General features: G+C 38.4%; 1 protein-coding gene and 1 long non-coding RNA gene across 3 annotated transcripts; both read left to right on the top strand.

Moving 5' to 3' along the window:
* The first annotated feature begins 22690 nt into the window (after window positions 1-22690).
* LOC142164668 (uncharacterized) lies at window positions 22691-32123 on the top strand. The gene is made up of 2 exons (XM_075222954.1): window positions 22691-23442; window positions 26119-32123. The coding sequence occupies exon 2, from the start codon at window positions 26906-26908 to the stop codon at window positions 27821-27823; it is 918 nt and encodes a 305-aa protein (XP_075079055.1). The 5' UTR covers window positions 22691-23442; window positions 26119-26905; the 3' UTR covers window positions 27824-32123.
* A 279-nt stretch (window positions 32124-32402) lies between these two features.
* LOC107777562 (uncharacterized) lies at window positions 32403-43092 on the top strand. Of its 2 annotated transcripts, XR_012695541.1 has the most exons (4): window positions 32403-33447; window positions 41899-42590; window positions 42701-42768; window positions 42849-43092. It is a non-coding gene; the product is annotated as an uncharacterized LOC107777562 (long non-coding RNA). The 2 variants fall into 2 exon arrangements; XR_001646212.2 differs by lacking the exon at window positions 41899-42590 and having other exon boundaries at window positions 32442-33447.
* Window positions 43093-64102: the final 21010 nt, after the last annotated feature.

The following is a 64102-nucleotide window of genomic DNA, read 5'->3' as shown; positions in this document are numbered from 1 at the left end:
GTTCAGAAAAATTCACTCCCAAAAGTGTTGTAGTTCTGCTTCCAAAAGTCAAAGCAAATTAATCTGACCGATTTCCTATGAAAACCTGTCAACTTGACTCTTGAAATATATCCAAGTTTTGAGATGAAAATCAACTGCGATGTTGTCATGGAGGGACACCATTTTTTGGTTGGACGTGATTTGGTTTGGGTATTACATTAATAATAAAATATTCAAATACTTATTGAAACTTTAAACTGATACAAAAAATTATATCTAGGGTTGTATTTAATTAGTTTAATAAATTTGAATGCTCAGAATTAATATTATATAAAAAGTATAAGTAGCTGGATAGAGACAAAAAAAATTGCACGGGTGCCCTATTTGATCGCTACCATTTAACCTATACCCACTTTTTAAAAACGTTTTAACCTTTACCCACTGTTTAAACAACTTCAGGCCTCTTTCTCCTCCTCCTTCTTCTCCTTCGTTTTCTGAATGTTGAAGAGTGAGATATTGTTATGCGTTCTAGCCTGATGATTCATATATATCTGTTTGTCCCATTATGTTCAGTTTGGTCTTATTCATAATAATTTAACCTCTTAGATATTTTAGCTTTATGGGCACATTGCTTTTTGGTTCTAATTTATCTGTAGTAACTTGTTTTCATGTCGAAAATATTTTTCATTCTTTAATCTTTGAAATGAACAACATCAATCGCTGCTAATCATGATCTATTAAATTCATTGTTATTTTAGAACTTCAGCTCTAAGAATGCCGAAGTTCAGCAAATATAAACAAAAATTTCAGCTCCTAGAATGCTGAAGTTCAGCAAATATGAAACAAACTTCAGCCCTGAAGTTCATCACAAACAGAACAAAGCTTCAGCTCAAACATGCTGAAGTTCATCAAATACAGAACAAAACTTCAACTAAAACATGCTGAAGTTCAACAAATACAAAACAAAGCTTCAGCTACTAGAATGCTGAAGTTTAGCAATTACAAACAAAAACTTCAGCCAACGCATGCTGTTGTTTTATTGAACTGAAGTTTGCCATTGCACTGTGAACTGAAGTTTGCATGATCGCCTTTGCAAGTAAAGCCAAACTTCATGCAAAAATATCTGAAGTTTTGCTACACTTCAGGCAAATTGTTTTTGCTACTTCAGACCTGTATGCCTGAAGTCACTCGAAAAGTGGGTACACTTGCAATTTTTTTTTACAAAGTGGGTATAAGTTAAAACGTGACCCAAAAAACGGGTATAAATGCAAATGCCCCCATGTTAAAAGGTTATAAATAATATTAATGGTAAACACGAGGGTTTGGAACTGACAAAATACTCAGGTCAAGACCCGAGTAAAACCTTTACTCAGGTCAATTGGTTTTGTACTTGTTTTTAATTTTGTGATCCCATCTCTTTTTTTATAAATGGGAGATTTGCTTTGCACACGAGAGATTTATCTTTTATACGTAAGAGATCTAAAAAAGACATTTTCTTAAATTCAACTTGTAAAAAGCCATGATACTGAGGTCAAGACCCGAGTAAATCCTTTACTCTTCATGCCCTTTGGATTGTGAGGGACTAATAAAGATAGCAGCCCCAGGAATGACAAAGAGCAAAGTAGGGCTTTTTTATTTTTTTATTTTTTTAAGATTAATAAATGAAAGTACAGTAACATAGGGGAAAAGTCTACTTCATGTCAGGTTCTAATTCGAAATAAATGCTAACTTGTTCATTGGATTAATAAGATACTCCTTTCGTTCCATTTACTTATTCAGTTTGTATTTTGCATTCTCTTAAAAATTACTAATAAGTAAGTATTTATTTTATTCATTATCTTTAAATACTTCGAAACATTAACTTGACCACTAGTACATCAATTACTTTGAGAATTGGTTAGTCTATGATAAGTGTAAATTGGAAAAAAATAATTAATCATCATTGATTTGCTAAAATGGACGAATAAAAAGAAAATTTAATTTTTCATAAGCTGGATCGGTAAAAGAGAAGAGAGGAAGTATTAATCACCACATTTTGATCCTTTTTTTTTTTTTTTGGAGATTTAGATACACTTCGGTTTCCCTTGATTTTTCTTTCTCCGATGAGTAAACAAGAGACGAAACAGGTAGGACCTTCGTATCATACCAACTATATTTGATGTTTTTACAAGGAAATAGACAAAGAGTGAACCACTTGTTGTTGCTGGTAGTATCTTTAGTCACTTTTCAACTGTTTTGGTATATAGTGGAGTATACTGTTTAGTAAATTACAAATTCTTGATTAGATAGAAGAAATTATAGTTGGCCTATCTTAGTCGGTGGGAGCAGAATCAAATCAGCAACATTAACAATCCTTTTAAAAAGAATTAAAGTAAACTGTTACGCCCCAAACCTGGGAGGTGTAGCTGCCACCCGATGTCATACTCGACTCGAGCGTACTACTTTGTAACTGTAAATTCTAGAGGGATAACCCTCAACTTAAGTCGATGAAGCCTACCAACAAGCCGACAATAGCAATCAAGGCCGATGAGGCCGTATTCTGAATCATCTGAAAATAATGCCTATCTCATATGAGGGGTAAACATACCCAAAAGCTCATACATATTGTGTACGGGTTAAATCATGGGTGATGCCTCCCCCGATTTCCTAATGAGAAAATGGAGGGAGAGCACGGATGCACGAGACCCTTCATATCGAGATCCAGGAAGAATGAATGATGTGCCCGTCATCAGGTATGGTAAAGCGACGCGCCCGGGGTCAAGAATGAGTTCTAAAACCACGGGAGATACGGTGAACGGTTTTACGCATGACGGATAGAGGACCGAGATACTCACACTCAACCGGACATCACGACGCGGATCTTGCTCGATGTCGATTATGGATCAGTAATTACCAAGGAAGGAAGATTTTTAACTTTTTTAGACTTATACTAGGAATGAAACTCTCCTGCTATATAAAGGGGAAGTTTTTTTTTGTAAGACACATTGTAACAGGCGAATCAAAGCAATACAAGTTCATCTTTTGCCTTTTAGCTTTTGTTAAAGTTTTTGCTCATTTGTTGTGTTCTTCTTTCACGACTGGGCTTGACCGAGGGTCCAACCGGGGACAAGGTCATTGGTCAGTATAAGTTAAGTCTTGGCCATAATATTGTAATTGGTTTGAACGTTTATTTTATTTCTAATTTATTTATTTGATATCTTTAATTGTTCGTGTTAAATTAAACCACATATCCTTAAAACCACGTACAAATATAATTATTACCCAAGTTTGGGGTAAACACACATAACTGTGCAAGCCGATGAGACTGCCATGAACATCTACAACCAGCAATACCAAACGGAACATATACACAGGGATGACATAGGCACAATACTGACATACAAAATATACAAGACTCGTCTACAAACCTCTAGAGATAGCAAAAATGTATCATGTTTAGGATGGGGGTCCCGAACTACCCATCAAGTCTGTATATTTATACAAAAATGGACTCCAAAGTCTAGACCTAGTAACTCCGGGGGAGTGGAGCTTACCAATCAAGCTGATGTTTAGATTTATCTACTAGGAAGGTCTATTCAGTTGTCTATCAGAACTTGCAGGCATGTTCGTGAGGTCTTTCTTTGGCCCACTAGCCGATGCTTGGGACCGGGAGAGACCGAATATGCCATGAGAGAAGTTCACGAGGGCACTTGTAGGAACCATTTGGGGACAGAATCCTTTGTTCGGAAGCTAATCAGAGCCGTCTACTACTGGACCGAAATGGAGAAGGATGCGAAAGACTTCGTGCGGAAATGCGACGAGTGCCAAAGACATGCCCCGATGATCCATCAACCAGGAGAAATTCTCCACTCAGTCCTGTCTCTATGACCATTTATGAAGTGGGGAATGAACATCATCGATCCCCTGCCATGGGCACCCGGTAAAGCTCAATTCATACTATTCATGACTGATTATTTTTCCAAATGGGTCGAGGCCCAGACATTCGAGAAGGTCCAAGAGAAAGAAGTCATTGACTTTATATGAGATCACATAATATGTCGATTTGGGATACCAACCGAGATTGTTTGCGACAACGGGAAACAATTCGTCGGCAACAAGGTAAGTAAGTTTTTTGAAGATCACAAGGTCAAAAAGATATTATCAACGCCTTATCACCCTAGTGGGAATGAGCAGGCGGAATCAACGAACAAAACTATACTCTAGAACCTGAAAAAGTGGTTGACCGGCTTGAAAGTAAAATGAAAGGAAATCTTTCCCGAAGTCCTGTGGGCATATCGTACGACTTCGAAATCAAGCACTAGGGCCACCTTGTTTTCTTTGGTCTCTGCAGCCGAAGCCTTAATACCTGTCGAGGTAGGGGAATTGAGCCTCAGGTTCCAGTATGCTACCGAAGAGTCAAACGGTAAGGCCATGATCACGAGCCTGGAGCTACTGGACGAGAGGCGGGAGGCCGCCATGGTCCGTTTGGACGCCCAAAAGTAGCGAGTAGAAAGGTACTACAACCAAAGACCCGACCTCCGACATTTTTAAGTCGGGGACTTGGTATTGAGAAAGGTAACACTACACACAAGGAACCCAAAGAAGGGAATTTGGGCCCGAATTGAGAAGGGCCATACCGAGTTATTGGGATAACTAGCAATGGCTCATATAAACTCGAAGCGAAAAACGGTGTACAACTACCAAACAACTGGAACATGGCACACCTAAAACGGTACTATTGCTAAGGTATGAACTTAACTCCCTTTTAATTTTGTTACATTACAGACTAATGTATGTAGGTACTAGGCCAGGGGAGGATGTGCCTATTAGGACTAAAAGCACGAGTTACACTCTTTTTTCCTTGAACCGATTTTGTCCCAAAGTGGATTTTTCGGCAAGGTTTTAACGAGGCAACGGTAAAACGAGCTACCTTAGTTTTGTAGGCCGTCTCTAAATCGGAATTAGTGATCGTTGGCATTAAATCAACAATATCCTACCCTCACTAGTTCTACCTCGAATACTGGGGGCCATTACCCGTAGATTAAGATCGTTTGAAAGAGGGAAGAAAATTTTATGTGTTAAAAGCTAAGGCTTGGTGGTTAGAATCCATTGTAAGGGTCAAACGGTCATTCGAACCGTGCCCACGTCGTCCACTCTAGCCCCAACACAAGATTTTTGCGCCTCCGATCATGTACCTTACATATTAAGCAATAAAAGAAATTTATATTCCCCTTACACTTTATTACTACATATTTTGCTTCTTCGATCGTGGATCCTAAAGCCCACGGGCTACCCCTACTCGGGGACTATCGTCCGATAAAAATTCGGACAACCCGACTACCAAATCTTGGTGACACAAGGCCTTATTGGGCAGTGCCTGAATACAAAAGGCTACGGCCACCCCGAAAATGGCTTGGAGACGTTCGGAGTCCGTCCAAAAAAGTAAGGACCTTACGAAAAATCGAAACCAATTAAAAGGTTACCCTTGGCAGAGACTTCGTCTAAGATACCTAAGCATCTTAAAGGCCTTAGGTTTTATCGAAGACTCGAAGCCACAAGTAATTTGGAGTCGCCACCGAAATCATTTGGGCCTCTAAAGAACAGACGTTCTAGACTACGTTTGATTTTATGCTAAGGCATTAAAAACGATACGCAAATAAAAATTGCAAATATATGTTGGAAAGAAAGATATGATATTGCGAAAAAGGGAAAATTTTATATATTCCAAAAATGTTTACAAAGGCACAATAAAACGGACTCAAAATAAATAAAAAAGAAAATACACAAGGAAAAACTAGAAAAGAACTAAGGCATTTACACCTGGTCTTCATCGGGGTTCGATTCATCACCAGAGCCGTCATAACCCTTAGAACCCTCAAAGCCTTTCGAACCCTCTGGATCATAGAGTTCCATTGCCTTGGCCTCGAGTCTCTTTGCTTCTTCAATCTCGGCCGACAGGTCAAAACCTCGAGCATGGATATCCTTGTGGGTCTCTCTTTGGGATAGCCACTTTATGTACTCGGTCTTTATTTTTAAGCGGGCCTTGGCTACGTCCACATCAGCCTTATACTAGGCCAACATTTTCTCAACATCATAGGAATCAATAGAGGTTGCATCCAATTTGGACCTCAGCGCAGCGTATTCTTGGCGGAGGGCATCTCGTTTCGTGACGGTCGGGTTCAGCTATGCCCGGAGTTCATCATTAAGCCAAGACCATTTGTCAGCCTTGTCTTTTGCCACCCAGAGTTGGTTCTTGGCTGATGCCAGCTCCGCTTTTATAACCTCTTTTTTCGAAGCGAGCAACCCCATCCTGCCCTTCCATGCCTCGATCATGGCTTTGATCTCATCCATCTCTGCCCGAAGCTGGTCGATCAGGTCAACCTTTTCTTAGACCTATGAAGTTGCGCTGTTAGTCACCACGAGTATCTTCTCATTTTTATCCTCAAAGATCCTCACCTTCTTGACCAGGTCATCGTGCTCCCGCTTTAAGGACAGAGCCTCCTCTAAGCCTTTTCCTGCTTGGCCTATAGAATTGAGAGGTCTTTGAGGGCCTCGTCTTGTTGCTCACTGAAAGCCCTGTACATGTCCTTCTTCTGGAATTGCTCTTTGAGCTTAAACTCGATCTAGCTGATCTCTAAGTGGGACCGAAGGAAGCTTTCATGATGAAGCACTAAACTTGGAAAACAATGAAGTTATTAGAACAAGTCTAAAGCCTAACAAGATTCACAAATAGGTATGGGGGGTAATCTCCTTACCCGATTCAATGCTTGTTGCACCTAATTGAAGAGGCTCGAGGTGACCACTTCATTCATATTTTCCTGGTCATCCTTGGTCACCAGGCATTGAAGGTATCTGGCTACGCCCACCAGAGCGGACAGGACTCAGGCGTCCGTCGGGATTGTGAGAACGATCGTTCTCTTGCGCTTGGGGTCCATGCTCGGAGCAGGGAATTGCTTCACTAGTTTTGGGCTCGAACTTGGCCTGCCCGCTCCTGATGGAAAATCCTTTTTTTGGACCTCCAGTTGGCCAAGCCCAGAAAAGTACTCCAGTGCAACCATATCCATGCCATCGAAGAACGTGTTAAGGGCATCATCCGGGAACTACGCCATCTCGCTTGATTTTTATTTGCCCGATTATGCCTCATCGAGCATGGAATCAATATAGGATGGCATCTCCACGATGTCAATGACACCAGCTGCTTCCTTCAGAATAGGAGCAACTCTCGGGAGGCTGCAACCTCCATCTCTCCCTCTGGTTCCCAAGGTAGAAGGGATCGACCTCGTGGTCACTTTTCCAGATCGCCGCCTGCTCCCTCTCATTGAAGGTCGACCTATGAGTAATGAACTCAAGGCCGTCGTCCTCAGAAAAATCCCTGAACCGGTAGAGGGAATCAGAGTCCGATACCCTGGACTTGGTACTCTTTTTTCTCTTTCTTACCTTGATGGTCACCTTCTTCTTCTTCTTCTTCTTCTTCTTCACCTCGATATCCGGGGAACCTGAGGACTTCTTTTTCTCCTCCTTTGTGGAAACCCTGCGCTGTCCCGAAGTGGAGGGTTCGGCAAGTAAGGACGGACCCTCGTCCTCATCCAATGACTTGAGTTCGGTGGTCTTGGGCAAACCTGTAAGAAAAAATAAGGGTTAGTAATGTGAAAGATAATGATATGAAGGTAATCTTTCAGGAAAGAACCTCACCATGGAACGAGCCTCCCATTTTCCCTTCTAGAGCTTGTGCCATGCGTGCTCGGAGTACGACATCTATTTGCAAATCCCCTCAATCCACTTCTTGAAGCGGGGAACTGCATTAGGAACTTGGGCGACAGTTGCACGGCAACAAACACAGCCAATGAGAGAAAGAATGGAGGGAAATGACAAATACTCGAGAAGGAAAAAACTTACGGGATGCGTTCCAATTCTCAAGGAACAACAAAAATTCAAAAGGTATGAGGTCTTTGGTTTTCACCCGAAAAAACCTCCATTGACAGCCTCGATCTCGGTCCTCGTCGATTCGCAAGAGCGGAGCCTTTCTTGCTCGGTGAACGAGCTTGATCAACCCCCCTCTAATGATTTGGGGACTGTATAGATGAAGCAGATGGTTGAGGGTGAACCGAGGTGCTTCAGTATTGTTCACGAAGTGTTGTAGGAGGATTATGATCCTCTAAAAGGATGGGTGAATCTGCCCAAGTCACACATCATATCCTTTGCAGAAATCGAGAACTATAGGGTCTACCGGGGCGAGAGTGAAGGGGTAAGCGTATACACTCAAGTACCCCTCCATGTATGTAGTAATATCTTCATTGGGCCCTAGGATGACCACCTTCATGCCCTCCCAATTACAGTCTACCCGGACTGTGGGTAGTGTCTCCTTGATAATAGAGCATATGTATCTCCAAGCCCCCTCAAATTTGTCCTGTTGACTAGAGGCCTTCTCGATGTTGAAATTATTCCCGATAGAGCAGCCCCAGGTACGAATCTCTTTAAGAGGGGCTCCTGAGCCACCTCGGGAATGACCACCTCAAAATCCATGGCCGGGTTGGAAGATGAAGGAGCAGTTTGCTGAGGCATTGACTTTGAAGTTTTTGCTATCATAATCTAGAAAACATGAAGATTTGAAAAAAATATATGAAGATTTGAAGATGGGATGAAGGTGTGAAGGTTCGGGTTGAAGATCCAAAGAGAATGTATGAGAATTGAATATGAAGATATGAAGATTTAAGGAGCAATGCATGAAGATTTGGAGGAGTTAAAAGCAATTAGAGAATTCAAGGGCAAGTTCTGGAATCGGAAAGTGGAAGAAGTGAAAGAGGATCGGAGCTTTTATAGAGGAAGAAAAATTAGTGCGCAACATTTCGCATCCAAGAACAGTCAACTAGCGACTGACACATGTCTGAAATCAGAACGATGCGACTAGTGGGACGTTTCGTTGACTCGTCATCTCTGTTGTAACGACAAAGAAAGGAATAGTGGTTCATCTATCGCTTCCCATCATTTTGGTAAACCTACTCTCCGGAAAATGAGGGGACTATCTGTGTACGTGTAAAATTGGGGGTGATTCCTATCCCAATTTCCCGATAAGAAAATGGAGGGAGAGCACAGATGCACGAGACCCTTCATATGGAGATCCAGAAAGAGTGAACGAAGTGCCAATCATCGAGTATTGTAAAGAGACGCATTTCGAGTCCAAGAATAAGTTCTAAAACTATAGGAGAAACGGTGAACGATTACGCATAATGGATAGAGGGCTGAGATACTCTCACTGAACCGAACATCACGATGCGGATCTCGCTTAATGTCGATTATGGATCAGTAATTACTGGGGAAGGAAGAGTTTTACCTTTTATAGATTTATACTAGGGATGAAACTCTCCTATTATATAAAGGGGAAGTTTTTCTTTTGTAAGACACACTATAACAGGAGAATCAAAGCAATACAAGTTCATCTTTTGCCTTTTAGCTATTGTTAAAGTTTTTTGCTCATTTGTTCTGTTCTTCTTTCACGACTAGGCTTGAACGGAGGGTCCAACAGGGGATGAGGTCATTGGTCAGTATAAGCTCAGGCTTGGCCATAATATTGCAATTGGTTTGAATGTTATTTCATCTATAATTCATTTATTTGATATCCTTAATTATTTGTGTTGAATGAAATCACATATCCTTAAAACCACGTACAAATATAATTGTTACCTAATTTTGGGGTAAACACATATAATTGTGCAGGCCGATAAGACCGCCATGAACATCTACAACCATCAATACCAAATAGAACATATACACAGGGATGACAAGGGTACAATACTGAAATACAAAATATGCAGGACTCGTCTACAAGCCTCTAGAGATAACAAAATTGTATCATGGTTAGGACGGGGTCCCGACCTACCCATCAAGTCTATATATTTATACAAAATGGACTCCAAGGTCTAGACCTGGTAATTCCATGGGAGTGGATCTTACTAATCAAGCTGATGTCTAGATTTATCTACTAGGAAGGTCTATCCGGCTGTCTATCAGAACTTGCAGGCATGAAATACAGTATCCTAGACAAAAGAGACGTTAGTACAAAATAATGTACCATGTATGTAAGGAAATAGAATAACTGAAAGCTAAAATTGATCTGATAATATAATAACTGAAAGTAACTGGGAGTCAAAGATGATCTGAAGATATGCTTACTTGCTGATACTGACACTAATCTCGCAATATAGTAAGTAAAATAGCTATCCGGTCCCATAAGGCTCGATACATGTAACTGCTTTGCCGCAATAGGCTCACTCATAGGTGCTTGACCATACTGGACTCGATATCTAAATCACTACTTGGCCATTCTAGGCTAGCTCATAGGTGCTCGACCATAATATGCTCGGTATATAACTTACCATCTTATATGAGGTTTTCCAATAGGGACCCGACAATAGTTAACTAATATAAAGTCCCGAGAAGGGAGAATACTATAACTTATGAGATTAGGATATTGTACATAAATTTAGGATTACAAGCTTCTCATTAGGTCTCGTTATCAAATGAGTTTAGTTACGGTATCATGCCAAAATAAAAGAAAGGTTTAACACCTTATCACAATTTTTCCAATAACCACATTGAACTCGCATCATCGCATACCTTAATTTACAACAACGATAATAATGCCATCAATAAGCTACGAAAGATACAACTATCATACAATGAACAACAAACTTATTTTATATTGAAATGGGTAGCATCTCCCTAATAACCTTGGTTCCTCCCAATTCAAGATAACATTAACAACAACAAGAACACAACAAATAGTAAATAACCTAATGTAAGACTCTCCTTTTCAGTAAAAATCTATTACAAGAACTTTAGGAGTATTCAATTGGTTATGTTGTGGAACATATTAGGTTTTACTCCCTATTCCTATTGCCGCTTCATCTTCTTCCTATTGGGTTTACTATATAGGGTAAGCTATGTTATATTAAATGATCGCATGAGAAAGTGACATATGGAGTCGAAGATAGAGGAAGGCTGAAATCGAAGGCAATAATTTTGTCTGTTACCAGAAAGAATGATACTCATAAAGATGAAATAAATTCCTGTCATCCGATATCATTTAGTGAAGAATATTCTATAGCATTTAGTACACTGCCCGTTACAAAAGAAAATGGCATTCATGCCTGCCGTTACACATTCTTCAATGGCCCTCATAATTGGCATTAAAGAGGGGCTTGATCCCAGGACCTTGTTCTCTTGGTGCAACTATAAATAGTGAGCTCTATTATCATTGTAAAGGACACAAATTTTCTGGGAAAACATACGCTACACTTTGTTGAAAACTTTATATAATTGTATCTTCTTGCTTCTTGATTTCATTGCTGTTGTGCTTAGGAACCCTGCTCCCGAAACTATTATTTCTGCCATTTTATCTCCATTTCAATACTAAGTATTACATTTTTATCTAATTCATCTATTATTTCTGGATCAAGTTAATTTACTTGTCTATAAACTACGTATAAATTCAATTGTACCGTTTTATGGGTAAACAGTTTGGCGCCCACCGTGGGGCTTAGATAGTTGTGTAATTTAGTTGGTCCTTGCCTTTTTTACTAATGTTTGATTATTTGTTCTTAGTAAAAAACATAGAAAATGGCAGATAATGGTGTTAACAACACGTACAATCTTGAGGTCCAAGGAAATCACCCTCAGCATGAGGATTCAATCAGTGATACCCGCAGCGAGGGGAACAAGGCCACACCGGTCCATGGAAGGCTATACCCACGACATATTCGATAAGTGTCCTGATGATGATGAAGAGGAGCACGTCATTGAAGCGGTAAGGGTCCCGCATGAGCAACAAGAGGCCATTCTTGGCCATCTCACATGGCAAGATAAGGTAATTACAGAACTAAAGCAGGCATTATCGGGTGTTTCCAACAACACAAATGGGCGAGGTCCAGTTCCTCCCAGTGCTCCCACAAATCAAAAATCATAAAAGGTCAACACAACACCTCGAGGGGTGAGGTTGGCTTTGATGGGTCCGGGGGGGGGGGGGAGGGGGCGGGTCCGGTCATAATAACGAGAGCGATCCCTTTAAAAATGAACTCATACTATTTGTGAGGGAAGTTCACTCCCGCATGCACCAAATCCCAGGTGCACCACCTATGCTGAAAGGGCCGGACTCAAAGAAGTATACTCAATTGCCTTACAAACCAAGCGTGGCACCTGAATTGATCTCGAAGCGGTTTAAAATTCCGGACGTGCCGAAGTATGATGGGACTTCCGATCCTTAAGAGCATATCACCACCTATACACCAATGGTGAAGGGGAACGATTTAGCTTCATATGAGATTGAATTAGTGTTGCTGAAGAAATTTGGAGAGACTCTCACAAAGGGAGCCTTGACGCGATATTCTCCTTTTCTCGAGCATTCCATAAATTCTTTTGAGATGCTCATAGACTCTTCCATTAAGGCCCATGCCGGGGCTAGAAAGGTACATGCTCAAAAGGGTGATATTTTCAAAATTTTACAAGGAGAGTCCAAGTTGATGCGGGATTTGTAACCTAATTCTAGAAGGAAAGGATGTTGCTACCGACCGTTCTGGATGAGTGGGCGGCTGAAACATTCATTAAAGGCTTAAATCCGAGGAGTTATGATACTTCCCAAAAATTAAAAGAAAGTTTGCTCGAGTTCCAAGCAACAACTTGGGCGGATGTTCACAACCTGTACGGGTCAAAGATAAGGATTGAGGATGATCAACTCGGTTTTCAGACGTCGGTTAAGGGTCAGGAGAACAATAAAGAGAAATCAAATAATGATTTTGATGCAGATCGACAACCTTTAAGGAGACAATATTTTGCCCTATGAATGGGCCTAAGGATGCGGAAAAGGTTTTCGGTCGGCAGATAGGTTCGTGACCGATATAAGAACTGATCGCAGCCGAATTAACAGGTAGTTACAGGACAAAAAAATTCAGGTTCTCGAGATTTTTCCTACCCCATACTTTCCGAATATAACTTCAATGTCAGTGTAGTAGAGTTGGTATCGGATATGAGGAACATTAATGAGGCACGATTCTCGAAGCCTATGATATTCGATCCCAGCCAGAGGGATCCTAATTTATGTTGTGAATACCATGGGACGAACGGTCGCCAAACTAGGGACTGCCGACATATGTGTGAAGAGGTGGATGCACTACTGAAGGAATTTATAAGTGACGGTGCCAATAACAATTACGGTCACAATCGTTATAACACGGAGTCCTCAAAAGCAGGAGAATATCCCCCACGCTTAATGATCAACATGATTTTCAGGGGGAACGAAATTAACCGAGTTATCTTCTCAGTAGCAAAAAAGACATAGGTATTAGTAAACCATAGCAAGAAACTCCGGGAAGTTGCTGAAGACGATATCACTTTCACTGAAGAAGATGCAGATGGATTGTTGCTTTCACACAATGACACATTGGTAATTTCTTTAAATGTATTAGATTTAAAATCAAACGTGTTTTGGTGAATCATGGAGTTCGACCAATATTATACAATGGAGGGTATTGGAGCAAGCCAAACTTACCGAGTTCAACCTAGCAAGCGTGACAACCCGAGGCTGCCCACGGATGCCCAATGGGTGATGAAGATGACCCTTTTCGAGATGGTGTATGGTGATATGGGCTACAACATTATCATGAGAAGACCATGGTTGCACGAGATAAAAGCTATGCCATTGACATATCACTAGTTGCTTAAATTCTCAACTCCCGAGGGAATAAAAAAAATAAGGGGCGACCAACTGGTGGCAAGGGAGATGAATGCAATTTCGGTCTCTAGTAGCAAAGGGAAAGAGCATGCGACATTGCAATTACAGGAACTGACGCCTGCTCCTAAATCAAGTAAAGTCAACTGGGGGGAAGAGGTGTCAGAATCTTATGAAGTGCCAAGGTATTTTCAGCTACACGAAAGACGGACGCAACAAAGTCCATAACGGAAGATCTTGAGCAAGTCACATTGTTCGAAAAGTTCTTGGAGAGGAAATTCCACTTAGGGACAGGGCTGCATCTTGAGCTCAGGTCTAGATTTATTAAATTTCTTAAATTTAATGCCGATTGTTTTGCATGGCCGTATGCAGATATGACAGGTATCCTAATGGAAGTGGATGTACACAAGCTAAGCTTGGATCCTAACATTCCTCTAGTAAGACAGAAAAAACATCCTATTACCGAGGCCAGAAACAAATTCATCAAAGATTAGGTAACTCGCCTACTTGATATCAGTTCAATATGAGAGGTAACGTATCCAAACTGGCTAGCTAACGCAATAGTAGTTCCAAAGAAGAAGAATAAATTTTACATATGCGTAGACTATAAGGACTTGAATAAGGTCCGCCCAAAGGACTGATTCCCATTGCCAAACATTGATAAAATGATTGATGCAATGACCGTGCATGAGTTAATGAGTTTCCTCAATGCTTACTCCGAGTACAACCAAATTAAGATGAACTCGAGGGATCACTAAAAAACTTCATTCATAAAGAATTTCGGCATATATACCTATAATGTGATGCCCTTAGGGATAATGAATGCCGGAGCCACTTACCAGTGGCTCATAAACAAAATGTTTGAAAAACAAATAGGTAAAACCATGAAAGTCTATATAGACGATATGCTTGTTAAGTCTTTGAATGTAGGTGATAATCTCAAACACTTGCAATAGAGTTTTGACATCCTAAGGAAGCATAACATGAAGCTTAACCTTGAGAAGTGTGTGTTCGAGGTTAGCTCCGGTAAGTTCCTAGGATTCTTGGTATCACAAAAGGGAATTGAGGTTAATCCCGACAAAATAAAAGCCTTCGAAGACATCCCAGACCAACTATCGAGCGTAAAAGAAGTTCAAAGGCTCACGGGGAGATTGGTTGCTTTGAGCAGGTTTATTTCCCAGTCTTCAGAAAAATGCCATCATTTATTTTCATTACTTAAGAAGAAGAACAACTTCTAATGGACCCCGAAATGTCAGAAGGCCTTAAGGGATTTGAAAAGATACTTGTCAAGTCCTCTGTTATAATCAAGGCCTAAGGAAGGCAAAAAATTGTTAATCTACTTAGCGTCTCAGAAATAGCGGCAAGCGCCATTTCAGCTCGTGAGGACAAAGGTATGTAATCTCCAATTTATTACATTAGTAGAATTTTAGTGGGAGAAGAAACTCGCTACCCACATTTGGAGAAGTTAGCCTTAGCCCTTGTAGTCGCCCCTCGAAAGCTAAGGCCTTATTTCCAATGTCACCCGATACCGGTAGTGACCACTTTTCCCCTGCGAAATATCCTTCATAACCGCAAACTTTTGGGTAGGCTGGCCAAGTGGGCCGTTAAAATGAGTGAATTTGACATAGAATATAAACCTAGAATTGCGATTAAGTCACAAGTTTTGGCCGAATTTGTGGCTGATTTCAGTCTAGGATTGTTACCCCTGGCTACCAAAAAAGCAGTAATGGTGTCAGAATCGACATCAAGAGTTTGGACCTTATATACAAATGATGCTTCCAACGTAAAAGGGTCCGGGCTTGGCATTGTATTGACTACGCCTTTGGGAGGAAACCTAAGATAGGCCATAAGAACGGTTCTTCTGACTAACAAAGAAGAGGAGTATGAAGCTTTGATTACAAGACTCGAATTGGCCCGGGGACTAGATTCCGAGGTCATAGAAATCAAATGTGACTCTTAGCTATTGGTGAATCAGGTCTACGAGATCTTCGAAGCCAAAGAGGAACGCATGCAATAATATGTAGCAAAGGTTTAGTCTCTGCTGGCCCAATTCCAGGAGTGGTCAATAAATGCTGAAGCACACATATTAATTAACCTTGACTCATCAACATAAATGAAGGGATCAGACTTTGGTACGATAATAAAACTTATGCACTCGGTGCTGGACGTAGATAACTATTACGAGGTAAATGCGACTAATTTGGTCTGGGACTGGAGGATTGAGATCATTAATTGGATGGAGCATGGAAAGTTGCTTGAAGATCCTAAGGCAGCCCGGGTGCTGCACACCAAAATAACACAATATAGCTTCAAAGGAGGCCAATTGTACAGGAAATCTTTCCAAGGCCCGCTAGACCGATGCTTGGGAGCCTCCGAGGTGAACTATGTTATGCGAGAAGTCCATGAAGGAATATGTGGAAATCATTCAGTTGTAGATTACTTGGTACTAAAGTTGGTAAGGGTAGGATATTACTGGCCCCGAATGGAGCAAGAAGCCAAGGCTTTTGTTCAAAAATACGATAAATGTCAATGCTACACATCATTGGTATATCAACCAGAAAAACCATTACACTCAGTTTTGTCTCCATGGACGTTCATGAAATGGGGAATGGATATCGTCGAACCACTACCACCAGCCCCTGGAAAGGTAAGGTTTCTTTTGATTTTAACTGAATATTTTTCTAAGTGGGTTGAAGGAGGTCCTTATCAAAAGATCAGTGAACATGAAGTGGTGGATTTCTTGTGGGAGAACATAATTTGCAGATTTAGGATACCAAAAGAGATAGCCTGCGACAATGGTCCACAATTTATAGGTGCAAAGATCACGAAGTTCCTTGAAGACTTGAAAATCAAAAGGATCACATCTTCCCCATATCATCTGAGCGCAAAAATTCAAGATGAATCAACGAACAAAGTGATTATACAAAATCTCAAAAATATATTGGAATTAGCTAAAGGCAGATGGCCCGAAAACTGCCTGGAGTACTGTGGGCATATTGAACAACGGTCAAATCAAGCATATGAGAGACTCTTTTCTCCCTTGTGTACGGAGTAGAAGCCTTGATCCCGGTGGAAGTGGGGGACCCTACCTTGATATACTTCCGGGCAAGTGAAGATGCAAATAACAAAGCATATCGGTCAATTTGGAGCTGCTCGACGAGCGTAGGGACTTGCTGCACATAAGGTGGCAGCTCAAAAGCAGAGAATAGAAAGATATTATAATTGACGAGCCAACCTTCGTTATTTCAAAGTGAGAGACTTGGTTCTAAGGAAAGTAACTCAAAACACCCATGAACTCAATGCATGAAGGCTAGGTCCAACATGGGAAGGCCCCTACTGGGTTTCAGCTATCACCAGGAAAGGTTCATACGAGTTGGAGAATCAAGATGGAGAAAAGTTTTCAAGCAACTGGAACATGGCGCATCTCAAGAGATACTATTGCTAATGAACATCACCTATACTAAAAGTATGTGCTGCACTCTTTTTCCCTTCGTCCAGTTTTTGTCCCACTAAGGTTTTTCTGGCAAGGGTTTTAACAAGGCAGTAACAAAAAGCATACTACGAAGAAATTTTTCAATAGTAGCCACAAGACCTTTTAATAACAAGGCACACAAGTGAAGAACCACGTGGACAGTTAGATAATCTTTTGCACGGTAGAAAAGATCCTACTAGGAAGTTGAGTTTTCTATCCAGCAAAGGTTACCCGACCGTTCACAAGTGCAAACCATTAGAGGATTGTTAGATAGTCTTTTCGCTCGATAGCAAATATTCCTAAGGGGAAATGAAGTTTGTTACTGAAGATTGTCTAGCAATTCATTAGTGGGGTCCTCGAAGGTTCAAAACTTTCAGTGTTCCAATTCGCATTCTTCGCATTTGAACACTCGGCAACAATGACTGCCACATTGACATGACAAAAACTACTACCGCTTCGACCGGAGTACGGAACCCGGAAGCATAGTTATATCATCGAGACCGGGACAGCGAGGCCATCCCCATTGAAACAAGTTGTACAAATTAGCCACAAGAAATGACAATGTCTTTTAAGCACAACGAATGCTTATGTACTTTTGAAAATGAAAGGAATAAAGTAAAGTCCTTTTATTTCTATCTTGTTTCTTGTCTGAACGATGAATTGGTTTTGTCATTTGAAAGTTAAACAAGTACTTCAAATGCTAGTGCTGTAATGAACAAGAGTTATTCTCTTCAAGAGCACTGTAAACATAAGAGGTCCTTCTCTTATAAAAATCGTTATGAAAGAGGGTTGATTTCAGAAGAACTTGTGCTTGAAATTCAAATGCTTTCTGGGGAAAATACACCCAAAGCCTTGCATAATTAGATGCAAACATTAAAACTTGCGCAAATCACTTAAGCAGATTAAACTTGCATATATGTTCAAACAAAGGAACGCAGAAAGACTCATTCAATACTTGAACAAAAAGTTGCTTTTATTTACAATAAATGTGCCAAAACAGAACACATACAAAAGTTGGGAAAAGAAATGAAAATCTAAGCTGCTGCATCTCTGGAACCCATAGGAAGCAAAACATCCCCACCCCCAGCGGAAGTGGATAGATCCATCACTTGTTTGATATCTTGGCCTTCATCATTCTGGCCCTCAACATCATCACCTTCCGATTCTCTTCAATTTTTGAGAACTCAGAACCCGAACTAGAAGAATCGATAGCAGCCAACTCCAGCTCACAGGCTTTAGCGATTTTGGCATCAAAGTTAAGGACACCCGCTTTAGCCTCTTCCAAGGTTTTTCTCCTCATATTGTACATAGCATATGTTTTTTAAACAATGAGGGAAGCCGCTCAACGCTGAAATTCTCCTTTAAGCTGGCTGACCTCATCAGAGAGGTTGTCTCGCGCGAATCTCATGGATTGGATGATGGCTTCAAAATAACGGACATTGGAGCCATAAATCGTATTACGCTCTAAGGCTTTCATATATTTCTCCTCCAACCGGGCATGATTTTCCTCGACAACAGCAAGTTCTTCATCCTTGGAGTTTAAGGCTGCCTAGAAATTATGCAACCTTTCAGCAAATGCAGCCTCACTACCGGATGTAGCAAGGACAACATTATGAAATTCAACCCATTTGGCCTTAGTTTGTTCATATTGTGCCCTTAATGGAGTAACCTCTTGGTAAGAGTCATTGCTTGCTGTTCGCATTGCTGTAACTGAGCCTCCAATTCAACAAATTTAGCAGCTCGAGTTTCCAGTCCTGAGAGGTGAGTAGAAATTTAGCCCCTCTCGATCGAAAGTTGATCCCACCCGAAGGTAAGTTCCTCCTTTTCACGAATCAACCTTTGAAGGCCCTCGAAGGCAAGGAAATTGTACAGAAAATAAAGATTATACCGCCTTTGCATTGTGTATGGCATTGTTCAACAAACATTCTCCCTAGAGAGTTTGTATCTTTTCCCAATCATTCTCTCAAGCTAGGGGCTTTAGATAGTTAGCAAGTTCTACCAGCCGGGACAACAGGTTGTATCTAGTGGAAACCGTGAATGTGGCGCTCCTCCTCCTTTAGGGATCTTCTGTGGGAGCAACATAACTTTTCCCCAGGTTCCCATGAACTGGGGACTAGGTAAGAGAGACATCCTCTTCTCGGGCAACTACGGCCGACAGAAATGATGTAGCAACTGCTGGTGGCAAATGTTGAGTTGGAGAAAAGGGAGATTAAGCAGAAAGCGTTGTAGGGCGAGAAACGGTTGCGATAGGTGCAGTAATGGTTGATGGTTGCTCGTCAACTGAAAGAGGCTCAGTATGTAGACCTATGGTACCGAGCACAATAACTGGGACTCGGAAGCATAAGTTGGCATCTTCTACCACATCAAACTCCCCTAGAGTGCCGAGGCATCATACTCGGTTAATGTAGCTAACTTATCAAATTGGGCATTTTTTTGAGTTGATGAAGATCGTCATCCTCTATGTAGAGAAGCCCCATCATCATCAATCACCACGATTTCTGGGACCGGTTCGGGCGCAGCGCTTGTCACCACAACATCCAAAGACAACTCGAGTTTGCGCTCTTTGCCTTTTTATTTGTTCCCCCGGTCGCGAATGAACTTCTCCTTTTTTGTTGCTTGTTTTCCGGCCGGGGACTCCCAGAAGAAGCACTTGCACTAGAAGCAGGCATGGAAACACCTGTTTGCGTATAGTCTTTCTGCAACAACTTTGTTGTATCAGTAGGATAAGCCAAAATGTCCTCTTCAGGGACAACAACTGAGCCATGAGGTAGACATGAATTCAACAAAGGAAAAAAGGGGTAAAAAACTTCTTTACATGAAAGGGGAAAACGAGATGAGTTTGACTTACCATGATTTTTAGACTTCCATCTGTATTTTAGGGCTAATTCCTTCCACGTATGGGTTTCTGATGTACTGACATCCAAAATCTTTTGGACCCACTGGTCCAAACCTTTAACCCGCGGTGGAACCCAGCGAGTTCCTGAAACAAATAAAAGAGAAGGTATTAGTAATGCTATGTGATGATCTTTAACTAGAAGAAGGGATAAAAGATGGATGTACGAGCACGGTTCAACAACCTCGAAAAGGATGACGCCGTGGACGGAATGATGTCCTTGGTAGAAACTCTAACAAATCGTTCGATCCACCCACGGTCGTTATCATTATCAATGCTATCCAGTAGGGCACGATGGCCACGTTTGCTGAAGTTTATCATTCCCCCGCAAAAAATCTTGGGGGAATAGAGATTCATTAACTGAGCTAGGGTTGTCTCATCTCCCGTATCCTAGCATAAACGCCGAAGACAAGTGACTATCTTCCATACAGAAGGACTAACCTATGCTAGGCTCACTTGGTAGCAGATGCAAAATTCCACAATAACAGAATCAAGCTCCCCGCTCAAAGAGAATGGCCTCAAAGTTAAAGGATACACATAAAAATATATGAAACCCTTCTTGGGGATGGTTATTCGCTCCGCCAGATTGGGAGCAATAATGTCTAAATCCTGACGATGGTAGTCTTCCTCCACAACAGGAATAGGACAGATTGAAGAAGGGTATCTGCCAACGTGTTACCTATGTACGAGGGTTAGTAGAAGGAAACTTCTCTTTGAAATCTTTAGTGGTAATCAGGTTCTTTGGGACGATGGTACTCACCGTAGAGGGAGTAGCATCATCAACTTTGCCTTTGGTCTATTAAGAACTAGGTTTTCTTGAAGAATAAGCCATTTTTTTATTAGAGGGAGGGTTTTTCTCTCAAAGAAGGAAGCTAAAGAAAGGTTAAAGTCGAAGGATATGTTGAGTAAAAAAAAGTCTTAGAAAATTTAAAGTATTATGATATGTAAATGAAGGAAGTTGATGCGTATAAGTGAAGGTATAGGCGGCTAAATCCATGGACATAATTACCTCGATAATCAGAAAAAGTTATGCTAAATCGTGGGATGATGCATGTTCGGGGCATTAAATACGAAGAGACGTACGTCTAATCAATCGTTAGAAACCTTTTAGAGGGAGTCAGTAAATTTCCCGCCATAAAACTTTTTTCTACCAACTTTCTGGTGACACAAAGTTATGCCACCGGAAAGCAGGGGGACTATCTGTATGGTGTAAAATATGTTATATTAAATGATCGCATGAGAAAATGACACGCGGAGACGAAGATAGAGGATGGATGAAACCGAAGACAATGATTTCGTTTGTTACCAGAAAGAATGATACTCATAAAGATCAAATAAATGTCTGTCACCCGGTAGCATTTAATGAAGAATATTCTACAGCATTTAGTACACTGCCCGTTACAAAAGAAAATACCTTTCAATACTGCTGTTACACATTCTTCAATGGCCCTCATAATTGACATTAAAGAGGTGCTTGATCCTAGGACCTTTGTTCTCTAGGTGCAACTATAAATAGTGAGCTCTATTATCATTGTAAAGGACATGAACATTTTGGAAAAATGTATGCTGCACTCTATTGAAAGCTTAATATAATTTTATATTCTTGTTTCTTGATTTCATTGCTGTTGTGCTCAGGAACCCTGCTCCCGGAACTACTATTTCTGTCATGTTATCTCTATTTCAAGGCTAAGTATTATATTTTTATCTAATTCATCTATTATTTCTGGATCAAGTTAATTTACTTGTCTATAAACCACGTATATATTCAACTGTACCGTTTTATGGGTAAATATTTACGTTTCTCCTTTGGTTTCTGAATTGGATCAACTAGAACATTAGCCGTACAATTTTCACTATGTTTCCCAATTCGAAGACAATCTTGGCAATTAATAAGCTTCCATTCATAGTTAATCATTTGCATCCTACACTTCCATTAGACTCCTCTCTCTCTCTCTCTCTCTCTATATATATATATATATATATATATATATATATATATAGACATGTGATTTTTGACCCTCCCCAAGATTTTTCATATTTTAGCTCGTAAATATTTAATTTAGGCCTAATATAGCTATTTCAACTCATTTTTACTCTTTTGTTTTACTTTATCACAAAAACGAAAATATTACAAAAATATTTTCGCTCATTCTAGCTAGTTGATATTTTGTCTAGTTAATTTTATTTGAAAAAATACAAAAATAGTTTGGCATTTTATTTTTCAAAAAAAAAGAAGAGATAAGAATAAAATGTTCAAATAATATATATTTATTTAGTTTAATTTTAAAATTGTACGTTTTAGTATATATTGAGTAGAAAATTTCATTAATATAGTAACTATATGTCTTCTCTAAATATTTTATTATATTAAATATACTAGTATCTTTATAAAACTATTTTTAATTCATCTTCAAAACCAAAAGAAGAAAAGAAAAAGCAAAAAAAGGTGAAAGGCAAAAATAAGAAAGAAAAGCGGCCCCCATTTTCCCCTCTTTCCCCCAAATTCACGTGCTCACCTAACAGATTGATTCCTTTTGAACCTTTTATTAATTTTAGCATCTTCCTTTGGAGGAGACCACACATTTTTAATATTGGTTTTCTTGTTCTCCAAGCCCCCATTCATTGGTCAAAAATTTTATATAACAAAGACACTCACACACAAAGAGGACTGGGGAGAAAAACGGAATAGAGAGAGAGGAGGAGACGAATAGAAAAAATAGAGAGCTTCAGATATTAAAAAAAAGAATGAAAAAAGAGAGAAGGAAACCGGGGGAGAAGAAACAGATCGAGAAAGGAAAAACGGAAAACAAAGGCGACCATCTTCTTCACGTTTCCTCTAAAATCCTCCTCCATTTTTCTGCCATAGAATACATGAAAAACACACAAACGGACGAGGGGGGCCTGGACAGAAAACAGAGTTAAAATAGAAAGGGGAACAACTAAAAAGGGTCACGAAACAAAGGCATCGGAGTGAGGGGATTTATAAAAATAATAGAGTGACGAGGAAACGTCCAATAGTGCCTCAACCTCGACCAATCAGTTGCAAATTGCCATACAAAACACCATCCAAACTCCTTGAAAACCCAACTGAAATGTAACTTCAAGAACTGCCACCAAACACTATAAACCAGATCTTTAAACCATTGTCATCGTCCTCTAAAGTAGTTGTAAAAACGCAACAACTGTCCTTCAAAAAGACCTCCATTCGCGCCACCTCAAAGCGACTTCTAACACTACTCCAAAACAGTCGTGACGGTAGCCTTGAATTGTAGCAAAGCTAGCCACTTCTCTAAAAGTTTCGGCCGAGTTTTGAGGTTGCCGACGAGGCTCCGTTTGAGGTCCACCTTTGGGATCGTCGTTGACTTTCAAAATCTACAAAGTCACGTTCTTGCATTGAAGGTCTGTTTTTCTGATTTTGCTTTGTTACAGTATTTGTTTTGAAATACATGATCCTTGGTGTGTTGCATTATGAATTCCAGTTTGAATGGAGTTCTTTACTCTTTATGAAATAACATTGAATAATCTTCTTGTTAACATGACGTCAAATGCTATCCTTATCCTTTATTTTCAGTATCTTATTTATTTGCTTCACTTGTATGTGGAAAACATTTGTTATTTGCGCTTTTATTTTAGCTTACATTATTTCCATGATGACTTTTATTTTTATAAGGCATTTTAGTGCTCATTTGTTAATCATTCTTTTGATTGACGGGGATTTGGGGGTAGGGTAGTATTTGGACCAAAGGTTGATACTAGGTGCATATGACAATTTGGCTAGCCAAGATATTAAAATTTGGACATGTGCTATTGAATACTAATTGACCAAATATTAATAATGCTATAAACTATCCCACTTTCATAATAGCTAAAATTATGCATTTGTCCACAATAAACTCCATAACTGTGGACTCCTATGCAATCGTCTTGAACTCAGAAAAATTAGCTTATGAAAATATCGTAGTTGCTTTTGGCACGATTAATAATAATTATTGTGGCTATGAGTACGGTTCCTGTGGCATGGTCGCGATACGTAAAACTCAATTCGGGTGTGCATTTCATGTGACTCTACCATAATTTTGAATAATAATAATAGAAATAAACATGTTATAAATCTGGGTATGCATTTCATGTGACCCGACTCCAATTTCCAACAAGGTTAAATAAAACGTGTCGTGAACCGCGGGTGCATTTCATGTAGCGTGGCTTACGATGTGTTTTAAATAACCTTGAATTTTCCTAAAACATTAAAAAGCGGTTAGAAAGTTAAAACAATGCACGTAGGTTTACAACGTGTAATTAATCAGATAATTAGGCCAATCTTAATATTTAAGCGACCGTGCTAAAACCACGGAACCCATGAATGCCTAACACCTTCTCCCGGGTTAACAGAATTCCTTACCCGGATTTCTGTGTTCGCAGACCATAAATAAGAGTCAACTTCCTCGATTCAGAATTTTAAATCGGTGACTTGGGACACCATAAATTATTCCAAGTGGCGACTCTAAATAATATAAATAATCCCATTTTGATTGTCACTTAAATTGAAAAAAACTCCCTATATTTCCCCTATCGGGTGGTAAAATGAAGGTGTGACAGCTCTAGCGACTCTGCTGGGGAAAAGAACCCAGAATCTTTGGTTCAGGGTTCAAAATTCGAGCTTAGATGAATTGTTATAGTTGGCTTCATTTATTATCTGATTTTTACATGTTGAGCCTAATGTGCTAAATGCCGCTTTTACCGCTTTAATATTGTTTGGACTGTATATAAATTGCTACGAAACCCTTCTTCTCTCTGAGTCTTCTAAATCATGGAGGAGTGTGCACTTCGTGTGACTTATCTTATGTTAGAGTCATATCCCAAATTTTAGAACGAGGTTCAGACAAGTAGCAAAGCCGGTGAAGCTTCTGTATTCCCGATACGCTGGCCCCCCGGCTCGAGTCGTCCGCTCGGGTACATAAGTCTAGAACAAATACCCAGGTTTTTGAACCTAGAATAACTCAGCCTCATGTCGGATCCCTAGTAGGAACGTTTGTTTGCATCATGTGCATTTGACTTTGGAGACTCAACACAAGGGTTGGGTCTGTCTAGGACAGGTGCACCCAAATTAAAAGACCATCCTGATACATCTTACGTGCTACTTGCATATCTATCTATTTCAGCTTGCATGCTGACTGGCTTCTAGAATAGGGAAAGAAAATGAAAAAAAAAATGAAAATCGAAAAAAAAGAAAAGAGAGTGAGAGGTAGGTATTTGAATTACCCTGAAATTCTGTTGAAATTTTGAAAAAAGAAAAGAAAAGTCCTTTCAAAATAAGTCATATTTTCTTTTGTTCTGTCAAAACTAGGCGAACTACGCGGGTCTGATTCTTACCGGATGTGAGATATGTAGGCAAACCTCATCGGTTCCGGCCCATAATTTTCAAAAAATTCAAAAATATTTTCCATTACTTGCTTCTTTAGAAACCCTTTCTTTTACACCCTAATTTTTTTTTTTTTAAAATATACAAAAATATTTTCTTTTAATTTCTTCCAAAAATACAAAAATATTTTCATTCTTCTTTCGAAAATTGAAAAGAAAATTCAAGATTCAAAAATACTTTCTCTTTCTTTAGAAGTACTTCTTTCCTAACTTCAGAATAAAAATCCATAAATGCAAAAATATTTTTCTTTCTTCTTTAGAAGTTTTTTTATTGAAATTCCAAAAAAAAACAATAAAAGTCGAAATTCAAAAAAGGAAAAAAAAAATCTTTCTTCTTTAGAAGTCTTTCTTTGCAAAAATGCTGAAGGAAAATCAAAATCCAAAAATATTCCCTTTCTTCTTTATAAGTCTTTCTTTCGAAAAAATAAAATAAAAAATTCAAAAAAAAGTTAGTTTATTTACTTTATTCATGATCTTCCCGAACTACACACGATCTGATTCATGTTCCCACATGATACGTAAACAACCCACATCAGGTTCGATCAACCATTGAAAAGAAAAATGAAAAAAAAATGAAAAACAAAAGTGAAAAAATGTTGATAATAATAAGGACTGACTGAGTCCATTCTAACGTGTGTTTTGTTTTGAATTGTGAAGAAAGTTGAGGTGGTCGGTTTGTGGTAAGCTGGAAATGCAAGATCCAAGGAAAAATGATAACTGACATCGAAACTGTTACAAGTACTCAAGAGACTCAGGGTCAGAGGGTTCAACAAGAGTCTTTTGTGTTTGAGAAAAATAGAGTACTGAAACAGCAAATGATCGAAATGTGTCAAGCATGAGCCAGTGGTCAAGGACAGCCTCGTCATGAGTCACAATTTGCTGCACAACAAGAGTAGTACCACTCTCCTGAGTACCACTCGTACTCATTTGATCTTCCTGCAAACATTGAGAAGCCTGCCCGAAAGATGGTACAGGAAGAAATGACCCAAAGAGTGAAAAACTTAGAACAACAGTTGAAAAACATGCAAGGGTTGGCGGGTTAAAATAGTGTTGCCTTCAAAGTATATGTATGTTCCCCGATGTACACTTGCCGCCTGGTTTCAGGACTCCCAAATTTGAAAAGTATGATGGACATGGAGATCCCATAGCCCACCTGAAAAGGTATTGCAATCAACTGAGAGGTGCGAGAAGAAATGAAGAATTGTTGATGGCTTATTTTGGGGAAAGCCTAACGGGAGTAGCCTCTGAATGGTTTATGGATCAAGACACGTCTCGCTGGTATGTCTGGGATGACATGGCACATGCCTTTGTTAAACAGTTCCAATACAACATTGACATTGCCCCAGACCGCAATTCCCTTTCAAACTTGAAGAAGAAACCAACTGAAAGTTTAAGGGAATATGCCATTAAATGGAGAGAGTAAGCGACCAGAGTTAAGCCACCCATGGATGAGCACGAGTTAATCACTATCTTCCTTCAGGTTCACGAGCCAGATTATTTTCAAAATATGATGTCTGCAGTGGGTAAATCTTTCTCGGAAGCAATCAAAATGGGGAAAATGATTGAGAATGGTCTTAAGACAGACAAAATTATAAGTCAAGCAATTCTCAAAGCCACAACTCAGGCTGTCCCGATTGAATCCGATAATTTCAGTGGCACGAATGAGAAGGATGAAGAAATCATGATGACAACAGGTTCGAGAAGAGGCCCCAGGAAAACACATCGAAGGTATGCGCAACCTCATCAGGTTTCCCATGACTCCCCTGAGCATTGCTATCTACCCCAGAATGCACAATACTCTGTCGCTCCACATCAGTATGTTGTCCAGCCACCAAAACACCCCAGAAGGCGAGCACGAGCATCACAAAATCTCCACCAACTTCCACAAAATTTTCAGGTACCCTATAACCCACATCCAGGCCAGAGGTATAGAGGGGAACAAAAGTTGAAAGATAATTTTACACCAATAGGAGAGTCCTATGCAAGTTTGTTTGAGAAATTAAAGCATTATGACATGATTGAACCCATTCCTCCAAATTATGTGGACCCACGTGCAAGAAGCTTTGACCCTTCTAAAAGGTGTGAATACCATTCCAATGCCCAGGGGCACAATGTTGAAAGTTGTCGGGATTTGAAAAGAGAAATAAAAAGGATGATCCAGGAAAACATGATTGTGATCCAAGACAGTGACACCCAGAATATTGTGCAGAATCCTTTACCTACACATGATGATGCACACTTTGTGGGGATGATGCGTGGTGATAGGGAGTATGAGAATCCTCTCAGGAATTTGCTAACTGAAGTTATTGATTTTGAAATTGGAGAAGGCTCTGCTGATTCTGATGAGCAAATTTGTGGCTAAATATCAAGCCTAGCAATTGAAAAGTCATTCTCTCCTCACTAGGAAGGAATCTTGGTAGCTTGTTTTGATGTTGTTTTTATTATCTGGTTTATTTCAGGGTTGTGATCCAGATTTTGTTTGTTTTATTGAGTCAAATTCTTCTATCCCTCCATTCTGTTTGTGTGAGTCTTGTCTGTCTGTTCTGTTGCTATTTTCATTATTCGGGTTATTTTAGGGTTGTAACTCGTATTTTGGGTTGCTTGTTTAGTTGTAAAACCCTTTTATCCTTTACTCAATAAAATACAGTTTGTCCTTTTGTGTCATTCTGTTCCTAGTTCTTTTGTCGCTAGTTCTAATGACATGACATGCATGTAGAAATTTTGGCCAGATCTTAGGAACTGATTTTTATCTATAATTGGATAACTAAAAAAAATAAAAAAATACATTTGAGGATGAATAAAGAGTTGGAATACTTTGGAACTAAGGTCGAGTAAAATTCACCTTTAAATCATGGTGAAAATCAGGCTTGAAGATGTTTATTCAATTGAAGTTTGTTGGAAAGTTTGTCACTAAGGGATGAAAAAATGTCTTGTGACCACGACACACCAAGAAGACCGACATGTTCGTCAATGCTGTGATCGCGAAAAGATACCATGTTTGACGTTGTCGAGGTTGGGAAGCCCTTTTTCTGCTACCCAAACACTTTATATCCTTTGTTACCCCTTTTGAGCCTGTGTTATTTTCTTTGACTACCCTTTTTTGGAATCAAGTTTAGAGTCAAAAAAAAAATCCATGTCCCAAGAGTACAAACTGGGGCAATTCTTATAAAGTTCAAAAAAAGAAGAAGAAAAGAATTGTCAAAGGTCCATGCCCCAAAAAATAGGAGCTGGGGCAACTTGTTTTGAAAACAAAAGAAAAAGAAAGAAAAAAAAAGAAAAAAGAAAAGAAAGGAAAAAACAACAGAAAGAAAAATGAAAAAAATAGTTAGGTCAGATGTTTGAACTACGTTAGACCTGATTCCTTTAAAATAAGGATACGTAGGCAGCCTTACGGTTCGGTCCAACCAAATAAGAATTTAGAAGAAAAAGAAAAAAAATAGAAAAAATAGAAAAATCCAAAATCCCTAGCATCTGAAACTGGGGCAAAGATTTTATTTTATTTTTGAAAGAGTCGATTCCAAGAGTTGTAAGTTTACAACCCCTCATTTTGAGTTTATTTTGAGCCTTCATGCCGACCTTTCTTTCCAACCCTATCTAAAAACTTTCCAAATAAAGACCTCCCAATATGCCTTCAAGAATGCCAGGAGACGCATGCAATGAGCAACAATTGTCACACGACATAGAACATCGTCGAGTTGCTCACAAAAAGAGGGGAAAAAAAAATGAGAGAGTCTTATTAGTGAAAACCCTCACGGGCACAGTAAGACGACGGTAAGTAGAGATGAATAAATGAGAGAGGCTTGTAGGTGAAAATCCTTCGGGGCACCACTAGTTGAAGGTGAGTCGCGAAGCTGATGCAAAGAATTGGTACGAACAAGTCCGACTTCAAAGCTCATAAGTATGGCAAAAGAAAAGATTGGATTAGTTTGATAGATCAAGCCGTTGAGTCCAAATGCATGTCATGATCATTAAGGCTAGTTATTTAAAAAAAAAGAAAAAAAAACTCTTCCTTCTGTCCTTCCGACAGGGGTCATTTCTTGTTAATATTTGTTTCTTTGTATTATTGTGTCCTTCACTCTGAGTCAGTCCTTGTCAGAACAAGCAAGAAAAGATTTCAAAATCTGCTACCAGCTTTTCAGTTGCACAAAGTGAATTTGGCCAGCACACTCAGTTGTTACTGTCAACATGCCTTGAGGATTCATGCAAAGGCTCCCCCTAAAGACTCTTGTCAGCCTACTTGGCGCAAGCAAGATAACTGGTGATTCTCCCTGACAGACAAATTGCTCAAAAGCAGGAAGTCATTTAAGATATCAGAAAAAGTCACCTAAGCAAAGATCTCCAGTTGGGATTAGGCTGATTGAACCACAAATACAAATGGTACCGGTGTGAAACAATCAGAGTTGGTGCAGAACAAAAGTCTTTTGAGACCGACTCAAGCTGATTGAGCAGAAGCCAAGCTGCCCAAGACTCAAGGCCACAAACCGACCACCATTTTTAAAACTGATAAATTTTTCTTTGTATGAAACAAGAACAAAGCGGTGTAGGGAAAGTGATTCAAAAAGAGAAAAAAAAAATGAAAAATGAAAAAAAACAAAAAAACAAAAAAAAGAGAAGAAGGGGAAAAGACGAGAAGAGCCGACAAAGGAAAATTTCTCAAATCTTGGCCTTTATTTGTCTTGCTATTATGCATAAAAATTTGCCATTGATCTTCACATTTTTTTCTCCTAAGATAGAAGACCTAGTCTGATGAACTTTCTCCTAGGATAGAAATCTTAGTCTGATGAATTTTTCTCCTAAGATACAAAAAAGAGACCTAGTCTGATGAACTTTCTCCTAGGATCAAAATCTTAGTCTGATGAATTTTTCTCCTAAGATAGAAGACCTAGTCTGATGAACTTTCTCCTAGGATAGAAATCTTAGTCTGATGAATCTTTTTCCTAAGATAACAAAAAGAGGACCTAGTCTGATGAACTTTCTCCTAGGATCAAAATCTTAGTCTGATGAATCTTTCTCCTAAGATAGAAAACCTAGTCTGATGAATTTTCTCCTAGGATAAACGTCTTAGTCGGATGAATCTTTCTCCTAAGATACCAAAAACAGAAAAAAAAGAGAAAGAAGGACCTAGTCTGATGAATTTTCTCATAGGATAAATGTCTTAGTCTGATGAATCTTTCTCCTAAGATAGAAAACCTAGTCGGACGAATTTTCTCCTAGGATAATTTGAAAAAAGGAAGTCTGGATTTGAAAAAAAGGGGGTCAATTTTTAGTTTTCTTAATATTATCAATGCTTAGTTTTCCTGAAATCAGAGGGCCCCGCCTGGAGAATAAGGTCAGTCTTTACGTTAGTCAAGCTTAGTTTATAGTTTTTCGCAAGCTCAATCACTTTTAGGAGAAGTACATCCTAGTCTAGTCTTTAGTTTACTCATCATTGCATCAATAGTATAAGTGGTTTACAATATTGTTAACAACTCACAAATCTTCCTAGTGTAAACTGGGGTGAAAATTTTGTTTGTTTTGTTGGTTTTGATTACAAGCATACACATGGAAAACAAGGGAACACAGAAAGTTTCAGCAATCAGGCGCCCACCTGGAGAACAAGGGAAAATGGTTCAAGTTTCAAAGGAAGACAGGTCAAGTTCAGCAATCAGGTGTCCACCTGGAGAACAAGGGTAGACAACTCAAGTTTCAAAGGAAAACAGTGTCGGAGGAAGACAACTCAAGTTTCAAGGGAAAGTAGTTTCGAAGGAAGACAACTCAAGTTTCAAGGAAAGGTAGTTTCGAGGGAAGACAACTCAAGTTTCAAGGGAAAGCAGTTTCGAAGGAAGACAGTTCAAGTTTCAAGGGAAAATAGTTCAAGGTGTAAGGGAAAATCGTGTCAAGTAACAAGAGAAGACGGTTCAATTCAGCAATCAGGTGCCTTCCTGGATAATAAAAGAATTCACTTCAGAATACAATTCAAGTCAGCAACAAAAGAAGCTCGCGGCAAGAATGTGAGTCAATAGTCCGAGGTGATCAACAGAAGTTAGTCACAAAAAAAAAGAGAAAGGCAAGAAGTTAATTCAAATGCAGAAGTTGATAAAAGATGTGGGCTACTCAAGACATGGCCGAGGTCACAAGCACTGCATGCCTGGTCTTGATTCGAAAAGCTGAAGAAGAATGAACTAGCACCTGCAACTAGCAAACGTCAAGGTTCAAATCTAAAGTCTGCATGAAGAACCACCCAAGACTCAAGATCAAGCTTCAGAAGACTTATAGATATGAATCTTGTAACTCGTAGTTGATAGGCTTAGCTAGTCTTTTTCATGGTTTGATTTTTGATGTAACATCAGGACCGCGGACCGGAACCTCGGCGAAATGGCACCTCGACCAGCTCTCCACCTCGGCATACTCCATCATCTCACTCACCTCTGAACTACACGTGGACTGATTCCTTTATAGCCAAGGATATGTAGGCAGCTTAGATACCAGGGCTCGATCACATTCCGCTCTCTCTTAGTTTAAGTCTCTCCAAATAAGGGTCGGGTCAAAAAACCTGTCTAGTCGTTCTTTGTCTGAAAATACTTCGTCTTTCTAGTCAAAGAGGGGCAGCTGTAGACATGTGATTTTTGACCCTCCCCAAGATTTTTTATATTTTAGCACGTAAATATTTAATTTAGGCCTAATATAGCTATTTCAACTCATTTTTACTCTTTTGCTTTATTTTATCACAAAAACGAAAATTTACAAAAATATTTTTCCTCATTCTAGCTAGTTGATATTTTGTCTAGTTAATTTTATTATTGAAAAAATACAAAAATAGTTTTGGCATTTTATTTTTCAAAAAAAAAAGATAAGAATAAAAAGTTCAAAAAATATATATTTATTTAGTTTAATTTTAAAATTGTACGTTTTAGTATATATTGAGTAGTATTAAAATTTCATTAATATAGTAACTATATGTCTTCTCTAAATATTTTATTATCTTAAATATACTAGTATCTTTATAAAACTATTTTTAATTCATTTTCAAAACCAAAAGAAGAAAATAAAAAGCAAAAAAAGGTGAAAGGCAAAAATAAGAAAGAAAAGCGGCCCCCATTTCCCCCTAAATTCACGTGCTCACCTAACAGATTGATTCCTTTTGATCAACTTATTAATTTTGGCATCTTCCTTTGGAGGGGACCATACATTTTTAATATTGTTTTTCTTGTTCTCCAAGCCCCCATTCATTGGTCGAAAATTTTATATAACAAAGACACTCACACACAAAGAGGGTTGGGAAAAAAAAGGAATAGAGAGAGAGGAGGAGACAGATAGAAAAAATAGAGAGCTTCAAATATTAAAAAAAAAGAACGAAAAAAGAGAGGAGGAAACCGGGGGAGAAGAAACAGATCGAGAAAGGAAAAACGGAAAACAGAGGCGACCATCTTCTTCACGTTTCCTCTAAAATCCTCCTCCATTTTTCTACCATAGAACACATGAAAAACACACAAACGGACGAGGGGGGGCCTGGACAGAAAACAGAGTTAAAATAGAAAGGGGAACAGGTAAAAAGGGTCACGAAACAAAGTCATCAGAGTGAGGGGATTTAGAAAAATAACAGAGTGACGAGGAAACGGCCAGTGGCGCCTCAACCTCGATCAATCAACTGCAAATTGCCATACAAAACACCATCCAAACTCCTTGAAAACCCAGCTGAAATGTAGCTTCAAGAACTGCCACCAAACACAATAAAATAGATCTTTGAACCATTGTCATGTCCTCTAAAGTAGCTGTAAAAACGCAGCAACTGTCCTTCAAAAAGACCTCTATTAGCGCCACCTCCAAAGCGGCTTCTAACACTACTCCAAAATAGTCGTGACGCTAGCCTTGAATTGCAGCAAAACTAGCCACTTCTCTAAAAGTTTCGGCCAAGTTTTGAGGTTGCCGATGAGGTTCTGTTCGAGGTCCGCCTTTGGGTTCGTCGTTGACTTTCAAAATCTACAAAGTCACGTTCTTGCATTGAAGGTCTGCTTTTCTGATTTTGCTTTGTTACAGTATTTGTTTTGAAATACATGATCCTTGGTGTTTTGAATTATGAATCAGTTTGAATGAAGTTCTTTACTCTTTATGAAATAACACTGAATAATCTTCTTGTTAACATGACGTCAAAGGCCATCCTTATTCTTTATTTTCAGTATCTTATTTATTTGCTTCACTTGTATGTGAAAAGAATTTGTTATTTGCGCTTTTATTTTAGCTTACATTATTTTCATGATGGCTTTTATTTTTATAAGGCATTTTAGTGCTCATTTATTAATCATTCTTCTGATTGACGGGGATTTGGGGGTAGGGTAGTATTTGGACCAAAGGTTGATACTAGGTGCATATGACAATTTGGCTAGCCAAGATATTAAAATTTGGGCATGTACTATTGAATACTACTTGACCAAATATTAATAATGCTATAAACTAGCCCACTTTCATAATAGCTAAAATCATACATTTGTCCACAATAAACTCCATAACTGTGGACTCCTATACAATCGTCTTGAACTCAGAAAAATTAGCTTATGAAAATATCGTAGATGCTTTTGGCACGATTAATAATAATTATCGTGGCTATGGGTACGATTCCCTTGGCATGGTCGCGATACGTAAAACTCAATTCGGGTGTGCATTTCATGTGACCCTACCATAATTTTGAATAATAATAATAGAAATAAACATGTTATAAATCCGGGTGTGCATTTCATGTGACCCGGCTCCAATTTCCAATAAGGTTAAATAAAACGTGTCGTGAACCGCGGGTACATTTCATGTAGCATGGCTTACGATGTGTTTTAAACAACCTTGAATTTTCCTAAAACATTAAAAAGCGGTTAGAAAGTTAAAACAATGCACGTAGGTTTAAAACGTGTAATTAATCAGATAATTAGGCCAATCTTAATAGTTAAGCGACCGTGCTAAAACCACGGAACCCGGGAATGCCTAACACCTTCTCCCGGGTTAACAGAATTCCTTACCCGGATTTCTGTGTTCGCAGACCATAAATATGAGTCAACTTCCTCGATTCGGGATTTTAAATCGGTGACTTGGGACACCATAAATTATTCCAAGTGGCGACTCTGAATAATATAAATAATCCCGTTTTGATTGTCACTTAAATTAGAAAAAACTCCCTATATTTCCCCCTCTCAGGTGGTAAAAAGAAGGTGTGACAATATATATATATATGTAGTGATTGCGATATATCTATCTCAATTAGCATTCGAGCATATGAGATTGTATTCCCCCGAGCTGTAAATTTATCAGTATAGATAAGCTTACCTAAGGAATCTGCTATCCTCCTAAAATTTTGAGCAATCCGGTATTGAATTGGAAAAGCTAGGGAAGACAACCTAAATGAATTGGTTCATTGCTAATCCTGAAATCAGGATCCTATTGTTTCAGAATCAAAGGCCAATTAATAAATGTATATGGGCCACTTTGCATATTATTGTATTATTTGTCCTATTCACAGTACAGTCAAACCAAAAGATGAAGTAGTCATCACTACGTAGAGAGTGCGGAACCAAAGTATTATTTTTTTGGACTCAAAGCACAAAAATAGGTGAAAAAATGGTGACCATTTTGTGTATAGCACATGATTTACATGCGCTATACCTTAAGGACACATTTGTCCGTTAAGGTATAACACATGTAATACATGCACTATACCTGATTTTCAAAGGGCGGTCAACGTACAAATATAACGCATATATTAGATGTGCTATACCTAAAGTTGAAAAGACAGATAGATATAGTGTATCAAATATATGTGCTATACCTGTATTAAAAAATGGCTAGTCTTCTTCGGGACAAAATCCCAAAAATGGTTCCCCACCCCCATTTTAAACCTTAAAGCTCCATTGGAGCCCACCCGTCCCAAAAAATCTTGCCCCTTTATTATTTTAGCGAGCTAACACCCGATCCAAGGTGTTGTCGTGTAGTGGAGCCCTTTTATTGCCTGTTTCGGTGGTCAAATCTTCATTCTTTCTCAATTCAAAAAACTCTAAAAAGAGGTATTCCACATTACTTTTGTAGTATAACTCATGTATATAATTGTCTAATTAATTATTTTTACTGTATTGTATGCTTTTTGTGATCGTTTTTTGATATATTTATTTTTTATTTTTTACCCGGATTAGTTTATTTATGTGCAAAAAATTATGAAAAATTGTATATTATTTTTTGATTGAATAATTAGTGTTATATGTGACTTTATTGTTGTTCATATAAAAATATGTGACATTATTATTGTTTAGTGTCCTTTAGTGTTATGTTGTGCCTTTTATTGTTATGTAGTGTCGTTTAGTCTGGTAGAACTGATAATAATTTTAATTTATATTAGTTGATGCTGTTTATGGCCATTTAGAGTAGTGTAACTTTAGTGATTTTTAGGATTCTTTAGTGTACAATAAAAACTACCTGCCCTTATCAACTAACCCGGTTAGAGTACTTAATTATGGATCAAATATTAATCAATTATTAAGTATTTATTAAATATATTATTAGACGACGATCAAATATTAGATATGAATTATAAAATAATTAGTTGACAGTACAAAGAGACTATGAGAGATTTATGTGTAAAATATAAAAGTTAACAAACAAATCGATATGAATTAAATAAGAACAACAACAATAGTAATACCACAGAAATAATAAGAAAAATAGGAACAACATGAAATCCAAAAAAAAGATACACAACAAAAGCAAAATAGTATCCCTACCAAACTAATCCCACAAAGTTATGACATAAGGCAAGACCGAACTACCTCCTAACCTACAACCCTAATACTCGACCTCCACATGTTCCTATCAAGTGCCATGTCCTCAGAAATCTGAAGGCTCGCCATATCCTGCCTGATCACCTCCCCCCAATACTTCTTAGGCCGCCCTCTATCTTTCCTCGTGCCCTCCACAACCAGCCGTTCGCACCTCCTTACCGGAGCATCTGGGCTTCTCCTCTCAACATGCCCTGTCATGACCCAACTTTCCCTCCGTTTGGGTATCATGATGGAACCTAGTCTTAGGGACTAGATAAGCCTAACTCATACTGAAATACCACAATAATAAATGAAATTTAACAGTCTTAAAGCAGAAATCTCTACAAAATTTATAATTCCCAAAACCTGGTAGTACAAGTCATAAGCTCTTCAGAGTTAGCTACCACTTCTAAATATAACTGTTCGGAAAAGAGTGAAAATAGTTGAATACAAGTAAGAAGGTGACTCCGAAGCCTGCGAACGCAACATCAAGTTTACCTTGAGTCTCCTCGACAATGATCCGTACAACTACTAATGATCGATACCTAGATCTGCACAACAAAAATGTATAGAAGAGTAGCATGAGCACACCACAGCGATGCCTAGTAAGTATCAAGACTAACCTCGATGGAGTAATGACGAGGAACAATCAAGACACCTACCGGTCCAATAAACTGTATAAATATAGAAACAACGGAACATGATGTATCTATAAAAACTACATGAAATGGCTAACAATACTACAATCACAATAAGGAAGAAAACAACAAGTAACAACGGAAATATCAAAATAATGACATAGAAGAGCGAGCGAAAACATAAACCCAAATCCTAAATTCACAATACAGTAAAGGTAAGCAATAACTCAAATCCTACGACAATGTTCACATCAGGTCTTATCCAACAATTTCCATGAAGTACCGAATCTCGAACAAATTATAGCTCACGAGTCCCAGTACCTGAAATCTAACACTTGACATCCTGTGCCCCCATCACACCTCATGGTCATGCTGACAACTCACTTGCTAACTAGAGCTACCCTCACATATATAACAAGTAAACAAGGGTGTGCATCTATACTCAGCAAAATCAGGAGGACTTCACATCCAATAGGAGCGTTCAACTACGTGTATGCATGTGCAAGTGCTTTAACACAGTTTCTACCAGCTAATAAGCATAAGGAAAAGAACAGACAACACGTAATATATTTCCTCACAACTTCCACGAGATAAAGCTCATACAAGTAAGCGTACCACAACAAAATATCAAACAACAAGAATGCCCCCAGGCCATCACAAATCATTACAATCATCCCTGACATAGCCCACCTTGTCTCGCAATGTGTACAAATAATAACATAATAAGTGCCCGCCTTGTTTCGCCACATGTGCATCATAATGTTTCCACCTTGTCTCACCACATGCGCAACCCACATATAAGCATATCTATACATACCCCACCTTGTCACGCCGCATGTGCAATATATCAATAGTAGCAATAGCACAGCAGAAACCTTGTGCAATCCCATAACAACAACCGCACGGTAGAAACCTCGTGCATCACAATATCAACAACTGCACGGTAGAAACCTCGTGCACCACCAGAACAAGTACAACAATAGCAATGACAACATATACAAGAACACGACAAGTAAATTAACTCAAAAACTTTCGATCACAAAGAGACGGTAAAACTAGCTCACGAGGAATAACCACAATAGAGAATACTAAGCGTAATAAGAACAACTCAACAAGGGAGAAAATAATATGAAGCAACGATCCCACAATATGTAATTCAACACCAAGGAAGCTAACACGAATCAAATAATTCCAAATAAGGAAATGTCAACTAAATATAAGATATCTAAACTTCTTTTAAGGTTGGGCAATTTACGAAGAATATACTACAATTTCAATTAAGGATGAGCAACGGGAAGATAATCATAACCTCAATTAAGACTAAACAATTACAGGGGAGATAATAATGATTTCCAATAAAGACGAGCAGTTATGAAAGATAGCATGACAATAAAAGAGGTAAAAATCTTTAGTTAAGCAAAATAAGAGTCAAATAGGCAATAAGAATAAATCATAAGCAACTAATTCCAATTAGAGTATGTAGACGTGAAACTAGTAAGTGGAAAACTCACGCATATCAAGTACACATTCATACACAGTGAATATAAGGACCTAAGAACCCTAAAAAGCCAATTTTTCCACAAATAAGTCCGAGCATGCACTCGTCACCTCGCGTACATGAACTACAATCAACATAGCAGACTCAAATCCTAAGGGGAAGTCCCCCACACAAGGTTAGGCAAGATACTTACCTCAAAGACAACAAACCGATACTCTAAAATGCACTTCTCGAGTGAAAAGACCTCCAGACAGCTCAAATCTAACCAAATTAACTTCAAAGCACAAATAAAACACATAAGAAACTATTCCGGATCATGAAGTCTCAATCTTTAACAAAATCCAAAAATCAGTCCAAAAGTCGACCTCCTGGGCCCACACCTTGGAACCCGACAAATTTTATAAAAATCGAATACCCATTCCGATACGAGTTCAACCATACTAAATTTATCAAATTTTGATACCATTTGGTCCCTCAAATCATGATTTTTCATTTTAGGAATTTTCTTCAAAAACTAACATTTTTCCCAACCCAAAACACAAATTAAATGATGAAAATGAAGATAAAATCATGGAATATGTTAGATTCTAGATGAAGAACACTTACCCAATCGATTTGTATGAAAAACCCTCAAGGAATCGCTAAAAACTGAGCTCCATAAGTCAACAAATAATCGATTCGATTTATCGATAAACCGATTCGAATGGACGCCCTTATCCGAAACACACCTGAAACACACCCGAGTGCCCCGGGACCCCATCTAAACACACAAACAAGTCATATAACCTAACACAGACTTGCTCGAGGTCTCAAATCATATGAAACAATGCCGAAAAGAAGAATCACACCATGAATCGAACTATGAACTTCCAAATCTTCCAACTTTGAAAACTTGTGCCGAAACCTATCAAATCAACCCGAAGTGACGCCAAATTTTGCAGACAAGTCCAAAATGACATAACGGAGCCGTTCCAACTCTCGAAATCGCATTCCAACTCCGATATCACAAAAGTCAACTATGGGTCAAACTTCTCCACTTTCCAAGCTTCAACTTTTCCAACTTTCGCTGAAACGCCTCAAATTACCCTACGGACCTCCAAATCCAAAATTGGGATGCATGCCCAAGTCCAAAATCACCATACGAAGCTGTTGAGATCATCCAAAATCCATTCCAGGGCCGTTTACTCAAAATTCCAATTCTGATCAAATTCTCACCGTTTAAACTTCCAAAACTAGATTCCTTCTTCCAATTTGACTCTGAATTATCTGTTAAGTGAATTCAACCATGCCGCAAGTCGATACCCATAATATGAAGCTGCTCCAGACCTTACGCCTCCGGATAGAGCTTAATTTCTCAAAACGACCAGCCGGGTCGTTACTGAGTGCACACTTCCAACATACACTCGCGGGTGATCCCACATCACTCCAATCCAAAATGACCGGCCGGGTCGTTACATGCCCGAACCATTTGAGCTGCGCTTCCCAAATCTTGTCATCCATAGGGGCCACGCACACCTTCTCCCGAATATCATCATTCCTAATCTTATCCATCCTAGTATGCCCGCACATCCACCTCAACATCCTCATTTCTGCTACCTTCATCTTCTGGATATGTGACTTCTTAAATATATTGAATATTATTTAGTATTAACTTTTTAGTATTTTTATATGAATAATTATTAAAAATATCGTGATTAGTTAAGAAAAGTAAACATAATCCTACCGAATTTTAGTCAAAAAATCGAAGAAACTAACATATAAATAATTGTTTTATTTATCACCCGAAGTGATAATATAGAAAATTTATCGATTAAATATTAATATAAAAAATATCACAATGTATTTAAACATGTTAAACGATTAAAGAGAAAAATACTTTAATTAATATTATTTACTTTACAGACATCGTCATAGATCCTCCACCTGTGCATCCTGGACCTGTTGTTCGAGAGCTGCTGTTGCTCCAAAGTGGTCGTAGGTCTTCACACATATGGGATGGACATTTGCTGTCCCAGACCTTCCACCCTAGATGTATAGAAGATCTTTGAGAGTTCATTAGGGACCACCCATACAGTTACACGCCTTGAGCAGATGGGGTTTTACCAGATTATAGAGATCGGTTGGTCGTAGTTCGACTAGCCCCTGATCATGACTATGATAGAGCGGTGGTGACCAGAGACGTACACATTTCATCTACCTATCGGCGAGGCTACCATCATGCTAGAGGACGTGGAGGTTATATTTGGGTTTCCCGTTGATGGTATGATTGTCAGTTAGCCGCATGCTCTTAGGGATTATACGAGAGAGGACTATCTACATATGTTGTAGAGGCTCACCGATTTTCAGCCTGCGGAGCCGACTGCTATGAGTGGTGCTAGTTGATTGCAGTTGTCGCCCGTTAGGCAACATCTGGTGGCCCTGTACGCAGAGATTACTAATGACTCATCGGTAAAGGCTATCGAGCGGTAGACGAGGCTATTGCTACTGATGATGTTTGGTGGTATTCTATTCCTCAACACTTCAGGAAACCTCGTTAGTTTGCGATTTCTACATCATCTGGAGTGGCTAGATGAGTTACCTACTTACAACAAGGGTGGAGCTGTTCTAGCCTACCTTTATAGGTAGTTGTACTAGTCATCCATGGGCACCATTAGAGATGTTGCCAGTTTTATACCACTACTACATTTGATAACATTATCAATTCTTTCATGATTATAACAGAGATAGTACAAAATAACTTAAATTTTATGTCCACAATCAATAATAGGTTTGGGCTTGGGAGCGGTTCATGCAAATCCATCCACCTCTCCTACCAATAGCTCCAGATGCACCACCTCTACCTTTTCTACCACTTGCTAGGAGGTAGGTAGATAGGCGAGTCCGCTCCCGCGAGGTCGAGGCTAGACATCATCTCCTTTATTATAGGGATTTGTTGGATTTACTTGAAGACGCTAAGGTAAATGTATGACTAAGTTTGTTTGAAAATGCTTGATCTGTCTTGCGTTTACTCATGATTCTTGTTTAATAAATAGTCCATATGGAGGCCATACAGTGACGAGCTTATCGCTGGATTGCCAGATGCTCTCACGTTCGAGCTATGTGGATGTCTTTAGTCCCACTTATATGTCTCGATATAGGTGATTAATATGCCACCGAGCGAGTCCTTCGACTATTTGGTCGACGCAAGCTTATACCTATTCTGCCTAGTTAGCATTCCACACATTACGAGTGGATGATCGTAGCAAGGTCGACCAGACATACTTGGACTGGCTAGAGGCCCAAATAGAGGATTGGGATAAGAGATATGGCCTGATTTTGCCATACCCTCCATATTGACGGGGAACATGAGTACATGGTTTGGTATCGCCGCATAACTCGCCTTCTAATCTGGAATCCCGTTCATCGCAATGGTGGTCGGTACGTTCTATACGCCGGGAGACATGGTGCACTAGTATGTTATTTGGTATAGTTACTTATCATGTTACATTACTTTAACATCCTTCCTTAATAAATATTTTGTATCCTATGCAAGCTACTGGTTTACACCATTTCTACCAGTTGGGACTGGAGATGCTACAACTTACAGGCGACAGAGCGATAGTTGTGCACGGGTTTGGTCGTCGGGTTGCTGATCTTGCTTCTTACATATTGAGAGCTGCCCAAGAGGATGCGCGGTTAGGTTACGAGGTTGCTTATGTGCTGCCTGAGGAGTACCATCATGGGCCACACGTGGCCCTAGTACATGTTAGACATGGCATGTATGGCCAGAGAAGGGGTGGCCTACGTGGTCGTGGTGGTCTTCAAGGATGAGGTCCCCGGAAAAGGGGCGTTGAGGCACCCTTGGAGGATATTGGAGAGGATCATCCGGGTGACTACCCTGAGCCACACAATGCTTATCATGGTATTCTATCATTTAGCCTTTAGCTGTCACCACGGACTTCACAGGTTACCTTGTCAGCTCTAGTTTTGATCGCAGGCACCGCCATTACACAGTATGATTGGGATCACTATTTTCCTAGTCGTCTAGAGCCATCGAGGGTTGCTGTTGATTGTCTGATACGAGAGGTGCATAAAGGTCGAAGCTTGAGTTATGGCTTTTCATCGAGGGCTGCTGAGGATCTTTCATGTACATATAGGTAGACATCACATCAGGTCGAGATGTTTTAACCTTCATCTACTCCAGTGCACCTCAAAGTCCCTACCGAGCATTGTGTGCCTACTTAGGTGCCGGTTTATTTGTATTACTATTACTTCAATTTATTTTATCTTATATATTAGTCAGTAATATCTAAATTATTTATATTTTTTAAATATTTCGTCATCACCTATAACAGAGGCCACATTGTGCGATACTCGCTTACCGGAGATGGATGATCTTATTCATGAGCCCGCTGAGACCGTGGTTAGACCATTAATTTTTTTTGCTAACACGTAAGTTAGTATTCTATATTTCATATACTAAAATATCTTATTATTTTGTAGGTTATGATATCCCAACGCCCACTTCTACTGAGCCTGCTAGCCTTCCTGACGATCATATTGCATCGCATCCTCAAATAAAGAGGCGATGTGATGGAGATGATTCCGATAGCATAGCCGGACGAGATGGTATGGGCCTTAGGCCAGCCAATGTTTTAAAGAATATAGGCTATGAGATACATTTATATGTATTTTGAGTTGTATATATTACATTAAATATCTAATAGTAAAATTATGATGTTTTACATAATAAGCGTGTGTGTTTTTATTTTTCAGGTTATTTGTTAGTTTAAAACTAGAACTTAAATAAATAAGATAGATTAGCATAAATTTAAATTCGCTAAACAATACACATAATATATGACACTTACAACATAAATATAAAAAATTACACTTAACACATCCATGTGTTTGTTTAGTCACTATCGCCCATTATTTTTTGCTTCAATCACTGAAATTGTTCTTCCAACCAATTATTTTCTTCTTTTGTCTCTTCAGTTTCTCCTACACTATGACAAGTTGTTCTTGGAGTTTCAAGATTTGAAGTTCGTACTCACCGGTCAGATTTCAAATGTTTAACAAACATGATTTATAATATTCCTGGTTAATGGGTTCATCATACCATTCTTCAAAACCACATTGGTTTTCGTCCTACAAATGGGGATGACAACAAAAGACTACTAATTAATATGTTATAAATAATATATTAACTAACATAACTTTCAATTATAATAACTTACAACTTGTTTACATATCCAACGTCTGCGACCTAGATTGCAATTTGACCAACATGGAGTCAAAACTGCACGTTTACCACAGTAACACCTTGGTACGTCATTATGTGTACGTCATTGTGTCCAGACATATCATAATGCTCGAACTTGAAAAATTATGGAAAATTATTTTCTTCATTTGGTTAAGCCGCAAATAATAATGCAGAATGCACGGTTTTTTTTATAGGCAGCTATTAGTGATTTTAGATTGCATAACACATATTGTTGATGCGTTATGTTTCGCGTGCTAATGGTTCTTTATGGTACAAGTCCGTGCAACTTTTTTAGGTTGACAGCTTTTTCAGGTTGACATGAAAATACACATAGCACATATTTTAATGCAATATGTTTCGCGTGCTAATAATTTTTTACGAGACAGGTCCGCACAACTTTTTCAGGTTGACATGATAGTACACATAACACATATTATTGATGTGTTATGTTTCGCGTGCTAATGATTCTTTAAGGTACAAGTTTGTGCAGCCTTTTCAAGTCGACATGACAATACACATGACGCATATTATTGATGCGTTACGTTTCACGTGCTAATGATTCTTTACGGTATAAGTCCGTACAACTTTTTCAGGTCGATATGACAATACACATAACACATCTTATTGATGCGCTATGTTTAACGTACAAGTTCGTGCAATTTAGTTCTTTTCAAGTTAAACCAACATTCTAGTATTCAAAAACCATTTCAACATTTCAAAAATGCCTCTAACATTTAATAAGTGGTTTAAGAAGATGCAAAAAGTTGAAGGTAGTTCAACATATCCACATGGAACACGTCATAACACAATCGATCCCTACCTTAAAAAAATATGCTAGGTTGCTATACTGATTTGGTGGATGACAAGTGGTATGGTGTTCTACGTCCCTTGGAAAATAATCCTATCAATATACATACTGATCTCAAAGTTGCAGGGCACATTATTAAGGGGTAAGCGCATTCAACAAAGGCTGAAGGTATGCGAATTTGGGGTGAAAAACTATAATGGGTTCCCCTTTACTCAAAAAGGTATGATTATGAAGTACTATACCATTGGCATGAGATAGATGTACCACAAGCACTGTCTGCAACATTCCAAACAAACACATATAAAGATGAACCAGAAGTGATACAACATTTGATGAAGGAGATTTTAGAGATGGAAAAGGTACTAGCCATTCATCATGCACTGGATGATGCAAGGAACGGAGGATCGGTATTGGGATTTATTAAAAAAATGAAAAATTGCATAGAGACATTGATTATCCTGTATTTTCAACAGTTGTCGAGTGGGAGGGACTACCTAAGTTTCTACAGCAAACGTTGGACGTATGAGTCCCATATTATTGTAGAAATCAAGCAAGTGGTCTTATTGATGATAGCGATCAAATACGTGAAATGTGTGTCAACTGGAGCCTAGATTATGATGCCCTTGGTCCGTATGGATGCGTACAAGATGTTGTGAAGACAATGACAATGAAATTGTGCCAGACAGTGACGATAATGGCAAATAAAAATCGTCATTTATTTCTTGAATTTATTTTTAATTGTTGGATTGAATCTTCAATGCTAAATGTCAATTAGATTTAATACTATCGGAAACTTAATTTTATTTCATAAATATCGCAAACAATACCATTATAGACATATAGTACAACAAAATTACTGCAACAGATCACTAAGTTTGTCCTTGAAAATTGGGCACATTGGATGAACTGCCACCGGGAGCTGAATTACCACCGCTGCCCAAAACAACTGAAGGCTATTTATGGTGATCATGTACTATTTGGAAACATATACCATATTTACGCGCATAAACGGTATCACCAACATCCATTTAGTTCCATATACACGTTCTTTTTTGCACTTGCCGGCGACATACATAATCCTGTGTTACATACCATTTTAAATGGCCACTGTAGGTGTTTACATATGTAGAAACACTCTATTCTTTATCAACGTACCTCGTTGCTGCAAAACTAGTATGTTGAAAGCACTTCATAGCATGTGAGCATGGCAAGTAATAGATCAACCATTTCCCACACGAACATAATATTCTGGATTCATTGATGGTGTGGGTATTATTACCGTGGCTTTGATGCAGATCAGTGCGAACTTCAAAAATATTTCGCTCGTTGCAGTATTGCAAATATGTATGCCACTGTGCTCGCTTCCTATATTTCTAAAATTGTTTCATTGGCTCTAGCATAAATTGAACACCCCTTTCCAACAAGGACGATGTACTTCGGGATCTTTTAACAAACCTCTGTCATTTTCTTGAATGACATCCGCACCATGGCAGTAACATGCAATCCACGGGCAGACTTCAACGATCCGTCAAAATACTCTGACACGTTTGTAGTCAAATTCCCCAATTCTACCACCATCCTTATGTAAAGTCCACTTATCAATATCATGTTGCATCAACCAACGATAAGCTTCTGGGTCTTCCGGTCTAATCAATTCCATTCGCCTCCTGAATTTACATTTTGATGATCTATTACTGCCATCCATATTAAATCCTATAAGCTCTTGTTCGGATGAGCCCACTAGAAGTTGGCCTTCAAGTGCCTAACACAGTAATGGTAAACGGTTCCTTCCATGTATCCAAAGTCTATATAGAACTTAAAAACCCACTATGCCGATCAGATATTAGACAAATACCTAACCGCTGTCTGACAACGTGCTCCTTCAAGTGGTTCAAAAACCATGTCCAAGTCTCCTGACTTTCATTGGCACAAATGGAAAATGCGAGGGAAATATGCTTCCATTAGCATCTACTGCAACAACAATCAACATCTTAATATCATACTTTCCATAGACATGAGTGCCGTCTATGAATATTACCGGCCGACAATGCACAAAACCATCAATGGCTGGTTTAAATGCCCAAAACACATATCTGAATATGAATTCTGGTATTCCTAGACTCTGCTCAAGCTTCCATTCAACAACACTCTTGGGGTTAAATTGTTGCAAAGCAACCATATACAAGGGTAGAGCGGTAAATGACTTATCCCAATTACCGTAAACAATCCTAAACGCACGTTTACGCCGAGAAATTCCTTTCTTTTGGTGATGGCACATCCATATACCTAGTGTACATATGTTATACACTTTTTAATCTTTTACCTTATAGACTGTAAAGACCCAGCCGATCATTTCGAGAGTTATAGCCCTGTTTTCCCATTTTTGCTTCTTTTTGTGTTCTTCAGCTATATTATAATATGTTGGGTCAGTTGGTTCGGGTCTGGAGTGGTTTTGAGAGTTATAGCCATGTTTCTCAATTGTGAAGTCTTAAGTTGGGAAAGTTGACCAGATATTGACTTATATGTAAACGACCTCGAATTTGAATTTTGATGGTTCCGTTAGCTCCATTAGGTGATTTTGTACTTGGGAGCGCATCTGGAATGTGATTTGGAGGTCCCTAGTAGGATTAGGCATGAATTGGCGAGAGTTGGAACTTTGGTGATTTTGACTGGCAATGAAAATTTTGATATTGGGGTCAGAATAGAATTCCGGAAGTTGGAGTAGGTATGTGGAATCATTTCTGACTTGTGTGCAAAATTTGGGGTCATTTGGATGTGATTTGGTAGGTTTCGACGTCGTTTGTGAAATTTGAAAGTTTAGAAGTTCTTAGGCTTGAATCCGAGGGTAATTTGATGTTTTGATATTGTTTTGAGTGATTCGAAGGCTCGACTGAGTTTGTATGGGGTTATGCAACTTGTTGATATGTTTGGTAGAGGTCCGGAGGGCCTCGGGTTGATTTCAGATGATTGAAGGAACAAGTTTAGAATTGGAGGATTTGCTGAAGTTGAACTCAGCTGTCATAACCAGACCTGCGGAGTGGGAACTGTAGGTGCGAGCCTGCAGAAGTGGAGAAGGAGCCGTAGATGTAGCCAAGGCTGAGATACGAAGGCTGGGTGGCACAGCGAGCCCATAAGTACGAGACCTGGGTCGTAGATGCGGAAGAAGGGAGAGTGGTTAGTTCCGCAGAAGCAGAAGGATGTTGTTACACCCCATGTTTTCTTATATGAAAGTACGCCATAATTAAATTGATATAAGCTCGAAAATGAGATGTTACATCCCGCATCTTTTGTACGTTAAAGTTTCGTCGTTAGTTAAGCGACATAAGTTCAGGAATGAGATTATTTTGGGATTATAAGCATTATGTTATTTCAAACAAGTGATTCATAAATTCGTGAAGGTGAGAGGGTAAGCGGATCGAAGAAAATAAGTTTCATTGAAATTTGACAATTTGGGATAAAATACGGTCCGAGCTATAATACCCGCTATTTATGGACTAGTGCCATACAAGGTACCACATAACCATGATGGTATTATATATAAAGTGTGTTAAAAATGAGTAATATTTTAAGTAATTTGAGATAATTCTTAATTATGTGGGTAATTGGTTAATTATTGAATAATGAGATATTATCCAATTAATTAAGAAATTATTTGGATAAAGATAAAACTCCCCAATGTGGCAGCCCCCCCCCCTATCCAATTTGAGTGAGTCATTAAGCCTTGCTTAAATGTCTTATTTTGAGAATCAAGGTGGCTTATTCATCCACCAAGTGGAGCCCACACAACCAAAGCTTAAAAGCTTGTGCTTGGCTTGGTTACACCTATTTTGCATTAGGATGAAGATGATGACAAATCCATCCTTAAGCTTAAAGCAAAGAGATTTTTATAGGTGATGCTTGTGCTCTTGACAAAGCAAAATAATGCATTTTGATGAGAAATGTGGGAAATTTTATGGTACTAAACTTTGTCGCAAGCCACTTTTATATCCAGTATACTAGTGTTGAAACTTACAATGAAATGTTGTCACGCCATATGAATGAAAGCGTGGTCAGTCAAATGACGGATGAACTTCAATAAAATTTCACACGAAGTTATACGGATTTTTTCCTACTTCGATACGACATTACGTGTTGTCTCAATTGACATGTGTAAGAGGGATTGTCAAGAGAATCGGCTCAGGTATGTTAAGTCAATCCCTTCTTTCTTATGACATGATCTATACGACACAAACAAAACGAGCAAATGCACAAATTCCATAAATGACTCTATTCATAGAAGTATTAGAGATGTGTATGTTCTTGAATTTTCATGTGTCATAATATTCTATCATCTGTTCATGGGTCTCAGAAAAATACGAAAGTTGAAAAGAGTTTACTTTATGATATTACTCAAAGACAAAATGGTCTTATGACATTCCGAAAGATTTTATTAACGTACTTTTCATACATTGCATTCATGTACATTGACCCATGACCAGATGGCGTTATATACACATATATATGTATGTATATACATGTATATGGGATATGGAAAAGATTATGGCGTTATATACACACCACCACCTGATCAGCTGGTATACGTTGATGATTTTGCCCACAGTGGCCGAGATGAAATGATGGGATGCCCTCAGAGGCTGATGATATTATGAAACATGTACTTATGCACGACATGACATTCATATGCATATGCATGACACTATAATTATTTTGTGATTTACAAAGTTATCCAGACTTACAGGTGGAGTCATTTACTCTATATTTCCTCCATGTCTGTTATGTACTTATTTATGTGCCTTACATACTCAGTACATTATTCGTACTAACATTTCTTTTTGCCTGAGGACGCTGCGTTTCTTGCCCTCATGTCCCGATAGACAGGTCGAGAGCCCTCCGAGTAGGCTATCAGCTCAGTGGAAGATATTGGTGCGCTCCATTTGTTTTAGAGTTGCTTGTTTGGTTAGTATGAGTTAGATGTGTATTGTTTTGTATGGCGGGACTCTATCCCGACCTTCATGAAAATTATATATTCTTAAAGGCTTGTAGATAGATGTCATGCATGTAAAAGATTGTATGACCTTTTCGGCTTATGTTTAGTATACGAGTGGTTATTTTGGCCTTATAGGATCATACGTCATATGTATAAATTTGGATTACATGTTGGATCGTCCAATGACGAGTATTTCTCCATGTTTTATTCTATTCATCTCACGATAGCCTCTATGGCACATTTACCTATAATAGTATGATACGAAAGATACGTTACGTAGGTACTCGGTTGGGTAAGGTACCGGGTGGCCATCGTGGCCCATCAGTTTGGGTCATGATAAAAGTGGTATCAAAGCAGTTCTGTCCGAGGTACTCTACAAGCCGTGTCTAGTAGAGTCTTGTTTATGGGTGTGTCGTGCACCACACTTATAAGATGGAGGCTACAGGGCATTTAAGACTGTCACTCTTTCTTCTTACTCTAGATCGTGTGGTAGAGCTCACTTATAAGAATTCAAACTCCTAGCTTCTATTTCATTCATAATAAGACGATACCTATAGTTGGTAAGAGATTAAATGTGGCTATGGACGAGTTGAGTCAGTGGGACTCGATTTTTCATGATGTTTATGATAAGTAAATATAAGGTCTTCAGTAGATCATCTGCGTACTAAGACGTGTAAGCCTCTTGATAAGGAGCCTTAAGGCAAAGATATCTATCCACCCATATGGTGAAAGGCAATGAGAGATTCAGAAGATAGATACAGGTTTCAATAAGTAAATTTGAAGAAGGGTACGAGGTGTGCAATTAATGAAGATTAACAGTATTTACAATTCAAGCAGAGAAAGATAAGTATTTTGAGTTACCTTCAATTGTAATAGAGGTATGTACAATTGGCCACACCCATCTCATTTATGCCATATGGAAGCTAACAGAAGTAATATTAGAGAAGGACAAATATCATGATCCAGCTGGGGTTAGAGTAAACCAAAATGGTGAATGGATTATTTGTGTTAGTTGACATTCTCAAAGGTATTGCAAATGTACTAATAGATCTCCTTGTGAGACACCCAGATGGTGCACTTTAAAATAATATAGCTAGATATGAGTACTACAAAGATAGGCATTAGAAGTCTGAAAGGAATAAATATTATCTTAATGTGGCTCCTGTCCCTAGTAGAGAGAGAATGTTAGGCAATCCGAAGAGCCAGTAGATGGAACAAGGGGAACTAAAAGTAAAAGAATGTCTTGTTGAAGTTTTCAGAATAAAATGATAGATATAAATGTTAACAGGGAAATAAAAAGAGAGTTAATGAAGAATTATGAGTGAGATGTGATACATAGATGACAACGGTAGAAAACAAATGACAGTATTACAAAGTCTACAATCAAGTGAAGGAAAAGACGAGAAGTGACAGGCCTTGAGACAACAAAAGAGTCTAGGCCATAAAGTCATATCCTCATTTCGAAAAATAAGTTCATGACTCTAACGTGATTACCAGAAGGAAATGTTAGACCCCAGAGTAATATAAATTAGTATGGGCTGGTGAACAAGATAAACTAAACATGAATTAGGGAATGAGTGATTTGATAATGGTCGACATCATGGGAATTTTGAATTGCATTCTAGCGATAATAGAATAGACAACAGAAGAAGATTCCTGAGAAATTCTGAGAATGTTCATTCAGGAAGACGCTTCCCTAAAGCAAGAAATGTGAGCAAAGTTAAGCTTAAGGGACTGTATGTGCCAATTATACTAAGTGTCACCCTCGCGAGTAAGGAATTTTGTTATCCTTGGTACAGAAGGATTACCGCAAGGCGAGTAAGGGTCATCGATGATGTGAAAAGATACCAAAGATGAAAAGGTAAAACATCTATAGATAGATCGTCGTGGCTTCAACTCTTAGTACTCCCTTAAAGGGGAGAATATGGAGTGATGTGGCATTAAGTTAGAATTAAGTGGTTATAGTAACTATGGAATGGTAAAGGAAGAATGTGATAAAAATGAGAAAGGAAGGAGATTGTACTTATCCAAATCCTATAGATATGCTACAATTTTAGAACATTATGCAAGCACGATGTCAAGGAAAGGAAGTAAGGTTTCCTGCCCATGATGTTATTGATAAATAAGGAGCCAGTGCAAGAGGTAAGTTAAGACAAAGGAAATAACCCAAGAAAAATTACGTGGAATATAGATATAAGAATGGACCAATGATAGTTAGTAGTTGATTCAGAAAGAGCCTAGTTATGACTAGACAAGAGGATACATACAAATTAATAGATCGTACAAGATAAACAGAATGAACCCCAACATGGGAAATTCAGTTTCTCAGATATGATATCATGACCTTGAGAAATATTCAGATGGAAGTTGGGGTAGTTGAAGATACCGTATGAGTGTTACGGGAATAAAAGAGAGTGACACTAGAAAGACAGTCAAAATATCAGTTCAGAGTCAACCCTACAAGCACAAAGACATGGAAATAAGCAACTACGAATAACTATAGGAAAGGAAGGACATCAAAAGATCCGTAATAAGCTCGCAGCTTTACAACAGCCAGAGGGTCTTCCCTAAGTATCACAATGAAAGACTAGCTGAGGAAATAAGGAAGAAGGCTTCAACTTAAGCACAACGACCTAAAGAGAAAATAGTCGTGTAACAACGGTCTCACAACAACATTGTAAGCACTCCAAAGGAAAGTGGCACCTACTGTGGCTAATGAACGGGAAGTAAAATTAAAAGTAATATTCGAGATCATATGAGTTGCACGGAAACTCTGGCATGTGTGGACACTAAGATAAGCTAAGTATGGACGCAACAAGGGGGCAGAAAAAAACCAGAAAAAGTAATAGCTTACGTTGAAAGAAAGCTAAGATGGAACGAAAGAAATTATTCAATCAATGATCCAGAGTTGGTTACATTATGAAGGCACTTAAGGGTTCAGAGTTTTATACATGCAGCATATACATTCGTAGAAGATTCTGGTATACGTTAAAAGAAAGAATTGAGCCCAGGTAATAAACGAAGGATTAAATTATTAAAGGATTGTATCATGCATATTACTCAGTGCTCATGAAAGGCTAAACAGAATAACTAATACCAAGAATCACAGATTGGAATATAGCTTAAGCCGACATAAAGGCCGATCAAAAGAAGGAGGAAACTAAAGAGTTATATCACCTAAGTAAATCAGGAGTTTGATTATTTGACCTAGAAAAATAGAAACATCATGATCGAGAACATTACAGGATCTCCCTTAAAATTAGAGGTACGAGAGAGATAGTACAACAATCATAGTCTATAACAGCTCTATGATAAAGCCAGTTAAAAAAAGTAAGTAGCAACCTCATAAGAAGTCAGTATGAAGCTTCCACCAGATTGTAGTATTATAATAGGGCTTCAAGTTGTGGCGTCAATCATACCTATGTGGAAGGGAGGTTATAAAGGAGATAGAATATATGATGCGAGATTTTAAGTAAGTAAGGTAAAGGTAAACAACGTACGAGATACTCAAATGTAGAAAGTTGTGAATAGTCCATACTTCGGATAGAAGGCTAGAAGCGCAGGGATTCAATATCCAGGAATGATAGCAGCATCGTCAATGTCATATCTCATAGCCTATGGCTTCTAGGTATCGAGGAGACTAATTAAGACAGTAAAGAAGAGTTAGAGACGATATGATGTCTCGCTTGGTGTTCCAGAGTGACATAAGGAAACCAATGATACAAGCAAGTTGAAGGAAGGTTGCGAGTAATATAAATAAATATGGGTAGGTCGCGAGCTTATGTATGGCAAAGCGACAAGGTTTTAGGAAGGCAAGAATAAGGATACAAAAGGGCGAGTGAGAAGGTGACGAGAATGGATAAGTCCTCAAGATTAAACCGATGAGAACAAGTGAGCTAATGGTTTCTTTAAGTTATAGAAAGCTCAGTATAGCCTGAATGAACTCAAAGGAGTCTAAGACTAATATCATTTGAAAGAGATGAGGGTGTAATTGTGGTAGATAAAGAATGCATTTGGACCTTCGTTTGAATAAGGATTTTGAAAAAAAAGAAGAGAAGGAGAAAATATTTCACTGACGGCACGAGATTAGGATACCCCCGCCATAAGGTGAATTACATTGAGACACTTGAAATACGATTATGAAAATCACTTCAAATATTCCTCAATGCAATGTAAGCCCTATCGGCAATGTATTACATAAGAAGTTTTAAGTCTTCAAGTGGAGGATTGTAGATCAAGATTGAGGTGAATCAACAATGGATAGATACAAGTTACAAAGTATGACATGAGATTATGCCATCCTTCTTAAGACGAACGATAATGAAGGAGCATTAAAGGACTGAGATTTATACCTAAAGGATAGGCAATAAAAGTAACTGGGAGCTTGGTAAGCATACCTCAGTAACGATAAATTGAAGTAAAAAAAATTATGGTATAGTATAACCCATGTAGATGCAGTAAAGCCATACAAATGGATGACCAGATCTATGAAATAAGATATGGCCATATTCGCAAGTTCTACAAAGTATCGAGCGAAGAACTTCAGTACACCTATAGATGCGCAAATAGGCATCCTATTAAGCCTTGTATATGTTTACAAAGTGAGGCCTAGAGATTGGCTAAAGATTGAGGAAAAAGGAGAGAAGAGTCGCATATGTGCATTTACAAGGTCAGAGTCATACATGCTGCGTGACAGAAGGTAGCAATAGTTACTAGATTAGAAGGATTTTGACCACAAGTCGTGACGTGAGAAAGAGGCCTAAAGGGGAGAATGCCCTGGACTTTGGAGTTATTTGCCGAGCAGTTGCCTAGATGACAGGGAAAGCACTAAAGTATTAAGAAGACATAAGTTATGAAAATGATAATTGCATCAGTCAATATTCGAGGATGAATGTTCCAAAGGTGGGAATAATGTTACAACCCATGTTTTCGTACGTGAAAAGTACGCCATAAGTAAATTGATATAAGCTCGGAAATGAGATGTTATATCCCGCATCTTTTGTACGTTAAAGTTTCGTCGTAAGTTAAGCAACATAAGTTCGGGAATGAGATTATTTTGGGATTATAAGAATTATGTTATTTCAAACAAGTGATCCGTAAATTCATGAAGGTGAGAAGGTAAGCGGATCGAAGAAAATAAGTTCATCGAAATTTGACAATTTGGGATAAAATACGGTCCGAACTAAAATACCCGCTATTTATGGACTAGTGCCATACAAGGTACCACATGATCATGATGGTATGATGTATAAAGTGTGTTAAAATGAGTAGTATTTTAAGTAATTTGAGATAATTCTAAATTATGTGGGTAATTGGTTAATTATTGGATAATGGGATATTATCCAATTAATTAAGAAATTATTTGGATAAAGATAAAACTTCCCCAATATGGCACCCCCCAACCAATTTGAGTGAGTCATTAAGCCTTGCTTAAATATAACATTTTGAGAATCAAGGTGGCTTATTCATCCACCAAGTGGAGCCCACATCACCAAAGCTTAAAAGCTTGTGCTTGGCTTGGTTACACCTATTTTGCATTAGGATGAAGGATGGCAGATCCATCCTTAAGCTTAAAGCAAAGAGATTTTTATAGGTGATGCTTGTGCTCTTGACAAAGAGAAATAATGCATTTTGATGAGAAATGTGGGAAATTTTATGGCACTAAACTTGGTCGCAAGCCACTTTTATATCCAGTATACTAGTGTTGAAACTTACAATGAAATGTTGTCACGCTATATGAATGAAAGTGTGGTCAGTCAAATGACGGATGAACTTCAATAAAATTTCACAAGAAGTCATACAGATTTTTTCCTATTTCGATACGACATTACGTGTTGTTGCAATTGACGTGTGTAAGAGGGATTGCCAAGAGAATCGACTCAGGTATGTTAGGTCAATCACTTCTTTCTTATGGCATGATCGATACGACACAAACAAAATGAGCAAATGCACAAATTCCATAAATGACTCTATTCATAGAAGTATTAGAGATATCTATGTTCTTGAATTTCCATGTGTTATAATATTCTATCATCTGTTCATGGGTTTCAGAAAAATACGAAAGTTGAAAAGAGTTTACTTTATGATATTACTCAAAGACAAAATGGTCTTATGACATTCCGAAAGATTTTATTAACGTACTTTTCATGCATTGCATTCATGTACATTGACCCATGACCAGATGACGTTATATACACATATATATGTATGTATATATATATGTATATGTGATATGAAAAAGATTATGGCGTTATATACACACCACCACCTGATCAGCTGGTATACGTTGATGATTTTGCCCACAGTGGCCGAGATGATATGATGGGACGCCCTCAGAGGCTGATGATATTATGAAACATGTACTTATGCACGACATGACATTCATATGCATATGCATGACACTATAATTATTTTGTGATTTACAAAGTTATCTAGACTTACAGGTGGAGTCATTTACTCTATATTTCCTCCATGTCTGTTATGTACTTATTTATGTGCCTTACATACTCAGTATATTATTCGTATTGACGTCCCTTTTCGCCTGGGGACGCTGCATTTCATGCCCGTATGTCCCGATAGACAGGTCGAGAGCCCTCCAAGTAGGCTATCAGCTCAGCGGAAGATGTTGGTGCGCTCCATTTGCTTCAGAGTTGCTTGTTTGGTTAGTGTGAGTTAGATGTGTATTGTTTGGTATGGCTGGACTCTGTCCCGACCTTCATGAAAATTATGTATTCTTAGAGGCTTGTAGGCAGATGTCATGTACGTAAAAGATTGTATGGCCTTGTCGGCTTATGTTCAGTATACAATTGGTTATTTTGGCCTTGTAGGCCCGTACGTCATATGTATAAATTTGGATTACATGTTGGATCGTCCAATGACGAGTATTTCTCCATGTTTTATTCTACTTATCTCACGATAGCCTCTCTAGCTCATTTACCTATTATAGTATGATACGAAAGATATGTTATGTAGGTACTCGGTTGGGTAAGGTACCGGGTGCCCGTTGTGGCCCATCAGTTCAGGTCGTGACAGATGTGTGCAGGTGCGCGCTCGCAGGTGCGGAACCTGGGGCGCATGTGCGATTTTGAGGATTTAAGTGGTTTCCACAGGTGCAAGTAAATGACCGTAGGTGCGGTTCCGCAAGAGCAAGTATGTGGTCGCAGGTGCGGAAGACCTGGGCTGAAAATATAAATAACACACTTCGCGAATTTTGGGACATTTCCACCATTGTCGAGTCGGTTTTTGGAGTGATTATGAAGGGAGATTCAAGGGGTTTTTAGTGAGGTAAGTTGCGTGAGCTCTATTACTCCTATCTATGGTGTTTTTCCGTTGTTTTATCAATTAATTAGTGGAAATTAGGGGTGAAAATAAGGGGTTAGGGCTTGGGATTTTGGAGAGGTTGATTTGAGAGTCCAAATGGAGTCGGATTTTAATAAATTTCGTATGTATGGACTCGTGAGTGAATGTGTTTCCTAGTTTTGTGACTTTTGTCGGATTCTGAGACGTGGGCTCGGGGGCCGGGTTTAAGTGGATTTCGGGATTTGTGTCCAATAAAGTAATATTTTGTGTGGAATTGGTTCCTTGGTCTATATTGGTTGCATTGTATTGCTTTTGGCTAGATTCGGGACGTTTGGAGGCCGGTTCGACGGGCAAGGGCATCGCGGAGTAGGATTTTGGTTTGATTTGAGGTAAGTAACACTTCCAAACTTGGTTCTGAGGGTTCGAAACCCCAAATTATGTGTTATGCGATTAGTATTGAAGTGATGCACATGCCAAGTGACGGGCGTGCGGGCATGCACCGTGAGAATCGGGACCTCGTTCATTCCATGGCACTGTTTAGTGACTCTTTTGTGCTGATGTCCGTGTTTCCATCATGAGATTAAGTAAATGAGCTGTAAATCATGCTAGATATTATGTTAGGGTTTTACGCTGATACTGTTGGGACCCCGAGTGGTCGTTTCTTGCTGTCATCTCACAAGCTTCATTGATATTCTATACTTAGTCTTATCAATGCATTTTATATCATGTCTCAGTCTCAGTTGTTATTTATTGGCACATCATATCATTGTTCCGGGCTAGTTTTTATGGCATTGTGAGCCCATGTGTGAGACTGGAGAGTGATGACTGACTGAGGCCGAGAGCCTGATTATGAGTGACTGTTATGAGATCGGGATGCACACCGCAATAATTATGTTGATGATTTTGATCGCGCTTGGGCTGTAGGTGCCCCTCCAAAGTCTATAATACACCCCAGTGAGAGCAGATGATATGTCTATACAAAAAATGATTCATATAAGTTTTGTATTCCTTAATAGTATATGCGCAAAATATGTATCCGAGGACTATACAAAAAATTATATGCAGGGTCGGTGCCTAATAATTAATTCTTTTAAAGAATAATAGTAATATCTATGACGTGATGATTCCTAACTGGAAACTAAGGACTGAGGAATTTATTTATTTATGAAAAATGGGTAGAATTAGGTCAGATTCAGGCATCTTGGATATAATATTCCAAGTGAAACATGACTCATCAACGCCTATATATTCGATATCCAATGTCGCCGTCCAAAGAATCTTATCCTTACATGTCATCTTCCCTTTCTTTATTTGTACTCTTGGCCTGTTCATTATATAAATAAAATCCTAAACAACTTTAATAGTAATGGTTAACATCATTAATTTCAAACCCTAGTATATGGCCCCACAAGAGGCCATGTGACTCCAATAGCTTCCTTCTCACTAATTTTTGAAAAAATAAAATTTTATAAGCTGCAAAGTTTTGTATATTCCAGACATTTTGACATCAAAGGAGTGAAGTTGTCTAATACAAATTATAAAAATTACGATTCACATAATCTACTATTATTGTTTCTCTACTCAATTATTCTGACATACATTTTGGCGTTTTTTTGGGTTAAAAGTAAAAAGTAAAAATCTTATTCAATCAAGTATGTATATATTTACATACATCTGCCTAGTTCGTAATGACTTAAGAACTAGACCTTAATTAAAATAAAACAAATATTATCTATCTAATATCCATACTTAGACATGAAAACTATTTAATCTATATAGCAAGTGTTTCCATTTGCGCCGCTGGTAGTCTCGTATATACAGCTGCATGGCAATTTCCTTGAGACGATGACTGCCTTTTCTTTTAACTCCTTGAAATCGTCTGACATTTCTCTCATTTAAGATATGGTAAATTTTAAAGCAATAAATAAGAAACTCAGGATCTCTGCCCTAGGCTTGCTATTGTTCAACATCATAATCACTGAACTTTGTCCTCTCAGTTTCACGATCCGAATCCCATCATAGGAGTCGTGTTGACACCTAATCTTTACAATTAGGTAAGTCAATCACTTATCAATATTTAAATCAGTAAAACGAGATAGAATAAAGCTGAGTTTAACATAAATGCAGAAATAAGGGTGGTACAAGCCTAAACGGCGATAATTATAAACATATCCCCAACAAATAGGTAATACTGAGTCACGAGCTCTAACTGAATACACGAGAATGTTTCAAAATACAGTCTATTTGAAATACATAAACAACAGAAATAAAGTAAAGAGGTTGACTTCGAGGCTTGCGAGTGGAACATGCATGGACACCTTGAAGTCTCGCACAAATATGTGCAGAAGCGTAGTATGAGTACTCCACAATCGGTACTAGTAAATATCAAAACTAACTTTGGTAGAGTAGTGACGATGTTCAAGTCATGTGATACTCACTAGTCAAATAACAAAGGCAATATATATCAAAAGAAACCGATAACATAATGTATAATTGAAAACAATAACAACAATCTCTTTAGCCCGTGTGATAACAACTCAATGTAGTAAAACCCATCTTTGTCAACAAAACATCAATAGCAGTGAGGTATGTTATAGCATATCAAATACAACCAATAACTCATAAAAGTATAAATCGGAAACCTTAAGAAAACAAGTATGTGATCAATATATCAACCCCGTCTCAACACAAAAACAACATAAAAAGGACGCCCCAAAATATCACATAATATCATCAGCAATGCCATCCTTATTTCACCGTATGTGCACATAACAATGAAATGCCTCCCTTATTTTGCCACATGTGCATATCGACACCTTTATTTCGCCACTTGGACAATTCGAGATAACGCCACCCTTGTTTCGCCTCATGCGCATAATAACAGATACAATCACATGGAAAGACCTTGTGCTGACACCCCCAATCAATACGTTCAACATGTCCACAAGTGCCACAATATCATAAAAATGAATTATCGAAGTTTAATCAAGATATAAGCTCATATCTCATCAATAAAGTGTACAAGGACATAATAACATAAAAGTGCATAGGGATGTTCAACAAATAAAGCATGACTATGGCTAAGTCAATGTAGTGAGCACGATCATGTAGTCACAAAGTGGATTAAACTAGTTTTATGTAAAACCCATTATCAAATTAAGGCATACTAATAGCCTACGGTCTAATCCGGTCATAAATCACACATAGCACCCGTGTACACGCTCGTCACCACGTGCACACGTCACTTTTCACATACACGAATAAGAAATTTAAGACTAATTCCTAAGGAGTATTTCTTGCACATAAGGTTAGACAATATACTTACCTCAAATAAGCTAAATCGATACTCTAAAAATTCCTTCCCGCGTGAATTAATCTCTGAACGACTCGAATCTAACCAAAATAACTTAATTATATCAAAAAGAGCTTTAGAAAACAACCCGAACAATAAAGCTATGATTTTGATTCAAATATGCAAAGTCAACCCCGGGGTCGCAACGCAAAACCCGAGAAAACTCAAAAATTCCGAACACTCATTCTAGTATGAGTCCAACCATAATAATTTCATCCAATTCAGACTCCAAATCGGGGTTCAAATCTCACATTTAAACTTTAGATAAGTTTTTATTAAAATGCAGAATACATCGACTGTCGCACCCCCTTTTTCCCTTCCGCGGAGAGGAGTCCGAGTTTCGACATTCATGGGGTGTAATGACTCATTTCCTTTTGAGAATTAGGTACTGCGTTTTCAAGAGTCGCCACCTAATGATTTTTAAGGTGCGTTAGGGCACCTGCAGGGTTTATCTACAACTACGTTTGATAACCAGAGATAGGGTAAGAGCTTGAAATTATCCTAAGGGGAAGGTGTTAGACACCCCTCAGGATCCACTAGTGTGGTTCCCGGCCAGACAGTTTTTTGTGAATTTGTGCAATTAGTAAGTAGGGCTCAAATAATAGGGGATTTAAGTACACAAGTGTACAATTATTGAAAGGAGAAATTTTGAAGAGGGTTATAATCTAAAGCATGTTTATGAAATACAGGGGGTGTCCTAGGTTTGTTTGTAATATGAATCACATCAATGCAATATCCGATATGACACTCCTCGAAAGAGGTGATACACGTGGTATTAGCGCACCAGTCATCATATCCATATCTAGCCTCCCCACCCCGTGAAGGTAATTAAAGCAAGGGTTGGTCTCGATCACTATTGCATGCTATTACTCGTCCTTTCCTATCAGTCCCGGAGGAATTTAGGACTCCTATCCTATAAGAAGGAGGTTCTAGGTAGACCCTCAGGTTAAAAGGCAAAAAATACTAAGGCGACATACAAAACAAGTAGGACCGCATTTAAAGGGGGGAAAACATAGAAAACAAGCAGAAGGCTCAGTTACACCTCCACAGATAATGCACATAGACAGCATGACTTATACACAGTTAAGGTCTGAATTTAAAATCCTAAAGCAGGGTGTTTAAGTGGTAACATCAGAACCAGATTTATTACATGACTTAGAAAAGAAGTCCGAATCAGGTTGCCTACTGATTTTAACAGTTGATAATTAAACAAAAACAATTCCAGTTTTATTTAAGTTATTACCTAAGGCTTGCCTAGGCGTAAAGCGATATGCAACAGTTGTTCCAAATCATTAAGATAGTTGGAGATTAATTTTTATTACCTAAAATGTGATGTTCTAGTTGTAGAGATTGTTGCCAATTTTATTCAGAAAACATCACAATGTAAAAACTATTACTTTACTACCCTTTTCATGAATCAATAGTTAATTAGGCGTTTTTTAAACAAAATACAAACATGATCCTAGAACATGATATCTAATATGCACATGCAAATTGCAAGGTTGTTGAAAACGGAATTCCTAAGGCAGATTTCTAAATGTACACAATAGTTGCAGAATTTTTTGAAATAACAGCTTTTTATACCAGTGTTGTTATTGCTCTAGGAGCAGGATTTCTAAGTGATAGACATAAAGTATGGACTAATGAATGAAGTGCTGAAGCAAGAAACATAGGTCCTAAGAACATGGTTTTCTAATGCATGTATGAATCCAAAACATGGTTTCTATTGCACAATTAGGATTATAAACCTAATAACATGCTTTCTACCCTTTAACAACTATAGCATGAATATTTTCCCATCCCTTTTTCACTAACCACCCCAATACTTGTTTACAAATTATTACAGACCATGATAGAATTACATAAGAAACGGAAAGTAAGAAGTTACAACTATATGAAGCCTGATTCTGACTTCCTCTCTGAGTTATGTAATAAACCACCTCAAATGCCAATATTGCTCCAAAGCCTTTATCATATCTGGGTGTGTCAGAGTTCCCTAAGGACCTCAAGGGATCCCGGGTAGTGTCACACCCAGATTGCATAACCAAGAGTAAGTGTAGTGTGGAAGGGCCAGCCCTTATGTGTTCAGGTTCAGAGGGAGCTCAAAGGTCCCAAAGCAAGGCCCGCACAAGAGGAGCAGAACCTAATGATCTAAGAGTGAATGTGAGAGTGCTTGAAGTAGTTTTAAAAACAACATGTTTAAATTTGTAGAACAGCAGAAGAGTTTTGAAAAGGAGCAAGGAATAGGAGAAACAACACCACAGAACAAGTTCAAGAGGATTACATGCTTTAGTAGTTACAAACAGGGGAGTAGGGTTTGGGGACATAGAGGACCCAAAATAGAAACACATAATTAGTCATGAATCAAGTACATTAGAAGACATGCTAGTTGAGGGACACAAGCAGGAACAAGTAAACATGCTAATTACATTTGAACAAAAGAGGGCAGAATTTTAAGCATGCTGAGTAAAGCAGTAAACAAGAAGTGCAACAGTTGAAGAAGGGAACACATTGGTTTGAGTTTTAGAATTTAAACTAGGGACATACCAGTTGAAGAAGCAAAGTGCAGGAAAAGAAAAGTAAAGCAATCAGAATTCTACAGTCTAGCCTTGGCTTTCAGCCGACTAGACAAGGCAGTAGCACAAGTAGTAGAGAAAGAAAGAGAGTTTGAATGTGTAAGTGTGTGTTTTGAACTCAGTTGTTCGTGTGTTTAAGGAAGAGAGGGTGGGATATTTATAGCTTTGAAAAAAGTGGAAAATAAGGTAACAAGTAAAGGTTTAACACAAATATAGAAATAATCACAATCAGAATTAATTAATACAAGTACTTCCCCATAACCAAGGAGTTACAACTTAACGGATACTAACAGGAATAATTAAGGAACGAAAATCAATTTGAGAAAGATTGATTTTTACCATATAAGGGGTGGTGAGAGTATAGAGTATGTAATTGAGTCTAAGTACATAATATATTTAATTTGGGGAAAGGATTCAGCAGGGGTGAAACATCACAGTAAATAAGGGAAGGTAATCAATCAACTTAAACAAACGAGTAAAATTTTAGGGGTTTATAAGAAAACCTTTGCAATCAGTCGTAACTTGAAGAAATCAAGATCAATCAAGAAGGAATCATGATTCTGCATTTTGACATATAAATAGAGAAGAATGAACAAGAGTATCAGACATACAAGGCCAACCATATTGACAAAAGAGGCAACTAGATGAACACAAACATACAACAGTAACAGGAGTAAGCTAAGGACTCAGTAGTAAAAGAACCTACTCGAAGCATGGTAGTCAACAAAGCCAAGTAGTCATGGCTAACACATAGAACCAGAGTGGAAAACCAAACTAACAGGTAAGAAGATCAGAAACAAGTAAAGAAAGCCTTTAAACTCACAGTAATAAGTGAAGAAAAACTTTTAAGAAATTAGGGTTTTAACAATAGTCGAGTTAAAAATTGGTAAGGGCTCAGAATTAGTCAACAAAGAAGAGGATCTAAACACAAAGAACTCAATCTAAACAAGTATATGTACAAAACAAACAAAAATAGTTCCAAAACCTCGGATAAAACCAAAGGTACTTAGGGTTTTCAACGCGATGAGTCAGGTAGAAGAAAAACATAAACAAACCGTTTAAACATAGTCAAATCATAGGATAATACTGAAAAATCAGAGGAGAAGTCTTTTAGAAAAGATTAAGAAAACCCTAATCATTAAAGACGGAGAGTCTCTTTGAAAGAAATCGGAAAAACTTTTGAGAAAACACCAAGAGGTTCATAACATGCACAGATCTAAGACAGATCTCAAAGAAAATCATAGAGTTCTTAAGGCTAGGGTTTTAGAGAACCCAGAAAAGTGAAAAGACTTCAAAAAGTTACCGATCTAGTCGGAAAAATCATGGATCTGACTTGAACGGCCATGGATGACCGGAAAAGGATCATGGCTAGAAGTTGAGCAAGGATTGGACTAGATATCTCGAGATCTTTCCACGAAACCACAAAAGCGGGCCACCAAGAGACGTAGGAGACGAGTACACGTCTCAAA

The sequence above is a fragment of the Nicotiana tabacum genome, chromosome 10 (assembly GCF_000715075.1).
Source record: "Nicotiana tabacum cultivar K326 chromosome 10, ASM71507v2, whole genome shotgun sequence".
In the NCBI taxonomy this organism is placed as follows: Eukaryota; Viridiplantae; Streptophyta; class Magnoliopsida; order Solanales; family Solanaceae; genus Nicotiana; species Nicotiana tabacum.
This window is presented reverse-complemented; position numbering and strand designations above follow the sequence as displayed.

Coding starts and splice junctions, on each gene's coding strand:
- LOC142164668 (XM_075222954.1), top strand. CDS start 26,906: ATGGATGAGCACGAGTTAATCACTATCTTCCTTCAGGTTCACGAGCCA.